This window comes from Salvia splendens, chromosome 19 (genome assembly GCF_004379255.2).
Source record: "Salvia splendens isolate huo1 chromosome 19, SspV2, whole genome shotgun sequence".
Lineage (NCBI taxonomy): Eukaryota > Viridiplantae > Streptophyta > Magnoliopsida > Lamiales > Lamiaceae > Salvia > Salvia splendens.
In genome coordinates, this window is record NC_056050.1 from 18,143,809 (window position 1) to 18,215,497 (window position 71,689).

Here is a 71,689-nt window from a genome sequence, read left to right on the forward strand (position 1 = left end):
GAACGATCTTGGCTTAGAAAAGTTTCATCATAGCCAAAGAAATACAAATTCTCGACCTTTTTTCCAGCCAAAAACCAACCCAGCAAAGCGTAACCTACACCAAATCATGTCAGATACAGAGGATACGAAAGACAACATGGAGCAGACGACAAGTCTGAGGAACAACAACAAGAGCATCACAGTGGCATTCAAATTGAACGGAAAGAACTACCCGTTGTGGTCTAGACTGATCAAGGTGAAGATAGGGTGCGAGGAGCCTATCCCTACATCAGAAACGATCCCTCAGAACCGGGGAGCAAGAGATTCGACGAGTGGGTGGAGAACGACTTGGTGGTGTTCTCGTGGATTGTCGACAACATCGAAAACGACATAATTGTCGATTTCATACATCATCAGACATCGAAGGCTCTTTGGGACAGCCTCGCCGTGACTTTCGAGAACCGAGCAGATCCGTACCTCATCTACGACCTAGAAGAAAAGGCAATTAACATCAAACAAGGGAGTCTTGATCTGGAGACATACTACAGAAAGATTCAGGGGTTATGGATCAATATAGATCGGTGCCAGAAACAACCAATTAGTTGTTGCGACAAGGGAGTGAGCTAATTTCGAACGGATTCGAACTCCAAAGAGCTGATCAAGTTTTTGACAGGATTGAACCAAGAATATGATTCAATTCGACGGGAAATCCTGAAGGAAGATCCTCCCCCATCAGTGGAGTCAGCCTACGAATGGGTGAAGACGGAGGCGGCTCGACGTCAAATCATGCCAACGGTGTCATCCTCACCCACCGGAGAAGCCAATGGCAGTGCCAATTCGTCAATTGGAGGGGAAATTGGACACGGATTCGCTGCACAAACCCAGCGACCACCACTCGGGAATGGTCCACCGCTGCCTCCGTGCTCTGCAACCACCAACCGACCGGGAAACCGGCCTGATACATCGAAGCTCTGGTGTTCCCACTATGGAAATTAAAAACATACTTGGGAGACGTGCTTTAAACGGTTTGGTTACCCGGAATGGTGGGAAGAACTACAGAAAGCAAGGGCATCTCAAGGCGGAGCAAAATTGGCAGTCGGGGTGAATGGAGATGGAACCCCATAGCGAATTGAAGCTGGAAATCAAGGGGAATCGACCGGAGCAGGGATGGGGGTGCATCAGGAGGCTCCACTGGTCGGCGGCAATATACGAGGCATCGGCAATTTCGCCGAGAGAATGGAAAACAAAGGCAGCGCCGCCCCAGGAGGTAAAGAGTTTGGTTTTAAAACCAAACCCTAGATTTACTTTTCGTCCTTCATATTTTTTACCCCAAAAGAATGTGAAATATGATAATAGACCCCATGCCACTAAATTTCACCCCCTGTTTCTCCGAAATTTGAAATTGAACCCCATATTGTCCCTGAATTTCATATACACCCCAATTTTGAGTCAGAAAATAGATTTACACCCGTACACAAAATTTCCTTTGCATTTCACGTACATGATATCTCTGATAGATATCCGAAGGGTTGGATATTTGACTATGGGGCGAGTGATACTATGACTCTGGAGAAAGGGGATTTTCTTGACTTTAGTGAAGTCACAAAGTCGTACATTCAGACTGCAAATGAGGAATTTATCACAGTTGTAGGATAGGGCACAATTGAAATATCACCTACACTCCGACTCACAAACTGCGTATATGTTCCTACTTTATCTCAGAGACCAATGTTTATAAGTCATGTGACGAAAGAATTGAATTGTACCCTTCTAATGCATCAGGACTTTTGCATTCAACAGGATATTCAGACGAGGATGATTCTTGGGCGTAACACTAAGAAACAAGGGTTCTACTACGTGGATGAAATAGCTCAACATGGAAGTGCGATGCTGACTCACGGATCCACGAAACAGGAAACTTGGCTCTGGCACCGAAAACTAGGATACCCATCCCCTGGTTATTTTAAGTTGCTTTATCCGAACCTTTCAATTTTTTCTGATTTTTCTTGTGAAACTTATGTTTTGGCCAAGAGCCACAGACATACTTTTAAACCCACGAATACTCGTATGCAATCTATGTTTTCTTTGGTACATTTTGATGTTTGGGGTCCCGCACCGGTTGTTGGTGGGAATGGCTTTCCTTATTTTGTGATATTTGTTGATGATTACACTAGAATGATATGGATTTATTTTTTGAGACACAAATCTGAAGTTTTTGATAAACTTGCATCCTTCTTTAAACTAGTCCAAACACAATTTCATACTACTATCAAAACCCCTAGGTCCAATAATGGAGGGAATTTGTGGACAGTACTATGACCCAGTTTTGTAAGGAAAAGAGAATGATCCACCAAACATCTTGTGCCTATACACCTGAACAAAATAGGGTAGCTGAAAGGAAAAATCGAACAATTTTAGAGATGACGAGGGCGCTCATGATCGAATCCAAAGTTCCCAAACATTTCTGGCCCGAAGCCGTTGCTACCTCCATTTACCTCATCAATCGCCTTCCTACCAAAACCCTGAACATGAAAACTCCCCTTGATATACTATCCAAACAAGCCAACATCCCCGAATACCTAAACCTTCCACAAATCATTAGATGTACCGTTTACACCCATATTCCGAAACATGAAAGAACTAAACTCTCACCTTGTGCAACTAAATGTGTTTTTGTGGGGTACGGGGTAAACCAAAAAGGGTACAGATGCTTCGATCCCATCACCAAAAAAATCACTACCACCAAGAACTGTAATTCTTGGAAACCGAACTTTTCTACTATACCCACCTTAGTAGTCAGAGGGAGAGTGATCCAGGTAGTTCCGAGGACTCTCTAAGTTGGGTTGTGCCAGTTCCAAGCTCCTCGATTTTGGAACCAACAGATTCAGTTGTCACTTCCGCGGAGCAAGTCTCACCACAAGAGCAACCTCATCCAACCCCTTGTAATCCTCCTCCGACGATATCCGAGGTAATCTCTGATGAGTGTAGTTGAGATTCCAGATATCACTGACTCTGTTGGTACAGAACTCCAAGAGGAGGACAACACAGTCAATGGAGACACAGGGAGATATGTGCTTCCTTTTTGGAGTACAAGGGGAGTTCCACCGAAGAGATACCCTCCAGAAAAGAAAGGAAAGAAAAGTCGATATGGAGTGGCAAACTTTGTGCAAGGGAACCTGACCAAAATGGCTCGAGCTTTGGAAGCTGCACTATATGAAGAGGAGGAAATTACACAGTCAGCCGAAGAAGCAATGAAACATAAGAAGTGGAGGGGAAGCAATGTTTGTTGAGATGAAGGCATTGATGAAAAAAATACGTGGGTACGAGGCAAACTACCTGATGGGGTGAAGACAGTTGGATGTAGATGGGTGTTCACAATAAAAAGAAGGCTGGATGGAACGATAAAGAGGTATAAGGCATGACTTGTGGCAAAGGGATACACCTAGACAAATGGTGTAGATTACGACGAGACCTTCTCACCATTGGCAAAAATCAACACTGTAAGGGTGCTATTCTCAACTGCCGCCAATAAGGATTGGCCACTTCACCAGTTCGACGTGACCAATGCATTTCTACACGGAGAGTTGCCAAACCCAGTATACATGGAGCCACCACCGAGACTTTCTGAAGATTTCTTAGATGGAGAAGTATGTCAACTCAAGAAGACATTGTTTGGACTGAAACAGTGACCGAGAACATGGTTTGGGAGATTCACATAAGTGATGAAGAAGTACGAGTACAGACAGAGTAACTCGGACCACACCCTATTCATTAAGAAAAAGGGTGGCAAGATCACGTGTTTGATTATATATGTAGATGACATGATCATTACCGGAGATGATGAGGAGGAGATAGCCGAGCTAAGGAAGAATCAGTTTCATGAGTTCGAGATGAAGGATATCGGTCTTCTCAAGTACTTCTTGGGAATTGAAGTGTTGAGATCAAAGAAATGGATCTTCATAAATCAAAGGAAGTATGTACTTGATTTGTTGGCAGAAATTGTAATGGTTGATTGCAAACCTATGGACACCCCGATGGTACAAAATCATGGACTGCAGATAAGGGAAGGCGCAAGGTAGACCGACAGGGGGAGATACCAGAGATTGGTCGGGAAGCTTATCTATCTATCCCACACATGACCAGATATTGCATATGCAGTGGGAGTGGTGAGTCAATTCATGCACGCACCGCAAGAGGAACACTGAGAGGCAGTTCTAAGAATTGTCCAGTACTTGAAGGGTAAGGCTGAGCATGGGCTCATGTTTGAGAAACACGGGCACATGGAAATACATGGTTTCACCGATGCTGACTGCAGGTAACCCGAATGATAGAATCGACTGCCGGATATTTCACCTTTGTAGGAGGAAACCTTGTGACATGGAGAAGCAAGAAGCAGAAGGTAGTAGCACTTTCTAGTGCAGAGGCATAATTTAGAGAAATTAAGAGTGGACTGACGGAGATATTATGGTTGCGGAGATTGATGATAGAATTGGACCTTCGACCTGCCCTACCTTGTAGACCGTTTTGTGACAACAAGGCGGCCATTAGTATCTTTGAAAACCCGGTTCAACATGATAGAACCAAACATGTGGAAGTAGACAGACACTTCATAAAAGAGAATATTGAAGCAGAAGTGGTGGAAATGCCTTATGTCAAATCTTAAGATCAGCTGGCGGATATCCTGACAAAAGGCAGTAAATTCGAAGTCTTTTCAAGAAGTACTATGCAAGCTAAGTATCGGGAACCCATTACTTAACTTGAGGGGGAGTGTTAGAATAATATCGTATGAAATCAGGGAGAGTATATGCGATTGATATGGGAATATATTGTGCCAAAAATAGAGTAGCAATAATTGTAAATTAGGTTTACCATATGCAGAGTTTTTTAGCCTATATAACATTGTAAACTTTGTATCACAATTACATTGAATAGAAGATGATTCCTTCTACCGATATTTAGCACGTACCATTAGAAACTTTTGCACTAATTAAAAATCACCTTCAATACCTAAGATTGTGAAAACCATGTCGTAGTGGGAGCGTTCCAGAGGAACACAACAAGTTCATGGGTCTAAGAGTGTCGTAAGACTCAGTCTTAGATTAACTTGAATATAATCCCTTTAACTACAATGTAGCATTGGTTAATTTGGATAATCATATTTGAAAAGGTGATAGATTCCATATTACAATCTAAGATAGACAACATGTTTTACAAGACTTGCAATACTACCTACAGGTTGTGTCAGTCAGTGGGAGCAAGTATCTTTGCAAGTGTAAATGTGGATCTCAAATGGCTAGATAATGACAATGGGTTATGCCCAAAGAGAATTATCTTCTCGCTATCGTTGTGCCAGGATTTATTCGATCCCATTGTCTATTAGAACTTACATAAATTAGAATGTATGTATTATAATTGTCAAGACAGTCTTCTACAAATAGAAGTCTTGAGGAAATCATCTACTAGAACATCCTAATGGGTATGTAATTAAGGGCAAGAAACGCATGATTGGAAGCTTATAAAGACCTTCGTGGTCTTAGGCAAGAATCTAAATCAGAGTATATGTGTTTTATCAAAATTGTCAAATATTTGAAATTTGACTTGTGCCCTTACCGTGTTGTAAGCACAAGGAAGTTGAAAGTACATTAAATACGGTATTATTGTTATTCTACGATGATGAAATCTACAAAAATTGCAAACAACTAAGATTGGCATCTGGTATAGGATATTCATTGTCTACCCAATTTAAGATAAATGATTTAAGAGAAACTAGTTGCATTCTGAGCATCTTAGTCTTTTAAGATTGCTAGAAAGAATGTTGAGTTTCTCTTAGGAATCTTATATCTATACATTGCTTGGAACATTTTAGTATTAGAAATTCCATGAAAAGGTTTTACCATTCAAGATGGAATTGTCTTGTCTCTAGTCAAGTGTCATTCGACACTTAGTGAGATCAAGAATAATGAGACTAGTCTTGAGGATAGATGTCTCATATAATGTTATGATGTGTACTAAGATTGATATTAGTTGTGTTTTTGCATAGCAAGTATATATCATATTGCCTATGACAAAGGGCTTTTATTGAGGTAAAGAATATACCATAGTGCTTGAGAAAGACTAATCGCTATATTCTAGTTTACCAGCCATTCATGTAATGTCATTGGGGTTACACTGACTTAGTTTTATGACTAATCAGTGATCGAATAAGTCATCCTCTGAACGTGTGTTTACCTTAGGAATATCTTCCTAATAGCTTTAATCGTAGGTTTGGTATACTGAAAAGCATGTTTCGAGCACGGATAGAATCTTGCTTGTATACGAAAAACTCTACAATCCACTTTAACCCGATTCTGTATTATTCGAGCAGGTTGCACGGATAGAATCATTATATTATTACATTGTGTTTGCTTTTACATTTATAATATGTTTTATAAACATTTAAATGTATAAGAAGCAAACAAAGTCTAAGTCTTTTGCTTAGTAGACTGATTGTGGGCGACGTCCACATTAAGGTAACACAGTCGGTTCTATGCAATGCTTTGCAAAAAAAAAAGAAGAATTTCACAACCTAGATAGGCTTAGACTACCTATCGTGAAAGGTTGCAATGTATGTCCGATTATTTCTAAGTCTTTCTGAAATAAGATGACGTTGGTGTGGTATAGCACTGAATGGATCTAACAACAAAGCGCGTCTTTATGCTATCTACTGAAAGACTATGTCTTGATAAATAACTATTTCTTAATCTACATATGTTAGCATTGAGCATACAGTATTGATTATGCACTACTTTGACTTATCAAATGGTGCGGGTTTTTCGCAACCCAATTATCCTGATATATTGGGTAGTGGTGATTAATATCTAGCAGTGCAAGGATTGCTATTATGTTGAATTGTGTGCAAGGTGAGTCTCGTTTGATAATGTCCTCAAGAGGATCTCGAACAAAGTTTTATTATTCGCAACCTGACCAGTTGGAATTTAATCATTCCATGAATAATAAATAAGTGTTTCTTGCTAAGTCCACTGTTGGAATTAATAAGATGTTAATTAATTAAGCCCATAGCAGACATTAATTAATTAATGGTAATTTATATCTTAAGCGCGGGAAATAAACAATAAACATAACGAAAACCCGGATTACTTGTAATTTTGGATTTGGATGGGCAGTGCAATATTACTTCTGTAGTGGCTGTTCGTAATATTCCAATATACACTTATATTAAATTGTGGGTTCAATTTAATTAGAAAAAAGCTAATTGGGTGAGGTCATATCCAAAACCTTCCATACATCCCTGACCGGGCCCAATATTAACTTAATATAAATAGGAGAATAAATGAGACAGAAAATACAATTATTATTCTATGAAATTTTCATCCCCATCTCTAATTAGTAGAGGAGCTCGAAAATACTTCGGCTCTCCTCCGTGAGGACTTTCTGTCTTCTTTATTTGAGTCCTAGTATTTTGATAAGATCAGCCCACACTGATTTCGAGATATAGTTCGGGAACCAGTCAGAATATCTGTGGTCTAGTATTGAAGATCATCACGTGGAGAAGGCGCAAGCAATTGACGATTCTTTGGAGAATCAAATCGGTAACTCTAAACCGTAGAATTCATGTTTTAGGATTTACTTTCTTTGAGCATGAATTATTTACGTTCTAGCATGCAATTATCTGTTTAATATGTGAATTGATTAATCGCATAATCGGTCAAATAGATCCTTGTCTGATTTATTTGTTTTGTACAAGTCTTCCGGCGGTTTGGGGTGGAATTCTCCCTAGGGTTTTGGGTGATCGACGCCAACAAAGAAGAGGAATGGGAAACATTTTTTCTTTTATATGGTGTATAAATTTGTGGTTTTAATCTCTAAGATGATGTTCGGTTTTCTAGATAAAATAATACCAAGATATAATCTAGAATTGAGTTGTAAGATTATTTTAGTCATACGGGGTAGCTATGACTAATTATCCCATGATTATCCATCTAGGATTGAGTTGCGAGATTGAATCCCATTAACCAAGCACACTACATATTTAATCCCGGGATACAATCTTGCAAACCGAACACCCTCTAAGTGTATTGGTTTAATTAGTTATAGTCTAATTATTTTAATTTGTTGTAAACTAATATAATGTATTTGTTTGGGCTCATCCCTTTGGGCGTTTTTTAGAATGATTGAGCCAATTTAATAAATTTTATTGTGCTATTCAGTATTGTAATTATTTTTCTTGGGTAGGTGTTTTAGTTTTAATTGGGCCCTTTTTTATATTTATTTTACATTTTTATTCTAATATGAATATATTTAATTTTTATATTAAATTCTGATATTTTAATTTTATTATATATTTTGAAATTTTTATATTTAGTATTTTGTAGTTTATTATAATTATTTTATTTAATTTGGTTGTATTAATAATTTTTATATTGGTGGATCCGTTGAAAGTCCTGTTATTATAGGTGATGTTGTTCGTGATCAACGTTATGCATCTAATGAGAGTAATTTTGGTTTGCCAACTTTAAATCGATATGAAGGTCCCATTAAAGATGACTCACTTTCCTTTTTAGTTTGTCCCAACCAAGATGACTCATTACTAAAAATGAAAACACATTTATCTCTATTTTATTCCCTCTCTCTTACGTTACTCTCTCCACTTCAAACATAAAATAAAGTTGCATAAATTTCCGTGCCGCTCAAGGAAGGGGGTCATCTTCTTTGGGACGGAGGGAGTATTTTTTATGACTCTTTCTATGTAACTGAGAATGCACCCAATTTTCCTTTAATATTAGTATGGATATATATTTTTTATTTGTAGTTATAAGTCATATAACACTGTTAAAGCAAGTTTGTTTCCTCATCTAGAGTCACAAGTCGTGAAGGTTTGAAGATTTTAGTATGCAGAGATGATAATGATAGTAGAATTGGTTCTACTATTAATGTTGTTTACAACGAAAATTTTCAAAATTTATGAACTACTGGTTTGTTTTTAGTAATACATTTTTCTTTATTTGTATATCTTATTATATTTCATTCACGCATGTCCTTTTTGTAGATTACTTTTTTGTTTTATGTTACTATGCTTATAATTGATATTACAATTGTATAAAATGTTGCATTTCAGTGGGTCGAGAGAATTACAAATACTCCCTCCGTCCCACAATAATTGACACTCTTATGGTGGGCACGAGTTTTAAGAAATGTAAAGTAAAGTTGGTTGGAAAAGTTAGTGGAATGTGAGACCCACTTTTTTATATTGGTTTTATAATAAAATGTGAATGAAGTGAGTTAGTGGAATATGTGGCCTACTTACCATTTATGGTAAAAATGAAGTGTGACAATTATTATGAGACTGACAGAAATAGAAAAGAGTGACAATTATTGTGGGACGGATGAAGTATCAGTTTGTGTTGTTTATAATGTTTTTAATTGTTTATAATGTCATGAATATAATTTTTAATTAGTTTCTATTCTTAATTGTAATTTTTTTAAAATATTTTTCTTTGTATTCTTTATTTTAATCTAATTAATTGTAATTATATTTTTTTATTTGAATATCTTTTGTCCCGTATATAGCACCGGTGGTAACACTAGTATTAAAAAACAAACAATTCAATTTGAATTTGTTTAACTTTTGGGGTTTCTATAAATTCATAGATGGTATAAAGGAAAGAAGCAAGATATTTAATGGTGGTATCTTTACAAATATAAAAGGGGCAATTTAGTAAGAAAAAATAATAAAATTAATAAGAAAATCGGTTTAAATAAAACCGATTTAAAATTTAAGGGTATTTGTTATATAATTATTGTAAATTTATCTTTACTCTTTAATAAATAAATACTTATCTCAAAATAGATCGTGCGAAACTTCTAATCTTTGCGTACGGATATATCTAAAATCTAATGAAACAATTATGGATAAGGTTTCTTGTCGGATAAGATTCGAGTAACTTTGTTTTTGACTTAATTAATGGAGCATTTTAATCGGATAACAAAGAAGCGACGATCTAATACATATAATACTTTATAATTTTTATTTTTACATTTATTTTATGTTATTGCAGTCTTAGGGCGTGTTCTCCTTTCTAGTTGAGATAACCCAAGAAATTAAATCTGGGTGTGTATTCAGCATGGGCCAACAAAAATGAAAAATTATGTTGTTCGGCTTATTTGTCCAAAACCCATTCTTGTACCCAACAGTGACCAACGATTAGAATAATATTTAATTCTTTTTGCTCAAATATCAAAAAAGTCCTCAGCATTGGAACACTAGTTTTTATTCACCATCACCATCTCAAAGCGGGAAACAAAAGCGGGAAGTATACAGGGGAAAGAAAAGGGCGATTTTCAAGTACGTGTGAAAAAAAGGGTGCAATTGTTGAGATTTGGCTTCAAGAAACTGAATTCACCAGGTGAGTCGTGCCCTATTCCACTGCTTGGTGTTTGTATTGGTCTGCAACTTGTTCTTCAAATTTGTTTGTGCTAAAACATTTGCCGCAAAACGTGTAGAGGCGTAATCACTAGCCGGAGATGTTTATGCCCTAGTTTGTTGAGATTACTTTGAATTATTTTTCCATTAAAAATGTGCACATTTTTGCTTTTGTCTGTTTGACTAATGGAGTAATAGATAAAGGGACGAGGTCGTTTATAGCACAAAATTGTGAATGATGTTGTTAGGTTCATTGTTGTAGTTATCATGTCTCAGTCAGTGCGCTTCGGTTGTGGATCCAACAGTGGGTTTACCAGCCAAGGTGAGTAGTTAGTAAATCAATTTCTCCGGAATTTTCAGAGCACCTTTTTCGATTTTTGTGATGTTAACATTATGCCTTTCGTCGCTTCCCATTTTCTGTGTGCAAAGGGGGTACCCAATTTGTGCGAAAGAAGTACCGAAAAGGGGAGCGCAGTCGGCGTATGTGGACAACACGTGAAGAAGATATATTGGCTTCTTCTTTGATTGAGCTGGTCGCTAAAGGGTGGAAATCTGACAATGGTTTCCGAGCTGGTTATCTGGGGCGTATTGAGCAACGTCTGCGCGAGGCATTCCCCAATACTGATATTACGGCAACCCCCCACATTAACTCAAAGGTTGGTGCGTGGAAAAAGTTTTACAAGAGTCTTTCTCAAATTCTATCGAGGAGTGGTGTGGGCTTCACTGCTGACTTCAAGATTGATTGCGATGACGAGCAGTGGGAGCAAATCGTCAAGGTAAATCTGACATGAATGAACTTAATATTCATTTACTATTGTGCTTGAACATTCTTGTTAACTGAGCTTTATGGTTGGCATCTCAGCTTGACAGCAATGCCAAAACAATGCGCGATAAGGCCTGGACTCATTGGGATCAGTGGGTGCTCATATTTGGGAAAGACCGTGCAATTGGGACCAGTGTTGAAGATATCGCTGATGCTGCCCGATCACTCCAGCAGCAAAATGTTGCTGACAGTGAGAACTACTCAAATGACTACTATGTGAACATGGAAGATATACCACAGGAGGACAACACTTAGCCACGACCAACCCCGACACCTGAGAACTACGAGGAAAGCACTGGTCAGAGTGAAAGCACTCTGCGTAATAGTAACAAAGTTGAAAGAAGCGCAAGATAATCTATTCAGATGATTCAGCTCTAATGGAGTTCCTTGGTATGTTACATGCTGACACTAACACCCGACTAGAGATGATATCGACTAGGATCGGCTATGAGTTTGATATCGGAAAGGCGAGGCAGGAAGTATTTGATAAACTTGGAAGTGTTGTGGGCTTGACCCTGGCGCAGAGGTATGATCTTTGCGACATACTGTGTGAGAAGACGCAACACCTTGAGATCTTCATGGGCATGCCTGTCGAGTCCAAAATAGGCTACGTGCTCAGGTTTCTCAATCAGAATTAGATCTCGAGGTCAACCAGTTAGCATGTTGGTGGTCGATTCCTCCTGACTCTTGTGACAACTATTCGGTCTGTTATAATATATTGGCTAGAAGACTCTATGCACTTAGTTTGTAATTTCAGACTCTCACTTGATGTGTGTTTTGTATGTGCCCCTTTGTTGCACCTATTAAGACCATCCGTCCAACCGGGTCGGACCTTTTTGTAGTGGTGCTTATGAACCTATGCAAGGGGTTAATTATGTTCAAACTTTTGTGGTTCTATCTTATGTTAGTGTAGACTTTGTGCATAATTTCCCTATTATGTTTAAGTTTGTGAATCACTTTTTGTAATTCCTTTAAAATTGGAAATCGATACAGTACCCATTACTTTGTGATATGCGAATAAAATAGACACAATAAATTCATGCCCAATAGTTAAACTTCATGCCATGGTTCTATTTCAACCTGAAAACCAACTACTTGGTGACCTACAACTAGTACACACCATAATATTTAGCTACTCCATTCCTTGGTTCGGTTACAACTTCAAACGCCATACGATTTTTTTAGGAACACAAAATGTTACATACGCATAAATAGAGAGACAAATTGGAAACAAGACAAAATATGGTGGAGTGCAATGCCTCTAATTTTAGCACACAGCTTAATATTTTATAGTAGTTGGATTTGCACGTGCCTCCTCGTCGAGGTCGAATCTTCAAAGTTCAGGATGGCGCCACCATGCAGCCGGAGAGGATGACGCACACAAGCTTGTGATAGGACTCGCACGCTGAGGAGTTCCACCGCTTGGACTAGTGCTGAGTTTGCGGGATACTTGTTGCTCTTAGCCACGCGGTTCACAGCAACTACATCTGCTCCGACATTGATGAGAGGATTGGGTGGCTGGTTGGTCGATTCACGATCAGAAGCACCATCCTCGTCGACGAAGAGCTTGCACTTGACCTTGGAGGTAGGGAAGATAGCGGGCAAATTAACTTCCTCATCCCCATCTCCATATGGTTCGACCACGATGGTGTCCGAGATGACGATCACCGTCGGAGACTGCTGCTCCAATTTGACGCCGTCCATGCCGAAAAGCATTGCAAGATCACTGAATATTGGCTCATGCTCGTAGTAGTACGCTCTTGCATATGTGTTTTTCTAAAAAAATAAGGGTGTATTACATTTATTTTATATCTTTAAACCATGTGAGTGAAAAAAATAGAAGGAAAAAAATTATTGGTGATCATACCTCAAAGATCTCCTTCCAAACATCATCATCAGCGGTCACGATCTTCTCCGGCCTGTTCCAGTGCGTACCTTGGTGGGTGTTGACCTCCTTGAAAGTCCGGTAACGCAGCAGCATGATCTTAACACGAGCTTTCAAGTTCCACTCAGTGTAACTTATACCCAGCTTCCTTTCTATTTCTCTCATGGCAGTAAGCAAGAAATAGCTAGGGAACTCATCGAGAGTCCACATAGTCTCATTCTTCAGGCGTATCAGTGTGTTTACCAACACATCGTCACCTTCGGGAGCCCACAGACCTTTGTGCAAAAACTGAGCTTGACGAGGGATGTTCATAGTGAAAACCGAACAACTATTTTTTTAACATGATAATTTTATGAAGGGTTTATTGTCTGTAGGTATTTGGCTTTCAATTTATATATGGATTTCATAGCTAATAATTTTTTATGAATGACATATACCTAACAATGAAATGATTAAGGGTGCCGCCTAAATTGCAAGAGTCTTCCTTTATATTCATGATTTTATACTCAGTGACTCAACCACCTCTTCATTAATGAAGAGGTGCCGCCTAAACAGTCAATTCTAATGCCTATACTCCTAAAAATGTATGATGTGCTGTCATAAATTCTTCGAAGTGGTAGTTCGACGTCTCATTTATTGGAGGCAGCTCAAATATAGCTTGGAACAAAATCTTACAACTAGTTTTCTCTAGATCATCTCAGCCGAAAGCAACCATCAAATCATGGCAGCGAATGAAACAACCACAAACAACGAGTACGTGTTACAGAAGATGTTGAAGTTGGGACAACGATGTTGAAGTCGGTGTACAATGCATGTTTCAGCTCGTTGATGCTGAAAATCTACACTTTCGGGTCATCTTTAACCGCTAAGCACATACCTCATTCGATCTAACTGTAGCGCTTTCAGTAGACGCTCTTATTTTGACTACATATTTTGTCATCGCTATGTGATTTCCCACTCTAGAAGCATGCTTTTGCTTTCTTAAACATGCTCGTTGGATTGTAGTATGACTTTATTGATTAGTATTGTGGTATTATTAATTCGAGGTGTATGCTTACATAATGAACCAAGTGGAATTAGGGACAAATGTTTTCCATAAAAAAGAGTTATTGCCAACATTATTTATGCATCCAATGAAATCACTACAACTTAGTAACACACCTTTTTCAATCCTTCGTAAAATGATTACACTTTTTAGATAAAAATACACACACCAATATTTCACCGCATACAACACACCATATTTGCAATATCCCAAATAAAGATTCATAGCAGCTAGCAATTTTAGGTAGTACAATAAGTCTCCATTACAAGTAGTTAAATATGCCTTCTTCTACAAAAGCGACAAATCAGAATCCATTACAAGCAGAGCATTTAGCTTCATATCAGTTACCAGACTATGCAGACAAAAAAATGGCCATTACAATCGTATATTAAAACACCTTCCCAATCAAAATACCCAGGAGAACAAACACAAATGTCATGAATCCAAACACAAGATGCAAGGTCAAGGAGGAGTGGGCATTGTGCAACCCACATATGGTGCAAATAAAAGGGTTTATCGCATCACAACCTGAACGTGGGACATCTGCTTTTGCGGCCTGCCCAATTGCATTGAACTTCTGAATAATGTGGCCCTCAACGGGGGCTTCAGGGGCTGCGTTATACTTTGCTTTCTCATCGCACCACATGAATGATCCCGAATGTTTTCCTCCAGATGGACACTTCCAGTAGGACATGCCCGGATTCATAGCCGTCTTCCCTGCGATTTGCAACTCCATTTTTCCCTTCCCACAAGAGCAATCAGGCAAAGCTTCCATAGTCGCCCGAATCTGATATAGTAATTATCCCAAAAAAATTATATTACACCACACATACACGGTAAAAAAGGTGCACAAAGTATAGTAGACAACACATAAACACAAACAATAACAGAGATGGATAAAGGTTGAAGTGATAATGTTAGAACACACATGTCACATAGGAAAAGGTCTTAGTTTAGTTAAATAACATATTCCAAATCATCTATTCATCCACATTTCTGTTGCAATGTTCTCTCGTAATTGGGTCCAATCGGTGGTTGGCTCAACGGACTCAACAAACTGTGTACCAATGACCTCATCTTCAAGTATTGGGTTGTACTGGGCACCATCTAATTCGGCTTCTATCGGATCCACGGGCATCTCACGGCGGATGAAGTTATGCAACAAGAAGCAAGCCATAATTAGACGGATCTGTGTTTTAATTGGATAAAACGACGTACTACGAAGGATCCCCCAACGCATCTTTAACACGGCAAAAGCACGCTCGATAACATTACGCGCCTTTGTATGACGCATATTAAACAGTTCAATTGCATTCTGGGGGGCTCGGTACCTGCACCCCATTCCTTGAGATGGTACCTAACACCTCTAAAAGGCGTTAGGAACCCATTGCTGTTGGCGTAACCGTTATCGCACAAATAATAGTATCTTGAAAAATGTTCAACACACCAACAACTCAGATTATAATGTTCAAAACAATTTAACTATATTCCTAATAAGCACTCAGGTTGTTAAACCACCTTGTGGGACTTTGAGTCCATTTTCCCGTGACAGCGCATCCCTCAACACACGAGAGTCCCCAGCTGATCCCTCCCATCCGGGCAGGACATAAACAAATTGCATGTTACGGTCACAGGCACCTCGTGTGTTTGTAGCTATTTGCCCCTTCCAAGACCGGTACCGAGGTTTGTCTGAGCTACTGACTAACACGGGTATATGTGTGCCATCCAAAGCACGTAGACAACCCTACAAGCATGTGATATCTGTGTCAAATAAATGAATATCAGAAAATGATATGGAACATGGACACAAAGGATACCTTGAACCATTTCCAGCGATTATCAGCACAATTGTCAGTGACTGGTGTAGGTTTTGAAGGCAAAATTGAATGCAAGGACAAAACAACACCTAAGACCTTGTTTACATAGTATGAAACAGTGGCCCCCGACCTCCAAAACTCAAACCCAACTTCCCTATTCTTTTTGTGGTGCGCAAGAACTCCTAGAAAGATGGCAACTTGTTCCTCCACCCCAACGACCTTGCCGGTATGCATCCCACAACGCTCAGTGAGAAGATAACATAGACGTGCGAATGTGTTACGATCCATTCGTATATTGGCAACACAGTATGCATCACTCAAATGAAGTAGACGACCAATTCTATGCAGTTGTTTAGGTACCTACAAATCACATTGTACTGTTTAGCCGTTTCGAGGATTCGACGCCTCAAACGGCCTGTGCGAGCCCTCAGATACCTATGCACAAGCAGAAATGTCTCCCTCCGAAATATGTACAGAATATCCTCAACCAACTGACATAGCCAAGCATAATTGGCATTTGGTTGCCTCATCTTCCAATCAAGTCAGTTCACACAAGATAATTTGCTGCAACGAAATTCGCATAATTTATACAACAACAAACCGACATTTGCATAATTTATATAGTTAAGAGCTTCCCACTGAAGTTTAGATTCAGTTAAAAAGGTGAACACAAACCGACATGACCTACGAATTACATACAAACTAAATCAAGATTGATAAGATATAAGCGAACCGACACCACCTAAACAGACATCATCTGGGCCAACATAGATGGAAAATCACAAACAAGCCACATTTGTTAATACAGTTTCGTATTTGAAGAAGACGTAATCAACATAAGTGAAAAATAAGATTCCAACCAGTACTAACCCTGCAGATGTGAAGTCGACGACAGTGCCCGATCTGCACAGCTGTGGTCAGACATTCAAACAAACAGCTTGTCAATGGAAATGTTCTCAACACGCTTCGACATTTGCGTAGTAGTTAAAGCTTTAGTTAGAGCTCAATTGACATAGAAACAACTACAGAAGTGACAAATCGAGAAGAGGAATTGACCTACCGCGCAGTATTGTGCTTTACGCTTCCAGATATGTGGACATTTGAAAAAAGAATTGATTTTAGGTCACGTACAGATTCAAAGTTTACACACAATATTATATGCTCCGTTTGTCGGATTTCGAAGAATCCCCCAAGCTATCTTCGATCGTCGAAGAATAGACAGATGTTCATTTCGAATGAGCAAAAAACTTCAAATTAAATCACACGAAAACGAAGAGCCTTACCTGGGGAAGGAAAAGCTAAAAAGGGAATTGCGGTCTCTTTCCGTGCCATTTTTGGATGTGGTACCCCTCTCCGCGACCCGCCGCTCCGCAAATTGAATGAGATTTTGAATCCAATTTTTCACTCCCCCGGTCGAAGAAAATGTAGTGTATTCCGCCAATGGACACGTCAAAAGCGAGGGCACATTAGGGATTTAACCTCCAAGTCTGGGTACACAGCTCGATGTAGATTAAAAATCTCATGTCTTTTGGAAGATTTAAAATCTAGCCCAAAACGCGTGAACAGTGCGGGCCTGTCCTTTTTTATCGGGTCATCTCGATTTTAAAACACAGAAGGCAAACACTATGATATGCACAAATTTGGAGTGGAATTTGGGCATAACCGATAAGATGAACACGCCCTTAGAGATTTGACACTGAATGGTCTTATATATATCAATGAGTAACAAGAAGTGTGATCAAGAGATCAAAAGCATGCAACCCCGAGAAGCTGATCATCTATGGAAGCTTCGAGATAGTGATTGAAGTGAAGAGGTGAAGATTCGAGTGAAGGATTGAGCTCAGCTCATCCTAGCTGGCATTAGTTAGTTAGTTAGCTAGCTTGATATTTTAGCTAGATATTTTTGCTCTCTATCACAAAGTATATAAGGTGATTCCCTCGTTGTAAAATTCATTCATTCAAATCAATAAACAAGATCAAATTCTCTTTTCTCTCAGCTTGATCATGCTTAGATTACAAATTTGTCAAATAGTCTTATCTTATCTAAGTCATTTTATCATTTTGGAATATCATTTTATCTTAATGCTTTACTAGGATATAATTTAGTAAATCACTATTTCCAGAGAAAAATGCGTTAATTACGACCATAATCATTTGGAAAATTGTCGCTTAAATTTTACTACTATTACTAATTTGGAAAATTATCCATCACATTGTATGGTGGGGTACCATACGCCATTCTAAGAAATTTCATTTACTACGATATTAATTGCGATTGATTTATAAACACTATCTCGGAAAATCTAATTGCAGTGGATAACTTTTATTCAGTTTCTATATATTTAGGTTAATTGAAAATTTACAAGTACTTCAATTTTTTGTACATAACATCCATAATAGTAATTGAAACATTTAAGAAGAAAAAACAATGAAGTATTCATAGGGCAGGGTAGAGATTCTTCACAAAAATATAATTTAGGAACTGATTAAAAATATAAAATATTTTCCATGATTCGACACGCATTATCTAGTCAGCATCTACGAAGGAATTTCCACGACTGCCCCCTACACAAATTGAGCAGTAGCATAATGTGCCAAAGGATAAGGACGAACTACAAGGATATTAAAGTAATTTCAAGAACCATGTGTATTTGATTATGCAAGGGACGTGTATTAATTATCAAATGACACCACCTTCGCTTAATTTCTTTATCTGAATTAAATTTGGAAATTACTAAAATCGGAAACCAGCCTCATTGCTATTTGCCACCGCCTTCGGTTTGTTGTTCTTCATTTGCACCATTCAGATTCCTCAGATTTGCTTCAACAATCGCATATTTTTTTAAATGCCTCTTTCAAAAGCTGAAATATTATGAGCCTCACAATTATCCACAACAATTTCTAGTGAATTAACTATATATTTACACGACAAAATATACCTCATTATCTACATATCTCGTAGCGGAATGCATACGTCTCGGAATCTCAGTCACTGCTGATTTCGGTAAAACAAAAAAGGCCTATTGATAATTGATGTATATATACTATTGCACACGAGCAAGCAAGGCAGAATTGATCACTCTTGGAATTATTTGTGAAGGAGAGCTGCTGCTCATTAAGCAGAAGCGGTGCTGGTGTTAATCGATGCTTTTTTTATTTTGTTGGTGTTTTTTTTAGTGGTTAGTTCGGATCAGAGGCTGAATGTTTTTGTAAAATTTCTGAAAATTTTGTGTATTGGGGCGATTTTTTTTTCCTCGTATGAGCTGTGATTTAGCTAGGGTTTCAAGTGATGATGGTATCAGGGAATGATCCGTTGGAGTCGTTTTTGAATTCGATTCAAGTGGTTAGGAGTACTTTTTCTCCTATAGAATCGAATTTTCAGAAGGTTACCAAGACTTTTGAGCATTGTTTTAATGGGGCTTCGAAAAATTTGGACCTGAATGCTAGGTTTGATGATGCTAGTAATGAGGTGGTGGCAGCTCAGTTGGATTTGAATAAGAAGAGTGGGAAGCATGTTAATGGTAATGCCGGTGATAGGAGAATGAGGAGAGTTCCAATCAGGATATTTGTTGGAGTGTTTAAGGATAGAGGTGTAAGTAGTGTGCATAGTAAAGTACGTGTGAGTCGCAATGACAATGTAAATTCTCCGAGGGAAGGGTTGAAAGAGGTATATGGAAATGAGAGTGGTGGGAATGAGGATAAGAGCTTTCATGGGAACTGTCTGCATCTTGATGTGGCGTTGTCATTTTTGGTAAATGGCTTTGCACAGGCTCTCCAGATATCATGTAAGCAGGAGAAAAGGCAGGTTCCTAAGATGAGTAAGGCAGATAAACCTGAAGTAAAAATGAGGGTTGATAGTGAGATTAAACAGGAGTTGAAGGTTAAAGAAGGAAAAGATTTACCTTTGGAGTATTTTATAGGGTTTGTAGTTGATCAGCTCAACCATTTACCTAAATTTGTTGTACAGCAAAATGAGTGTAAGAGTGATGAGTGTAAACCTTCGGCTGCACCTTTTATTCAGTTTGACCACTTTAAGGCATTTTTTAGTATTTTAGAAGGAAAAAGGGCAGATGTAAATGGGTTTTTTGGGAATTTGAAGTTTGCTCGTGTGGGAGGAGTTCCATCAAGTATGGTTGAAGTGCCTTCTGTGAAGGATGTCGGGGATGATGGCAATAATAATGCTGTTAATCAGGAAGAAACTGGACGCACTTCACCGCAAAAATCGCCCAATGGGTTGTTAAGTATTCCTCTATCCAATGTTGAACGTTTGAGGTCATCTCTGTCAACTGTTTCGTTGACAGAATTGATCGAGCTTTTACCACAGATAGGGCGACCTTCGAAAGAAGACCATCCTGACAAGAAAAAACTTATCTCCGTCCAGGACTTCTTCAGATATACTGAAGCTGAAGGTGAGCTTTTCACTTCAAGATGACTTCATTTAAAATTAGCGACTATACTGTAGACATTTTATTGGTTCAATGATGCAAATAATTTGGCTCAAATGTTCATAGATTGAATCATAAATTATCTTCTATATGCTGTGGCTTGGTCTTGCATGTGGTGTAGTATCATTGTGTAAACACCTAACATCCAATTACATGTATTTTAATGTGGATCATGGTTCCCTCTTAATTTGTGTTTTTGCGGAGGCATATTGTCATTCCATCATTAGATTTGTGAAGTAGTTAATATTTTCTTTAGTGATTCATTGATTTGTCACCGCGGACTCCAACAAAGAACTTATTGTCCCTCGTTGGGCTATCTTACATGGTCTAAAAAAGGTTCAGACATTTTCTTGAGTTAGATCAAGCATTGCTTCCTCTATTAATCTGAGTGGGACAGTAAGGTCCTTGTCGGCTCTGAGAGATGACCTGTGAAGTTTATCTCTAGGTTAGCTGGTGATGAACATAGAAAAATTGGGTTCCCACAGTTATCTTTGTGTTTAAACTAGGGCCTTGACTTCTTCTTGAGTTAGAGATGGATTCTAGCATGTCGGGGTAAAAATATTTAAGTGCTCATTAAGCAATTGCTATTCCACTATTATGAATTGCTATGATCTCTAGCTTTGACATTTGAAGATCTAATGCCTTGTAATTTCTGATGCTGAATATATTCTGTATTTTGGTTCCTCGTCATCATGATACACTCTAAATCATTGTTTGCAGGAAAGAGATTTTTTTTCGAATTGGACAGAGATGGTGATGGGCAAGTTACCCTAGAAGATCTTGAAGTTGCTATGAGAAAGAGAAAACTACCTAAGAGATATGCAAATGAGTTCATGCGCCGTGCGAGAAGCCACTTGTTCTCAAAATCTTTTGGTTGGAAACAGTTCTTGTCCTTGATGGAACAGAAAGAACCAACCATTCTTCGGGCTTACACCAGCCTCTGTTTAAGCAAGTCTGGGACTCTGCAGAAAAGTGAAATTGTGGCGTCATTGGAGAATGCAGGACTGCCTGCGAATGAGGATAATGCTGTTGCTATGATGCGTTTTCTGAATGCTGATATAGGGGAATCCATATCCTATGGTCATTTTCGGAACTTCATGCTTTTACTCCCATCTGAACGACTTCAAGAAGATCCAAGGTAAATTGAGGTTTATTTTTTTCTATCCCCTCCTTACTTGCTTCGTTATCTCCATCATGGACCTGTTAATATGAGTCCATGCTGACTGAATGCTAGTTTCGTGTATTACTTCGACTTGGTTTACTTTGTACCCTCGCAAGATGAATGACTACAGGCACTGTACTAGGTTTCTGATTTGCACTATGTCAGATGGCGATTATGAATCCATTCTGATTTTAGTATATTAAATGTGTAAGTTTTGGAACTCCTTGAAGATTATACTCCCTCCATCCATGCTGACTGAATGCTAGTTTTCGTCCATCATATTTGGTAGTGGACCCACTTCCAGTAACTCATTCTCACTCACATTTTATTATAAAACTAATTTATAGAAGTAGGACCCATATTTCACTAAAATTTTCAACCCACTCTCTATTACATTTCTTAAAACCCATGCCGGGTCAAAAATACCAAATTTTGTGGGACGGAGAGAGTATCTTGTTACTGGCATCTACAGTTGATTGTTGAACAGCTCTAACAACAATCCAAGCTCTGTTGCATCTTTGATTGATTCGGAAGAGCCAATTCTGTTTGCGAATATATAGTTAGTGGTATAATAGGCCGCATGTCCTGTCAAAATAATGTTATCATTTTTAACATTTATGGATACCTGAGTAAATTGGGTATTCTAGTTCTACTTCTGCTTGTTTGATGAACTCTTTGTTTCAGCCTCTGGTAGCAACTAACACAAACTTTTCTTTGCAAATTTCAGGAGCATTTGGTTTGAAGCTGCTACTGTGGTTGCTGTTCCTCCACCGGTAGAAATACCAGCTGGCAGTGTTCTAAAGGCAGCATTGATTGGAGGACTTTCCTGTGCTATGTCTACAGCTTTAATGCATCCTATTGACACGATTAAGGTAAATTATTGTGAAACAAAACATTTTCTTTTCCTCCAGAAAGTATCTTTAGGTTCCTGAAATGATGATACATGGGCATGTTAATTTTTGATGTGTTACTTGCTGGTGGCTGTAATTTTGTAAAAATAGGTCATAGTCCAATATTTATTAGAAAAGATCCTCTAGCATGAGTCCATAACTTTCCAATCCTCTAGCATGAATCTATAACTTTCCATGAGACAATCTGACTGTTCTGTACTGGCATGTCTGTCAGACGAGAGTTCAAGCTTCTTCAACCCTCAGCTTTGCAGAAATTTTATCGAAGCTTCCTCAACTTGGAGTCCGAGGCCTATATAGGGGGTCTGTTCCTGCCATATTGGGGCAATTTTCGAGGTGTAGTTTCATTTATCTTCCCTTTTATGTCAAGTTGTTGCTACCTGTCAGAATGTTGATCAACTATTAGTGCAGCCATGGTCTCCGAACTGGAATTATGGAAGCAACCAAGCTCGTCTTGATAAATTTTGCACCAACCCTTCCTGAATTACAGGTTAGAATCATGACGGTCTCCTAACCCTATTTCAAAGAATGGAAAAACTTGGTGTACATCTATCTGGCTTTATCAATAGATAGTCGATACCTAATACAGTGTATTTTTTTTATAAAATTTGTGTTCAGGTTCAATCTTTGGCGTCATTCTGTAGCACAGTTCTTGGAACAGCAGTGCGTATTCCATGCGAGGTGTTGAAGCAAAGATTGCAGGCTGGTCTATTTGATAATGTGGGTGAAGCTATTGTCGGGACATGGCGGCTAGATGGTCCCAGGGGCTTTTTCCGTGGGACTGGTGCAACTCTCTGCCGAGAAGTTCCATTCTACGTTGCAGGCATGTGCCTTTATGCTGAATCCAAGAAGGTGTTAATCTCTTTATCCTAGTTATGTGCTTTCATTCTTTACGCATGCTTCAAAAAATAGGAGCTTGCCAACTGATAAATATTACTATCAGTCATTGAATTGTCTCTTACATGGGAAATAATTTCTTTTGTCGCCATACGTCTCTTCAATTACCTTCAAATGTGATAACACTTTTTTTTTTTTATCAAAAATCAAGTAATGGGATTCATAGACACACTGTTTAGTGATTGAGATTCTGCCTTTGCTTTTCCATGTAACTTTCAACATATAAAATAACTAAACCCGAAAAAAGGGGATAATACAAGCTAAAAGATGTGCCTGTCCTGATCGACATTAGATAATCATGATGCAGGATAAATAAAAACTCGGCACAAAACCAAGTTCATTATTCGTATTTCACCATTTCAGGCTGTCCAACGGCTTCTGGAACGGAAGCTAGAACCTTGGGAGACCATAGCTGTCGGGGCTCTATCAGGTGGACTGGCTGCTGTCTTGACAACTCCCTTTGATGTGATAAAGACAAGGACAATGACTGCTCCTCAGGGACGCACCGTGACATTGTCAATTGTAGCTTTCTCAATCCTGCGCAATGAAGGCCCCCTCGGACTATTTAAGGGTGCTGTACCCCGTTTCTTCTGGATTGCTCCTCTGGGCGCCATGAACTTCGCAGGCTACGAGCTTGCAAGAAAGGCTATGGACAAAAACAAAAATGAGGAAACTGTTCAATTCTGCAGAAATAGATAGTTCCACCAGGTTTTTCTTTGCTATATAAAAAGCTGCCTGAAGAATTTTTTGGAGCTGTTCAATTCGCCGAAAAAATGTGTTTTCTCTAGCAACTTTTTTGCTTATGATAAGTTTTTCCGTGCTATGATAAACTAGCTTTTGACTTCGGATTCATCGGTAAAGTTCCCGTTTACCGGTGGTGACATCGGAAATTTTACATTGCTGCAATTTTTTAGGGTTGATTCTATTTTATAACCTGAACTTTCAGCTAATTTAGTTTATTCTTTTTGCATGTCCTGCAAATTATCACATGTTTAAAATTAAAAACAAAAGGCCAAGTTTGTGGACAATTTTTTGTCTTTTAGAATGAGATGGTATTCCATATTTATTGAAATGAAATATCGTCTAACATGGCCTACAAGGACTATTTAAAAAAGGGCTGATTATTTGGTGACGTAAAGAAACCTCTTTGATATTGCTGCGCGCCAAAATTAAATATTGTACACACTAAAGGTTACAAATAATGACCAAACTTTACGAGAAACTAATTTTTGGATAAAATTAGAGGACTAATTTTGGACTTTCTAATAATTAATGATCAGACTTTATGAGAAACTATGATATTTTTCAACTTTACAACCCCCTTATAAAAAATTCTCAAACACACTCATACTCATATTGTCGAAATCGCCACATTATGTTAGATTATACTCATAATTAAGGTCCACAATTGCATGAATAAACTAATTGTAACCATTCAAAATTTCACACTACTCGTTTTGATGGCAATTGAATATAAGAGTCTTTAGTTACAAAGTCAAATGAGTAAGTAATGCCAAATACTAATTAAACAAATCCAATACAGTAAACTATATTAATATGTAGGTCAAACAACTAATTTTCTCCGTTAGGGTATAGCAAATTGATATGTCTGCTTATTTATTTATTATTGAGAATTTAGCATAATAATCCAAGCACATGAAACAGTGGAAAACTAACTAAATATAGACATTATTGCAAGGATTATTTATTCCAAGGTAGTAGTTGGCCTTGTATGCGTCGATAGGTCATTCCACGACTATTTAAATATCAAGCACTGTGTAGGGGTTATTAATTTATCAGATTATATTCCACATCACTTTCCAATTTGTTTGGTTAAATATGTATTATATTCTGGAATGAAGTCAAATCTCCTAATATGATATGACTTATTTTTTATGGGCTGCAGTATAATAGGCTCGTGATGAAGGTGAAAATAATTTGTATATTTACGCATCTTATCCATAAAAAACTAGATCGAAAACCCCTAATTTGATCCAATTATGCGATTCTGGGATGGATTTGCATATAATGGAACTCTATGACCATATTTAAGTACATTAAATACGAGTACTTATTTATTAATCCTCGCGGTATTTGAGTTGAATATAATGCCAATAATAGAGTTGTATAATTTGATAACCTCTTACTTAATTTTGACTTCTTATTTCACTAATATTCCATCGCCTAAGAAATTATAAAGTCGTCAATAGACTCACTACATAACAAAAATTTTCTTTTTTCTTCTGTTAGGTGTGTATATGTTTTTGACTTCATTGAATTAGTATATTATACTATAAGATATTATAAGTGTCTAATCACATGTTATTTATAAGGATAATCTAGTAATATGTATGTTCTCTACTCACTGTTTCCGAATTACTACTATATAGAGGCACATTTAAAAACCAAATATATAGACTCTCGCTCCGTACAATAAAATCCATATATATCCAAATTATATTTTGACGACGAATTAAATAATGCTATACTAATAAATGCGTGTTAAAAAATTATTACTCCCTCCATTTCAAGGTGGTTGGGGCATTTCTTTTAAGATATGAGATTTAAACAATTGATGTGTTAAAGGTTAAAGTAAATAGAGTAAAGTAAGAGCTTTCACAATAAGGACGCTGATCGGCCGCCTGATTGATCGGCGCCCATTGCGGTCGATGATCCGCAATTAAAGATTATGGAAAATCAAATAAAATAGATACTTGCGAAATTAGAATATATTTTTCGTATATAGTTAGAATTAAAACCTATGAAAGGTGGTGTAACCATCAAGAAAAAATCATTCAAGTCTAATACAGTGTAATAGTAGTTGATAAAGCTTTTTTGTTTCTTTTGTATTCCGTAATTTCTTTTCGACAATATTAAATTTATTGTTAATACTAACACTAACCTAAAGAAAAGCTTCGATAATTTTTATTTCTCATCTAAGCGGTAGGCCGACATATGTAAACCGAAAAACAACCGGCGATGGTCTTTAAAATGTGTAGTATTATGATTATGAATTCACACATACATATAAGACTTTTGCATTTAATTTTGACATAAAAGTGTAAATGTGTGTGCAGTCCAAATTCTTTGTAGCCAACATGTGTGAGACACAAATTAACCGAATTCTCACCGAGCAAACTAAGTAGTTTACAACAATATGTTGACTAGTGAAAAATCAAGAAATGTAATCATGAGTGACTTTATCTTTTTCGTGATCTCCGGTTTTGTAATTCTCTCTTTCCAATTCAATTAATCTTGACTTAATTAGACAGTCGTATGTCCAAGTTATAGTATACTCAATTTGACCATTAATCTTTGCATAATCTACAAGGTCATAAACCCATTATTGTCATTATATGTAATATATTATTGTTATATAGAAAATGTAGTATTCAGCATAAAAATCAATTACTCATTCATTTAGTTGAGATTTATGTGGTTGTGGCATTACAATAATGGCTCTATTTATGACCATTGTAGATTATCCAAAAATTATTGGTCAACTGACTCAACTTGATACCTTTTCCCATGCAACACGAGACACCCTAATTAAGTTAAGATTAATTGAAATGAAATTATATAATTCCACTTCAATTAGTCTTAACTCAATGAAGTTTCCGATACCAATATGTTTCGTTTTGTTATACTTTTGTTTCTGAATAATGCATGTTCAAAATATAAAAATGCACAGTTGTGGATGCTTTGTTTATAGATTTTTTGAACGAATTGATGTGGGTAAAATTAAAAATGACCATGGCCTGTTACAGATTCAAAAATTAAACGCATATCACACTTGGCCTTGTTCTTTGGTTCTCATATGTTATCGGTTCTGGAATATTTTTGATAAGCTGGTTGCTTGATTAAGAAATACTGACATTGACATTGGTTGCTTGCTCAGGAAATCAACAAATTTGGAAATGAGAATTTTAGTGAAATTCCTAATCAAAAAATAAATAAATAAAAGAATTTTAGTGAAATTATACTCCCTCCGTCCCGCACTACTCGCACCTTTCCTTTTAGGCACGGAGATTAAGGAATGAGTGATAGACAAAGTCAACAATTACGGCTGTAGGTATAAATTGTTACTAAAAATGGAAAGAGTGCAAATAACTTGGGACGCCCAGAAAGGAAATAAGTGCAAGTAGTGCGGGACGGAGGGGGTATTTGTTTGAATTGTGAATAATACTCCGTCCTAAAAAAACAGACAAACTTGTAATAACACAGATTTTAATTTAATGTGCAATTGATAAAGTAATAGAGAGATGAAAAATGTAAGATAGTGTTAGTGGATTGTAGGGTCCACATTATAAACGATGTGTAAAATTATCGCTCCCTTCATCTGCCATTAGGAGTCTCATTTTAGTTCGGCACAGGTTTTAAGAAATGTAAAGGAAAGTGGGTGAGAAAAGATAGTGGAATGTGATGTCCTTTTTTATGTTAATTTTATAATAGAATGTTAGTGAAATGAGTTAGTGGAATGTGAGTTCAACCTACCATTTATAGTTAAAAATGATCGGGACTTCCAATGACAAATGGATTTAGGGTGTTTGTAATTAAGGTTAATGAGGTTAAGGAGAATAGAAATGACGGTGGTGAACGAATATCACAAAGCGATGAATTCAAATTCTTTAACGACGTTATGATGATTGCTGCAAAGACGATAGTTGATAGTGTTACAAATGTGAACAGACACAAATATTTCAAATCCTTCTTAAAATCTTCATTTTCTAGAATTGTTTTCGAGACATTCTCAAAAAGTTAGCTCATAATGTGTCACATGCACCAACAATGTCTGGTACCAAACAATCAAAACTCTTTCAATTACAAGTTTCATTCCCCAATCTTTCAATTAACTTTGGTGCGACACTCATGCATTCAAAAAATAATTGAATAACCATGAAAATGAGTCTACATTCTCATTAGATACAAATTCATCTATATACGTTACAGTGCAACCATGATTATGCTTAGCAGTAAATGGACCAGACACCATATAATACTTGTTGAATAAAACATGGACATCAATCATAAATCGACAAATAAATAAAAAGATGAATGTCTATTCAATAATGTCAATACAAAACTCAAAAATATGTCAACAAATTCGTATACATGTTTGTTGCGTATGTATTGTCGAATGCTACAACGTCTCCAAACATGTCATGATTAGTGTCTCTTGAACTCAGCATCCAATGAAAACAAACTTGTTAGGTTTCCCTCATATCCTAATTGGAATTTGTAATAAAATCTCTCACATATATCCTTTTTCTCACACAATTGATTATTATTGTTGACCAATATTTACAGTGGGGTTTGAAGTCATGATGTTCGACCACCACTTCATCACCAGCCCATCCCCAATGATAAAATTTCTCTATTTGATGCATATAATTTCAAGGTTTTGAGTTTCCAAAACATGAAAAAGTACTTTTCTTGCATGTGCAACCTTATCTAATGAATTTCATGTTTCTTATAATTAAACTTGCATTGTTCCATCATGGCATCTTTTCTCTATCTATTTTTCACTCTTGTCTTGTCATTGGTAGACACCTTCTTGATTGTTTCTTTAAGTCCCATGATTTCTTGGATACTCATACATATGTATGGTAATGAATGAATACTTCATCTTTTTCTCTAAATAAAAAAAAATACTTATCATCATCAAACATTTCTCTTACTATGAAAGCATTAGGTCACCAAAAGTTGCCAAATACAAGACTTTATACATACAAAGATATTCCTTTTTTAAAGTAATGGCAACTTTTCTTGATTCACTTCTTTTCCTTAGGAAAAGTTGGAGAAATTCACATTGTGAAATTACATTTCTAAGATTATCAAACTACCCCATAACCTCAAATATATTAGTAGTAAAATAACTAATTAACAACCCCCTTCCCCCCCCCCCCCCCCATTTATTTTCATCAAGTATATATATGTTAAAATTAAAATTATCCTTAATTAATTTGATCGATGAAGTATCACGTCCACAGAGGGTCCGAAGCCATGCCCGAAACGCTGTCATCAAAAACGAAAACCGAACTATCATGAAACGGAAGCATATTTTCCTCAGACGACATTTGCTTGCACATGAGGTCGAATAAGTTGGAATTCTGGCATTGCATGTTGATGATTTCAGCTTGAGCTTTGGCTACTTCAGCTTGAAGCTCACTGATCTGCTTCTGCAGCTGGCAAATTGCACCCGCGCACCCGTACACCGGATCCCTCAGCCGAGCATTTGCCTCATAAACCATGCTGCTCACAGCATCTGCCCTTTGATCCTCAGGCAGCTCCTGATTTTTTCAATTTTTTTATTAATTTAAAAGAATGAATTTAGTATCTGAAGATTGCAGTTAATTTTGGTAGTATAGTGATTGAGTAATTAATATTGATTCTTGCAATCAATAAAGCTAAAACTTGTACCTGAGGATAACTTTGTTAGTTATAAACTGTAGATGATTAGTGATATTTTCACGTAGTTTAATTTCAAATTGAGTAGGCGCCTAATCAAATTGACCTTAATAATTGTCATTTTCAGTTTTTGAGTGGTCAATATATTTAAGTCCATGTGGCATATATAAACAAGAAATTAAGTGAAGAAGAAAGAAAACAAGAATCTTGAAAAATCAACTTCAAAACCCCTCTTTTCTTGATTTTTGGTGGAAATATCAAATATGTATAGTATGAATTTTTAGAATATAAACCCCCTCTTTTTCTTATTCCCTCTATCATTTTCAGCCCCCAAAACGGTAGTTTCACACTAGCTGGGAAAAAATAAAAATAACATGCACAATTAATATTTTTGGCTGATTATTGAAATGGAAAAAATAAGACAACTTGAGTAAGTACGGTTAGATTTAAATGTAAGAAAGACATATGAATTTACCTGCAAGAACTTGATAATGTTACTAGCGCCAAAGACGCGGTGAGCAATGGTGAATTTGAGGGGGTCGGTGGGTGGGAAGTAAGGGGCCAAGACGCATTTGTCGACGCAGCGGCGGCGGAGGATCTTGCAGGCGGCGCAGGGGGTGAGAATGGGAGGAGGAGAGGAGGGCGCCGAAGAGGAAGAGCTCGTGCTGTATCCCATTATGTGTTTTTTTTTTTTTTTTTTTTGAGTGTGTAAGTGTGTAGTTTGAGGTATTTATACTACATAAGGGTGGGGTTGCTTTGTTTGCTTCTACTGTTTGACATGTCGACTTTTTGAGTTATGAGCTCAAATCAAGATTCTAATTTGATGTGCGCACCATCAGTATTATACTAACAATAGGAGTCCACATTTGACTCGACACGGATTTTCAGAAATACTATAAAAAAAAAGTGAGTTAAGAAGTTAGTGGAGCAGAGGTCTTACTTTTATTTATTAGTTTCATAATGAATGTGGGTGGAATGAGTTAGTAGGATGTGAGACCTACTTACCATTTATAGTAAAAGTAAAAATAAACTCTTATCGTGGGACAGAGGTAGTAATGGCCAAGAAAAGCGGCATAAATGCCTTCTCTATTTTCCATTTGAACTATTAGATTGTTTTCTCAATGATTAAAAGAAGGGGAGTATCATATTTGAGAATTATATAAAATTAATGTGTATTTTAAAATATTTTAGGACTGACAATTGTTATTAAAAATGACAAGTGGTATCAAAGATTCGAAAAAACTGTAACATTACACGAATCGAGTTCATTGTATACATAGTATCCGCGACATTATAATAATAAATCTAAACAGAGTAGATTATTCCCACTATTAATAAATGATTTCCTAATTTTCCTTTATTACATAAAATACCGTATGACATCACTTTAACTTTTATTGCATAAGAACATCAGCAGTGGAGCGGAATTCCCCGCGGAATTTCCAAAAACACCTCCTGTCACGCCATACGGACTTCTCACTGCCCTGCCACGTCATACGGAATTCCCACCGCACAGTAGCGGAATTCCCAGCGAAATTCTCACATTAAAAACAAATTCACAAATTCACAAATTAGACAATTTCCGGAATTAAACAATTTACGGAATTAAAATTTAGACGCGAATAGGGAGAAAATGCAACCACTTTATTTAAAAAAAAACATACTTCATTAAAAAAATACATAATTACTAAAAAAAGTACATTATTATAAAAATAAAAACCGGCTTCTCACTTGTTAATACAAGTGGTGCAAATGAAATGAAGTTTAACGGGATGTATATATAAGAACCGAAAAAAAAACATTCAACGCAATGACGGACGTCAGCACGGAATTCCCCGCGGAATTCCGCGAAACGCCGCGGAACTGCGAATTCCTTCGCGGAATTCCGTATCCGTGCTGGGACGCGCAATGGCGGACGTCCGCCACGGAATTCCCGCAGGCCGATGGGAATTCCGCGTGGACGTCCGCCATTGCTGATGCTCTTTTATTGTATTTTTTTCCGAACTCTATATATCAATGTCATGTTTCTTTATATTCAACACTACATAATATAGAGTATTAATACTAGCCGCGTCATACTATCGGAGTATTAAGATTGAGAATTCTATAATTACGACGAACAAAAATATTTAAACAGTCAAACATCAAACAAAAATATTTAAACAGTCAAACATCATAGAAGAATGCATATGTTAGAAATACTCCCTCCGTCCCTGAAAATTTGTCACCTATTTCCTTTTTCGTCCGTCCCTAAAAATTTGTCACATTTCACTTTTACCATTTTTGGTAGTGGACCCTACATTCCACTAACTCATTCACACTCACATTTTATTATAAAACTAATATATAAAAGTAGGACCCACATGCCAACAACTTTTTCAATCCACTTTCTATTATATTTCTTAAAACCTGTGCCGGGTCAAATGGTGACGAATTTTAGGGGACGGAGGGAGTAGTTCCTATGGAGCTCTATAGTTGGCCGTTGCATGATAGAATATGTGTTTCTTATATTCGGTAGTTTAGTTTTGTTTTCAGGCTTTGCCTGCGTTAGTACAAAAAATATATTTAAACATCTAGTTTCAACAATAAATTATTGATTAAAATCTAAAATATGAGAACAATTTTTATCTTATACTACTATTAAATGGAGTATATGAAAATAATAGTAAAGTGGAACATAGATGGAAGGAAATGTACATAAATTTCCTTTTTTAATTCAAAACTAAAATTCCACGTGGCATAGGTTACGTGTCTGTGTCCAATTTAGGTAGATAAGAAACCGCTGAGTTCGTGCCCGGCGAGAATGCGACTCTCGTTTGAAGTCGTTGAAAATGGCAAAAATATCTTATCAATATTTTATCTCAATGCACAACTGGTGTTAATTTTCTACTTAATTTTGAAAATATTGTCAATTACAGTTGGTAAGGAGCTAAAATGGGGTTTTTATGATAATTTACTTTTGTTCTTTTTCTTTTTATTAAATTTTTTTCTTGAGTCATCGCCTAACAAGAATTGACACACAAGGAGAAAAAGTGCATGTAACTTGACTAATGTAGGTTTGATCTATTTTCCCTTTGCTTGGATAGTTAATTAAATATTTTGTTAATTTTACTAAAAGTGAATTTGGATGCATAATTTATGGTTGTTATAAAAGGAAGCGATAATATAATATGTAGAAAGCAATAATAAAAAAATAATTAATACAATGGAAAGATTTACTATAAAAACCATCAAGGTCAATTTTTTGTCAATTGGACAACGTTTAAAACTGACAATAGTATAATAACTTTAACGTTTATCCTAATCGTCTCATGAAAATTTCGACATGCTACTTGTCTAGATTTATCACATGACGTGTGCATGTATAAAAATTAAAGACATGTATATTAGTGGATGTCGTTTAACTAGCAGAATATTTTCTATTTTCAATTTGACACATCATACACAATTTTCTTCGTATGAAATATAGAAATAGTATTATTTAAGCGACAATAGATGATTGAACTGAATGTATAGAACAGCAATAATTCCGAAACCAAAATGAAATTAATATTATGAGTAGCCAAATTCAAAAGACGGTTTCCTAAATTTCTTGACACTGCCCGACTTTAGGAAGCCACGCAAGGATGCATCAATCATAGTCAACATCAAACTAGACAAGTGTTACCAAACTGCAAACCTAATAAATTTGAGTAAACCAGTGTTAATGAATTTATGATTATTCATTCCTTAACTAAGGCCATTAGCAATGGGACGCCCTAAGGCGCGCCCTATGGCGCGCCACGTCATCAGTTTTATCCTCCTACCTCTCTGCAATGAGGCGCCCTAAGGCGCGCCCTATATGTTATTAATTTAAATGTTATATTATTATTTTTGTTAATTAATGTAAATGTTTTAAAAAATGTAATGCAAACTAAATTTAAAAAACACAACGATTAACTAAAAACCGGCGAAGATTGCATTCATTAAACAAAAGTTACATGTTTTGAGTTGGCTAAAATCTACGCAATTCGCAACTTCCGGCGCAGCTCATCGATCAACCCCCGGAGATATTCGGCTTCGGCAGGGTCCGTACACTTCTTGAGCAATTTGTGCGTCTGCAACAACGTCCCCGCCATCGAGGTTGTTGCCAACTTCTCGTACGTGGCGGTCAACGGGTGCGGGGGTCGGGAGCGGGACCTCGATCGGCGATGGGTCGGCGGCGGTCGAGGATGATGTCGCCACCGCCTTCCCCTTGGCCTTCGCAGCCTTGACGCCTATGGGACGCAGGGAGGACATCGGTGTGCCGGAACTCTCAATGTCCTCGTACGGCCGGTTGAGGTCCACCGGACGAGTTCCGCTTTCACTGCTCGTATAACCACCAGCTTCGGTGTTCTTCGTCCTCTTTGACGCCCCGGTGTGCAGTATCCCGCCTTGGAACTTCTGCTTGTCCCTCAAGAGCGCCCAGATGGCCTCGTGCCAGAACTCGCCGTACAGGGACTGGAACGACAACGACGCATTGGAGCGCACGTCGCTCAAGCTCTCGCTTCTCCCCTGGGCCCTCGCGCACTTCTCGTACTCTGACGAGAACAGGTTGATTTGCTTCTTCAACTGGTCCCAGTGCTTGCGTAGCTGCTCCCGTTGCGGCTTGTACGCGCTCGGCGGCTTCGCCGCATTGTAGAGCTCGGCGATGCGCTCCCAGTACGCCTGCTGCCTCTGATTGTTCGCGAATATCGGGTCCTCCGATATGTCTACCCAACACCTCGCCAATATGAGGGATTCATCCGGCTGGTAGTTCGTACGGCAGGGGGCGTACTCTTCACAATTTCCCGGAGGTGGCAACTTCTGCGCGCGGTGCCGGGCCCGCTTCTTTTTGGCGGGGCCGGCGGTGGTGGCGGCCTCGGCGGCGCAGCGGGAGGGGGCGACGGGTTGGTTTGGACGGTCGATACTGCGTGTCGTCGTCGAACGGTCGATATCCATCCGGTTCTGTACCCGGCCAACGAGCCTCCCCAAACATCGGACTCTTGGGACTTGAATCCATTTCGTAGTAATAATAAAAATTCGAGTTTCGAGAGTGAAATCGTGAAATGAAACGTTAGAAATGAAGGTGGGGTAGGGGTATTTATACAAAAAATCGAAAACGCGTGCCATCGTCCGCTATCCCGCAATGGGGCGCCCGATGGCGCGGACGATGGCCTATCGTCCGCGTCATCGTCCGCCGATCACACAATGGCGCGCCCTATGGATCCGCCACGGACGAAGGGGACGGACGATGGCAGACACCCACAATGGGGCATCGTCCTCGCCCGAGGACGATGGACGCCATAGGGCGCCCCATTGCGGGTGCCCTAAGCATGAAGGAAAATGTTTCCAGATAGATTGGTTTAGTATGATGATATTTGATGCTCATCAACAGAAAGATCAGCACTATTGATACTTCTCATCTAATATTAATGATCTTGTTAGGTGGTGTTGTAAAGTCATGGATTAAATATACCCGGTCAATGGATTTTGACCAAACAATAAATGTGATGAGACATTTAATTTTGTGAAATTAAATGATATAGCATCGATCTACATTTTACGTAGATAAATGTAGTACATTCAATTTCTCTAATCCGATTTCCGGTGAGAGAGAAATAGTGGATTAAAGTTGGGCATAATTAGCTTTTTAATTAAAGCTTGGAGTTTGAGCTTAGGGAATAATTAACTAGTGTTAATTATCCCACATTGGACAAGTGACACATCTTTTTATGTGTTTAAATTAAGTGACTTTATGTTACTTAATAATTATAGTAGAACAAGATGGGTGAAAGAGCCCACACGCACGCGCCGCCACCGCCCGCCCGCCCGAGCCCGTGCTCGCGGGCCCGGGCCCGATCTTAGACTTGGACTTGGACTTGGACTTGGATCTTGGCAATTGGTCTTTGGGCTTGGGTCTGGACCATTACTAATCTTTTTAGACCACCGCCGAGTCAGCAATCCAAGTGGCTTGACACATCGTCAAGCGTGGCACAGTCACGGCTGCCACGTGAGAAATCCACACGCTCCACACGCGAAAGGCACACTACTGCCACACGCCTGTAACGGCCGACGGTTACGAATCTGCCATGATGAGCCTTCATGGCTTGGTTGACCCTGCATGGTGGCTTGGCCTATAAATAGGCTAACTATTCCACTGCATTAGAGACAACATTCACAAGCATAATAGCATAAGCTCTCTTCCCCTCTCTGCATTGTTTTTATGTCGAAAGCTCTGCCCTTTCCTCTTCCAGTTCGCTGGAGCTCGTTCCAACTGCGGTGTTGCAACGAACGAGACGTAGCTGTTTTATCTTTAGGGACGACACGCCAAAACCGAAAACACTACCGGGGCGTATCTCATCTTTCGGAAAGAGGCCTTCCTCGACTCGGCTAAGTTCATCTTTACAGTTTCGAATTTCTACTGTAATTTTCATTTCTATTTTAATTCTCTTCTCTCGGGTTGTATTACGCCCGATTAGTGTTTTTTATAGCTATATCTCCAACGATCGCAAGACGAGATATACACTACAGAAGACCTTAGACTTTCAGAAAACGAATTAAAAACTCTCGAAACTTAAACCTTTGCTGGAAATGTCGACCAACGTCAACACCACCTCTGCCACCACTCCGGCCACTGCCGCATCCACCGTTCCGGCCACCAACGCCGCCGTCACTCTTCCCACTCCATCCATCGGTGCATCTGCCAATGCATCCACCATCTCGATGATGCCGACCCCTGGCTTCCCAGCCGCTTCATCAACTGTCCCATGGGTTTGGGACAACCCTTTTGGGGCGTCCACTGGTTCCACCTTTGGTGGTTCTGTTGGTTCCACTTTTATTGGTTCCTTCGGATCCTTTAATGGATCGAGTGTTGGTGCCTTCGAGCTCAATACTAGTGCTGGATCTTTCGGGATCAACGCGAATGTGGGGGGCACTATGCCCAACACGAACTTGGGGGGTTCTATGCCCAACCCAACTGTTGGCTCCTACGGGGGCAACGGGATAGGCTCCTTCCATGGGGTCAATCCGGCACCAATGGCACCAAGAATGATGCCACCCACCGAGAAGCCGCCAAAGTTTGGAGGTTTGGACTTCAAGAGGTGGCACCAAAAGATGTTGCTCTACTTGACAACATTGGGCGTCGTGAACTTCCTCACAGAAGACGAGCCGCCCGAGCCAAGTGACCAAGAGACGAACATCAAGGTCATGGCCCACTATGATTCATGGCGCAGAGGAGATTACCTTTGTAAAAACTTTATTCTAAATGCTTTAGATGATAGTTTGTACAATGTATACTCAGTTGTAAACACCTCTAGGCAAGTGTGGGAACACCTAGAGAGAAAGTACCGCAGTAATAATGCGGGAAATAAGAAGTTTGTAATAGCTAAGTTCCTTGACTACAAAATGGTCGATACAAGACCAGTCATGGAACAAGTTCAGGAGTTCCAAATGATCATCCATGAACTTGCTGCCGAAGGAATGGCGTTGCCCGACAACTTTACAACGGGCACGACCATAGAGAAGCTTCCACCTAGCTGGAGGGACTTCAAAAGCTACCTCAAGCACAAGCAAAAGGAGATGACTTTTGAAGACTTGATCGTGAAGCTGCGCATTGAGGCAGACGTGCGAAAAAACGATCAAAAGGCTAAGGGCTCTTTTGATGCAAAAGCCAACCTGTTGGAGCGGGGCGGTCCCTCCAACAAAACGCCCTCGCCCAAATCATCCAAATGACAAAGGAAAAGGAAAGCAGCCTACAAAGAAGTTTGAAGGCGACTGCTACAAATGTGGCAAAGCGGGCCACTTTGCCAAAGACTACCGCAGCAAGAAGAAGAAGCCGACAGCCCACGTCATTGAGAAGGAGTTCAAAGACTGGGATGAAAATGACCTCATTGTTGTGGTCACTGAAGAAGTTAACCTTGTTGATAACAAGGGTGGCTGGTACATCGACATCGGCGCTACTGCTCATGTCTGCTCGGATAGGAGCAAGTTTGCCTCCTACACTGCTGTTGAAGGAAGGAAGATCAACATGGGGAATCAAGCATCTTCCGAAGTCCTCGGAATTGGCAACGTGATTCTCATGATGACGTCTGGCGTCACTATCACTTTGAAGGATGTGCTGCATGTCCCGGACATCCGCAAGAACCTAGTGTCAGGATCAATACTAGTTAATAAAGGGTTTAAACTTGTATTTGACTCTGATAGGTTTGTACTGTACATGTTTGGAAAGTCACTCGGAAAAGGTTATGTAACCGATGGACTTTTCAAGCTTAGTGTGGCAACTCGCAGTGTTGCAAAGCCGTTGGCTAATAATAATAAAGCATCTACTTCCTCTTACTTGACTGAGTGCTCAAATTTGTGGCATTGTAGATTGGGTCATGTAAATTCAAAAGCCATTAAAAGATTAGTGAATTTAGATTTACTAAAGGCTAATGAAGTGGATACCCAAGATAAATGTGAAATTTGTCTTGAAGCAAAAATGACTAAGTTTCCGTTTCACTCGGTTGAACGAAGCACAAAACCCCTTGAATTAATTCAAACGGATGTATGTGATTTAAAGATGGTGTAAACTAGAGGTGGTAAAATATACTTTATCACTTTCATAGATGATTGCACAAGGTATTGCTATATTTATCTTTTAAGAAGTAAAGATGAAGCAATAGAAGCGTTCAAAAATTATAAGAACGAAGTTGAGAATCAACTTGGTCGTAAAATCAAAACGATTCGAAGCGATAGAGGAGGCGAATATGTAGCCCCGTTTGAGGAGTTATGCAACGCAAGTGGTAAAATTCATCAAACAACTGCTCCATATTCACCTCAATCTAATGGTGTTGCATAACGCAAAAATCGAACTCTAAAAGAGATGATGAATGCACTGCTACTCAGTTCAGGATTATCACATAACATGTGGGGGGAAGCTGTTTTGACAGCTAACTATATCTTGAATAAAATTCCACTAAAAGGTAAGGATGTCACTCCCTACGAGTTGTGGAAAGGAAGGAAGCCATCCTACAAATACCTCAAAGTGTGGGGTGCTTGGCAAAGGTAATGGTTCCTCCGCCCAAAGAAGTTACAATCAGACCTAAAACGGTTGATTGTATCTTCATTGGCTATGCACTTAACAGTAGTGCATACAGATTTGTTGTTCATAAGTCTGAAATATCGACTGTGACTGTTGGAACAATAATTGAATCAAGAAATGTTGTATTTCTTGAAAATACATTTCCTTGTAAAAATCAAGAAAATGTAGCATCTAATTCTGAAGCAAGAATTGAGGATGAAATAACAAGCTCTAAGTCATTAGATAAAGAGCCCGAATCTCGCAAGCGTGCTAGGCCTGATCCCAATGAGGCAGTAGCGAGACGAGGCAATAGGGTTAGAACACCAAAATCCTTTGGTCCCGACTACATTGCCTTCATGTTGGATGAAGAACCAACGTCTTTGAAAGTAGCCTATGCAGGCCCAGACGGGCTGCATTGGAGAGAAGCTGTTCAAAGTGAAATTGACTCAATTTTGCTAAACCACACTTGGGTGTTGGTTGATCTTCCCGAAGGTGCTAAATCTCTAGGATGTAAATGGGTCCTTAAAAGGAAATTTAAGGCCGATGGAACAGTTGATAAATATAAAGCCCGACTAGTAGTCAAGAGTTTTAAACAAAAGGAAGGACATGACTTCTTTGATACGTACTCACCTGTAACGAGAATCACTTCTATAAGAGTGCTTCTCGCGATTGCTGCATTGCACAATCTTGAGATTCACCAAATGGACGTAAAAACTGCGTTTCTAAATGGTGAAGTTGAGGATGAGATCTATATGGAACAACCTGAAGGTTTTGTAGTACCTGGACAAGAAAATAAGGTCTGCAAACTGGTTAAGTCCTTATATGGATTAAAACAAGCGCCGCTCCAATGGCACTTAAAATTTGATAATGTAATATTATCAAATGGATTTAAAATCAACGAGTGTGACAAGTGTGTCTATATTAAGAATACTAATAACGGATTTGTTATAGTATGTCTCTACGTTGATCACATGTTAATCATGGGCAGTAGTACCTGAATGATTAACGAAACTAAAGCCATGTTGAAAAGAAATTTTGACATGAAGGACATAGGTCTAGCCGATGTAATTCTTGGAATGAATATTCTAAGAACATCCGAGGGAATCACCTTAACACAATCTCACTATGTGGAGAAAGTGCTAAAAATATTCAATGCTTATGACAGCACGCCGGCTAAGACGCCTATAGAGCTAAATGTTCACCTTAGCAAGAACAAAGGCGAACCTGTCGCACAAGAAGATTATGCTAAGGTTATCGGGTGCATTATGTACTTGACTAATTGTACGAGACCCGATATTGCTTGCTCCGTGAATAAGCTAGCTCGCTACACGAGTAATTCAAGCAAAGAGCATTGGAAAGCTCTTGTAAGGGTTTTGAGATACTTAAAACATACTCAAAATCATGGGCTGCATCTTGCAAGATACCCCCCGGTACTTGAAGGGTACTTGATGCAAACTAGATATCCGATAATAAAGACTCACTTTCCACTAGTGGATAGGTCTTTACCATTGGGGGTGCTGCTGTCTCGTAGAAATCCATGAAACAGACTTGTATAGCCCGATCAACCATGGAATCTGAATTCATAGCTTTAGACAAAGTTGGTGAGGAAGCCGAGTGGCTTAAGAATTTCCTCGAGGACATTCCATGCTGGTCTAAACTTGTACCTCCGGTGATGATTCACTGCGATAGCCAAGCCGCTATTGGAAGGGTGAATAATGGCTTGCACAACGGGAAGTCTCGACACATTCGTCGACGACGTAACACCATGAGACTTTTGATCACAACAGGGGTGATTACAATTGACTAAGTGAAGTCAATAGATAATCTAGCGGATCCACTAACCAAAGGGTTAAACCGTGATCAAATGAATAAGTTGCTAGAGGGAATGAGTTTGAAATCCACAAATTAAAGAATTGTCATAGTGGTAACCCAACCATGATGACTGGAGATCCCAAGAACTTGGTTCAATGGGAAAACTAAACTATTAGAGTTCATGAGAAACACTCAACTATATCTATTCCCTAAAGAGCAATAGAGTGTTGGAGAACTTGCCTAGTGGTAAGGATAAGTCTATGACTTTTAATGGTTCTTAAGGATCTCAAAGAGATGGAGTTCTCAAAGAGACCAAGTATGGCAAGGTACTTGACTAAGAATCACCTATGTAAGTGCGAAGTGTGGTCGCTTCATAAAACGCACTTATGGATCCAAAGTGGTGTCCAAGACCGCAATGGACACAAAACGTAAGAACGGATGAGGTTGAGGTGTTTAAGCGTTAACACCATTGTCTCGGTGCACGCCGTGGGGGATTAGTTCAAAGCATCGCGCTACTAAGCCGCCTGTGTATCTGATGGTGTCGACTATGGAGGGTTCAAAGCCAAAAACTACCTATCCTTATGCTTATATACCTCTCGAGGGTTGAGCTTGTGTCTGCATGCATATGCATTTGGCTATTTCCACTCATGTGGGGGATTGTAAAATCATGGATTAAATATATCCGGTCAATGGATTTTGACCAAACAATAAATGTGACGAGACATTTAATTTTGTGAAATTAAATGATATAGCGTCGATCTACATTTTACATAGATAAATGTAGTATATTCACTTTCTCTAATCCGATTTCCGGTGAGTGAGAAATAGTGGATTAAAGTTGGGCATAATTAGCTTTTTAATTAAAGCTTGGAGTTTGAGCTTAGGGAATAATTAACTAGTGTTAATTATCCCACATTGGAGAAGTGACACATCTTTTAATGTGTTTAAATTAAGTGACTTTATGTTACTTAATAATTATAGTGGAATAAGATGGGTGAAAGAGCCCACACGCGCCGCCGCCGCCCGCCCGCCCGAGCCCGTGGTCGTGGTCGTGGTCGCGGGCCGCGGGCCTGGTCCCAATCTTGGCAATTGGTCTATGGGTGGTCTTTGGGCTTGGGTCTGGACCATTACTAATCTTTTTAGACCACCGCCGAGTCAGCAATCCAAGTGGCTTGACACATCGTCAAGCGTGGCACAGTCACGCCTGCCACGTGAGAAATCCACACGCTCCACACGCGAAAGGCACACTCCTACCACACGCCTGTAACCGCCGACAGTTACGAATCTGCCATGATGAGCCTTCATGGCTTGGTTGACCCTGCATGGTGGCTTAGCCTATTTGTCATTCCACTGCATTAGAGACAACATTCACAAGCATAAGTGCATAAGCTCTCTCCCCCTCTCTGCATTGTTTTTCTGTCGAAAGCTCTGCCCTCTTCCTCTTTCAGTTCGCCGGAGCTCGTTCCAACTGCGGTGTTGCAACGAACGAGACGTAGCCATTTTATCTTTGGGGACGACACGCCAAAACCGAGAACACTACCGGGGCGTATCTCGTCTTGCGGAAAGAGGCCTTCCTCGACTCGGCTAAGTTCATCTTTACAGTTTCGAATTTCCACTGTAATTTTCGTTTCTGTTTTATTTCTCTTCTCTCGGGTTGTATTACGCCCGGTTAGTGTTTTTAATAGCTATATCTCCAATAGGTGTTCGGTTTTCTAGATAAAATAATACTCCATTAAGATATAATCTAGGATTGAGTTGTGAGATTATTTTAGTCATATGAGGTTAGCTATGACTAATTATCCCATGATTATCCATCTAGGATTGAGTTGTGGGATTGAATGTCATGAACCAAACACACTACATATTTAATCTCGGATACAATCTTGGAAACCAAATACCCCTTAATTGTCAATATACTCCATTCGGTTGTTGTCAAGTGTCCTATATAAAATATGAGTGAGAATAAGTTAGTGGAATGTATGATTCACTACTAAAAATGATAAAAGTGAAATAAGATATTTATTAGACACCATCTAAACAAGAAAATATGAGACATATAATAGGGACTAGAGGAAGTATATTTTATTGCAAAATGGTCAATGAAAAGATACTAGTAGTAAAAGAAAAATAGTTTAAATATTATTAGTAGAGAATATGACTCGTCTTGTTAGAGTGATAACGTACCACCAACAAAAGAAAACTAATTTCAATGGAGGAAGATGGTTGGGTGAAGCGACATGGATCTTAAAAATCGTCTCCTTATACTATTCATTTTTTCTTCTCAGAAAATAAGTACATATGAGAGATGGGAGATCGGAAAGACGAAATGTGGAGGTGGAGCTTTAATTGAAAAAGAAAACTATTTCCTTGGAAAGAGGATCATGTTAAGGACCTACGTGTAGCCATGCATCACATTTTCTTGATAGAAAAGACGAGTGATGTTACTAAGCATATAGAGAAGAAAAACTCATATGTTGGATATGGGCGACTTACATGGAGAATCCTCGCCCCACCACATGCTCAAATTCTAATATGGTGTATAAATCAAGAGGGACTGGACACAAAACAAAGGCTCCTCAGGCTTAGCGTCGCATGAATTGAAGATGAAAATTGTGTGTTTTGCAATGAAGAACTACAATATGTCACTCGCGTTATTTTTTGTTGTTGGTTGTCAAGCAAGCTATGGTGCTATTGTTGTAATCAATGGAAGTATCAATGCCTACCAAAGATGCTAAATGCTTGTTTCCTAACTTAGCTTGGTGCTACTTTTAAAAAAAATGATGAGAAAATGCGGATCTCATGTTCTACTTCGTGACATGATCGATTTGGATATTCGAAACTTCTAGGTTTAGTATACTGAAAAGCATGTTTCGAGCACGAATAGAATCTTGCTTGTATACAAAAACTCTACAAACCACTTTTAACTCGATTCAGTATTATTCAAGCAGATTCGCACGAATAGAATCAGTATTATTATTACATTGTGTTTGCTTGTGCATTTATAAGATGTTTTCCAACATTTAAATGTATAAAAAGCAAACAAAGCCTAACTCTTTTGCTTAGTAGAATGGTTGTGGGCATCGTCCACTTTAAGGTAACTACAGTAGGTTCTATGCAATGCTTTGCAAAAGAGAAAGAAGAATTTCACAACCTAGATAAGTTTTGGTTACCTATCGCGAAAGGTTGCAATGTCAGTCCGATTATTTCTAAGCCTCTGAAATAAGATGACATTGGTGTGGTATAGCACTGAATGTATCTAACAGCAAGACGTGTCTTTATGCTATCTACTGAAAGACGAGGTCTTGATAAACAAACATTTCTTAATCAATATATTTAGCATTGAGCATACGTTATTGATTATGCATTACTTTGACTTATCAAATGGTGCGGGTTTTTCGCAACCCAATAATCCTGATATCTTGGGTAGTGGTAATTAATATCTAGTGGTGCTAGGATTGCTATTATATTGAATCACACGCTTGGTGAGTCTGGTTTGATAATATCCTCAAGAGAAGCTCGAAACAAGGTTTTTTATTTGGAAAACTGGCCAGTTGGAATTTAATTATTCCATGAATAATAAATAAGCATTTCATGATGAGTCCACTCTTGGAATTAATAAGATGTTAATTAATTAAGTCTATAGCAGACTTTAATTAATTAATTGACATTTATATCTTAAGCGCGAGAATTAATCATTTAAACGAGGAAACCCGGATTACTTGTAATTTCGAATTTGGATGGGTAAATAATATTATTACTGTAGTGGCTGATAATAATATTCCAATTCAAGCTTATATTAAATTTGGGTTCAATTTAATTAGATTAAAGCTAATTGGATGTGGCCTGCATCCAAACCTCCATGGACCCCTAATCTGACCCATCATAACTCTATATTAAGGAGACTAGACGGAAGTGATACAAACGGGAAGTCCAAGGCCCGGGCTGACCCGACCACGACTCCCCTTAAGCTGCCCGGAAGACCCGTCACGAGATCAATGAGACAAAGGCTTCGGGAAGGCGTTTCAAACTTCATTAGGAGGGGAATGGAGGAGGCAGATGGAATGCCCGGTCGGGCGAATCCACACCTCCAAAACGCCCGACCGGGCGTTTGTGCGCTGAGCATCGTCCACAGTCCAGAAAGTTCGCCCGACCGGGCATTTGAAGAAGCAGCGCCGAATCCAGAAAGTTCACCCGACCGGGCGATTTCACTTTCCCAAAACGCCCGGCCGGGCGATTCAACTTTTACATCCGTTTTTCCTTGTTTTTTTTAGCCCTTTTCTTGGGTTCCCAACCCTAACTATAAATATCCTTTTTGTAAGACTTTAAGGGCAGACTTTGATGAATGTTATTATGAAGACTCCTTTGAGAGCATCTCCCATGTGAGATTTCTATCCAAATTCCTACATTGTAGGTTGCTTGTTTTATGTTCATTTGGCTAAATCAAGTATAGGTATGCATTTATGGTTGTGTAGTCATTAATGTGGAGCCAATGGAGTATTTGCTTTGGGTGAAAGTAGCCTAGGGTTGCCCACATCTTTTTGTGGGAGGTCATAGGTCCTCAAAGAGGATTCCTCCTTCTTTACACTTTCTTCTGACCTTCTCTCTCTCCATCCAAAACCATTTTGAGTTTAGTTTTTGTGGCTAGCTCAACTTATCTTTACTTTATCTTTGAAACCACAAAAAAATTGAAATCAAACACCGCTTTGGGTATTTCTTGGGCACATGGAAGGTTTCCCTCACAAGGAACCTTATCATTTGGTATCTAGAGCCTAGGTGCCTACCAAGTGTTTGATTTTAAACCTCTATGAAATTTCATTTTCCTTGTTTTTCCTTATTTCTTTTGTTTTAGCCTTTGCTTGTTTATTGGTCAATTATTGTAGGATTGAGCTGATTTTTGGTGTGCATGAACCTTGAGATATGAACTATTTTCCTGAAAAATCTCAGCCAAAAATTCCATCGTTTGATAGGTCAAATTAATGTGTGAAGTTGCTACCCTGTTTTGTGCCCTAGTTTGACAGATTTGGGGAAAACGTAAAATCGAGGGTCCTCTTGATAACCTGCTATATTGGGGATATTTTTCCCTCATTCTAAACCCTTTAATCTTGTTATCTACTAAGTTTCATCAATTTTGGGGTTGGGTAGCCATATCAAAAAAAATTCCTAAAGATCAGCCAAGAGTTACATAAATTTTCAGCTCAACTAAGTTTGTTTGTTAGCTTCCTTAGGCATTGAACCTTACTTTCACATGCTTTATTGGCTTTACTTGCTTGGTTATATTGCCTATGTGTATACCTTGATTGATTTGTCTTAGCACTTGCATTTTGGAAGTTGGATATTGAGAGTGAGTGAACCTAGCCCTCACTATATTCTAAGCCTTTTTCCGAGTGACATTGGTGAGTGAATTGGGGGTGGGATTACCAATTGGGAAGTGAGTTCTTACTAAAATCTCCCCTTCTTGTGTGTGTGAGTGTGGATTTTACTAACCCTTAGGACTAGATCCTAGTTTATTTTTATTTCTTATTGTAGGTACCATTGTGAATGCCACCTCGTACTAGATCCACCACGATGGGGGATCCGCAACCGGGTGCGAGCACGAGTCTTAGTGTGGCGGGGGATGAGTTGAAAAACTTGATGGAAAAAATTATGACGGATTTGAGGGATCTAAAAGAAGGCCAAACCACAATGCATGTCACTCAAGATGCTATGTTCGGGGATTTGAAGGAACTCAAGGTGAACCAAGCATCCATCCATGAAAACCAAACTTTTCTCCACGACGAGCTCAACGCTTTGAAGGCCGTGCGACTATCAAGGTCAAACACCCCTAGGAGCAATCACACACATCATGATGCCTCCGAGGGGAGTAATGGAGAGGAAGAGCCATATGGTTGGTACGATCATGGGGGGCGTGGGGGACAAGGAGGAGGACGGAATGGGAATAGGAATGGTAGGTTCGGGAACATGATGGGCGGAAGAGGGAATGGAAACATGGGGCACCATGGGTGGAATGGTAGGCATGGAAGATATAGAAACTATGAGGAGGAGATGGAGCAGCGGTATGATGATCCCACCAAGTCTATCAAGCACACATTTCCCGAGTTCCACGGCAAGTTTGATCCCGAGGCCTACTTGGAATGGGAGTCACAAATGAGCAAAATTTTCTCACTCCATAACTTTTCGGAAGGTGATAAGGTGAAGGTGGCAATAGCCGAGTTTCGTGGCAATGCGGATACATGGTGGAATGATACGATGAGGAGGAGAAGGATGGTTAGGGGAGGGGAAGTGGGTTCGTGGGCGGAGTTGTGTGAGCTCATGAGGACTACCTTTGTACCAAAGTCCTATTTCCTCCGACTTCGAGGGGAGTTTCAAGATTTGAAGCAAGGGACGAAGAGCGTAATGGAGTACTACTATGAACTCCTATCATTGATGAGCAAGGTAGGGGTGGAGGAGCGAGAAGAGGCGACTCAAGATCGATTTATCCATGGCCTTAACATCAACTTGAAGCACAAGGTGCAAGTGGAGGCATTGAGGGGAATTTCCTTGGATGAGGTGATTGGGTTTGCCGACACTTTTGAGAGGCAAAGTAAGGAGTTGGTTTCTAGCCGGGCTAAATGGGCGTCTAGCCAAACCGGAGGGACGGGGACTAGCAAGTGGAGTGCTCCCGGCAAGAAGGTGGAAAACATGGCCAATCCAAACACGCAAGGGAGGCCAATCGCGAAGGCTTTACCGGGTACTCAACCTATTAAAGCTATAGCCCCTATGGAAGACAAGAAGGTTCAATGTTTCAAGTGCAAGGGGTATGACCATTATGCACGCGAGTGCCCAAACCAACGGGTAATGGTTATCGGGCAAGATGGTAGCGTGTATAGTGAGGAAGATGAAGAAGATGGGGAGGGTGTGGGCACTAAAGAAGTGAGCCCGGACACCGACATAGCTTTTTCTAGTGGCGAAGAAGAAGATACACCCTTAAGGGCTATGGTTGTACTCCGAATGCTCAATGTACAACCCAACCTTGAGGAGCATAAGGAGCAAAGGTGCAACATCTTTCATATGAAGTGTAAGGTGAAGTCCAAGACGTGCTTGGTCATCATAGATGGAGGGAGTTGTACAAATGTGGTGTGTGACCGGTTGGTGGCCAAGTTGGGATTGAAGGTACTTAAACACCCAAACCCCTACAAATTGCAATGGTTAGGGGACTCCGGAGAGTTGAGGGTGAAGGCTCAATGTAAAGTTCTATTGAAGATTGGAGAAGTTGAGGAAGAAATCCTATGTGATATCATTCCTATGACGGCATGTCATGTTTTGCTAGGGAGGCCATGGGAGTTTGATAGAAGGGCCTACAAAAATGGCTTCACGAATGAGTATTTCTACATGCTCAACGGGTTGAAGGTTCGTTTGAAGCCATTGCTACCTAGTGCCGTGTTTGAGGCTAGCCAACATCTACAAAAGGAAAGAGAGAGAGATAGGGAAAAAAGGCTAGTAGAAGAATGTGAGCTAAAAAAGCCAAGTGAGAGTGGGGGTGGTGAGAGAAAAATAAAAGCGCCCAAAGGAGAGCACCCACAAACAAGAGGGGGAAAGGAATGTTTGATAGCTAGTAAAACCGACCTTGGGTGGGCACTAAACAATCACCTCTCCGTTCTCCTCGTGGTCCGTAAGGATTTGTGCTTAGCTACTAACCTTGACCCGTATCCTTTGATTGTCCAAAGTGTGTTGCAGGAATTTGAAGATGTATTCCCGGAAGAACTCCCGAGTGAACTCCCTCCCATGAGGGGGATCGAGCATCAAATTGACCTTTTGTCGGGATCATCACTCCCAAACCGGGCCGCATACAAGGCGAACCCCAAGGAGACACAAGAGCTACAAAGGCAAGTCGAGGAACTCCTTGCCAAAGGTCTAATTCGTGAATCTCTATCTCCTTGTGCCGTACCCGTCATTCTTGTACCTAAGAAGGACGGAAGTTGGAGGATGTGTGTAGATTGTAGGGCAATTAACAAAATCACCATCAAATATAGACACCCTATACCTAGGTTAGACGACATGTTAGAGGATCTTTGTGGCTCTATATGTTTCTCTAAAATTGATTTGGCTAGTGGATATCACCAAATTCGCATGAAAGAGGGAGATGAATGGAAAACCGCTTTCAAAACCAAATTTGGCTTATATGAATGGCTTGTGATGCCTTTTGGTTTAACTAATGCCCCTTCTACATTCATGCGTTTGATGAATCATGTACTTCGTCCTTTTATTGGGAAATTTGTGGTGGTATATTTTGATGATATCTTGATTTATAGTCGTAGTGTTGAAGAGCATGCTAGTCATCTTAGGAATGTGCTTGAAGTGTTGAGAATGCATACTTTATATGCCAAGTTGCCTAAATGCACTTTTTGTGTTGAGGAAGTTGTGTTTCTTGGTTTTGTTGTGGGAAAGGAAGGAGTGCAGGTAGATGAGGAAAAGGTGAAAGCCATTAGGGAATGGCCAACACCTAGGAATGTGAGTGAGGTTAGGTCCTTTCATGGCCTTGCTAGCTTCTATAGGAGGTTTGTTAGGGATTTTTCCACAAAAGCTTCACCCTTGAACCACCTTGTCAAAAAAAATGTTGAGTTTAAGTGGGGGGAGGAGCAAGAGAGAGCGTTTAGTACTTTGAAAAATGACCTCACGCATGCTCCCTTACTAGCACTCCCTAATTTTGATAAAACTTTTGAACTTGAGTGTGATGCAAGTGGTGTGGGGATCGGGGGGAGTTCTCATGCAAGAGGGTAAGCCCATAGCTTACTTCTCGGAAAAACTAAATCAAGCCCAATTGAACTACCCCACATACGACAAGGAGTTGTATGCTATAGTCCGTTGCCTTGAGAATTGGCAACACTACTTGATGCACAAGGAGTTTGTGATACACACAGATCATGAGTCTATTAAGTTCTTAGGAGGTCAACATAAACTTGATAAAAGGCATGCTAAATGGAGTGTTTTCCTAGAGACTTTTCCCTATGTCATTAGGTACAAGAAGGGAAAGGACAATGTGGTTGCCGATGCTCTTTCTAGGAAGCCTTTTGAGACCTTGCATGATGGCACTTTACTTGTGAGTGATACCGTGTGTTTGAGAAAGCGTGTGCTTACTATGTGTGCCTCCAAATATGTTGGATTTGAGTTTATTAAAGACCTTTATGAGCATGATCATGGCTTTTCTTCTATTTACGGAGCTTGTGAAAAAGGTGCTTTTGATAAATACTATAAGTTGGATGGCTATCTTTTTAGAGAGAATAGGTTGTGCATACCTTCATGCTCTTTGAGAAACTTGTTGATTAAGGAGGCTCACCTAGGGGGCCTAATGGGTCATTTTGGGTTGCTTAAAACTTTTGACATACTAAGTGAGCATTTCTTTTGGCCTTGCATGAAGAAGCATGTTGAAAAGTTTTGTAGTAGTTGCTTAGAGTGTAGGCAAGCCAAGTCTAAATCTAACAATTATGGTCTTTACACCCCTTTGCCTACTCCTACACATCCTTGGGTAGACTTGTCCATGGACTTTGTTCTAGGTCTCCCAATGTCTCCTCGGAAAAATGATAGCATCTTTGTGGTGGTGGATAGGTTTTCCAAAATGGCTCACTTCATTCCATGTCGGAAGACAAGTGATGCCAAATTCATTGCTAGTTTATTTTTCAAGGAGGTTGTAAGAATCCATGGGGTCCCGAGAACTATTGTAAGTGATAGAGACGTCAAATTTTTTAGTTTCTTTTGGAAAACGCTTTGGGGTAAGATGGGCACCAAACTTCTTTTCTCTACCACCGCACATCCCCAAACGGATGGTCAAACGGAAGTTGTAAACCGCTCATTGGGAACTCTTCTCCGTGCCTTGGTTTTTGAAAATAAAACTTCTTGGGAAGAATGTTTGCCTATAGCCGAATTTGCTTATAATAGGACCATACATTCCACCACCCAACAATCCCCTTTTGAGGTTGTCTATGGTTTCAATCCACTCACCCCGTTGGACTTGTCCACAGCCGATTTGCCTTTGTCTTATATGGTTGATGTAGGTGGGATGAAGAAGGCCAAGTTTGTACAAGACGTGCACACTCGAGTGCAAGAACGAATCCGCAAGATGGGGGAACAAGTAGCTCAAAGGGTGAACAAAGGGCGAAAGAAAATGTTGTTCAACCCCGGAGATTGGGTGTGGGTACACTTTCGGAAAATACGTTTTCCGGAGAAAGCAAGATCCAAGCTTGCCCCGCGAGGGGATGGCCCATTTATGGTCCTAGAGCGTGTGAACGACAATGCCTACATCATTGATCTTCCCGGTGAGTATAACGTGAGTTGTACTTTTAATGTGGCTGACTTGAGCCCGTTTGATTTTGTAGGGGACGACCCAGATTTGAGGACAAATCCTTCTCAAGAGGGAGAGGATGATACAAACGGGAAGTCCAAGGCCCGGGCTGACCCGACCACGACTCCCCTTAAGCTGCCCGGAAGACCCGTCACGAGATCAATGAGACAAAGGCTTCGGGAAGGCGTTTCAAACTTCATTAGGAGGGGAATGGAGGAGGCAGATGGAATGCCCGGTCGGGCGAATCCACACCTCCAAAACGCCCGACCGGGCGTTTGTGCGCTGAGCATCGTCCACAGTCCAGAAAGTTCGCCCGACCGGGCGATTTCACCATCCCAGAACGCCCGACCGGGCGTTTGAAGAAGCAGCGCCGAATCCAGAAAGTTCGCCCGACCGGGCGATTTCACTTTCCCAAAACGCCCGGCCGGGCGATTCAACTTTTACATCCGTTTTTCCTTCCTTTTCTTGGGTTCCCAACCCTAACTATAAATATCCTTTTTGTAAGACTTTAAGGGCAGACTTTGATGAATGTTATTATGAAGACTCCTTTGAGAGCATCTCCCATGTGAGATTTCTATCCAAATTCCTACATTGTAGGTTGCTTGTTTTATGTTCATTTGGCTAAATCAAGTATAGGTATGCATTTATAGTTGTGTAGTCATTAATGTGGAGCCAATGGAGTATTTGCTTTGGGTGAAAGTAGCCTAGGGTTGCCCACATCTTTTTGTGGGAGGTCATAGGTCCTCAAAGAGGATTCCTCCTTCTCTACACTTTCTTCTCACCTTCTCTCTCTCCATCCAAAACCATTTTGAGTTTAGTTTTTGTGGCTAGCTCAACTTATCTTTACTTTATCTTTGAAAACACAAAAAAATTGAAATCAAACACCGCTTTGGGTATTTCTTGGGCACATGGAAGGTTTCCCTCACAAGGAACCTTATCAGGAAGACATATCAATTATTATTCATTATTTTCGAAAATCTCTACATAAACAATTTTGAATTTTCTCTCTTCTTATGAGAGTAGTTGTTGTCTTCTTTCTAGTCTAGTCCTTACGGTTTTGACACGCTTTGCCCACCTAAAGACCATAACTTGAGTTCGGGAACAGATTATTTAAGCATGAATTATTTACGTTCTAGCATGCAATTCTGTGTTAACATGTGAATTGATTAATTCCATAATCTATCAAATAGATCTTATGTCTAATTTTTTTTCATTTTGTACAAGTCTTCCGTAGTGCAAGGGGATTCGAACCCCAACAAACAAGCTAACGTACCAAAAAATGCAGCCCAATTGGAAATGGAAAAGAAATGTTTATTTTGGCACCTTGATACGTAGGTTAGAGGACAGTGCCAACAGTTTCCCTTTTCACCAGAAAAACAGTTGACAACTTCAACAACATTAGTAAGTGTCAAGGCGTAAGGTGGACTTATTTTAGGTGCAAACCCATACCACAATGAGAATAAAAAAATATTTTTGGAAACTATGCACCCCCTCCGTCACTGAAAAGTATGAGTTATTTTCAGTCCGTCCCTAAACAACACGTTACCCTACACATCGTTTTATTTACAATTTGTACCATTACACTACACTATTAATGATGTGGAGCCCAACTCTCCATTAACACTACTTACACTACCATTGATCTCTCTCTTACTTTACCAATTATATATTAAAACCTGTGCCGAACCACATGTTCATATTTTTCAGGGATGGAGGGAATATAAGTATTTCCCAAGTCTAATTAGTTTGAGGTCTTAGGTAGTAACCCAAAAAACGAATTCATGCGGGCTAGACCCAAATCGGACATTATCAAACTAATATGCAATCAATGGTCCTAGCAAGTGGTATCAGAGGTTTGGGTCGGACTCAGAATACCCTATGTTTAGGCTGGGCCCATAATGACTCAGGTTTGAGTTGGGCCCAGAATGACTTAGGTATAATGTGAGGCCCATAATAACCCAGAGATTACGGTTGGGCCTTGAATGACCCAAAGTCGATTTTATTGCATTAGAAATTCTCGATGTGGTGTCGATTTGAAGGGAGGTTTGATGGGTGCAAATCCATATCACATCAGAGAAAATTTTTTTGGAAACAATATATAAGTATTCCCCAAGTCTAATTAGTTTGAGACCTTATGAGGGTGACTAAAAAATAAATCCATGTAAATTTGGTCTAAAGTATTTAATAATAAACTAATGTGTAGTCGACTATCATAACAACAGATGACCTATGTTAAAGTGAGTGCAAGAGGACCTATGTTAAAGTGAGTGCAAGAGGTTGGTATGTTTCTTTGACTTTGCTGGGGGATTTGTCCGACGTTGTGGCTATTCTTACCTTGGTTCCTCTTGTTGGTCTTTGGCATTTCTCTCTCTGTTTTATTTTGCATTTTCTATTGGTGTGCTTGGAATATTGTGGGTGTCGTGTCCCATGACAATGTTACTGTATAACATAAGTACTATATAAATATTATACTTCATACGTCTCATTCAAGATATTCATATTTTCTTTTGTATTTTTCATATTCAAGATGTCCATTTTTTATATTTAGAAATAAATTTCTCTCTACTCTCTCCTCATTAAAATATCCAACTACTTTTTTCTCACTCTACTTACTCCACCTAACAACTCCTCCTAAAATCTCGTACCACTAAAAAATGTAGACATCTTGAGTGGAACGGGAGTACTGCATATTCCAATCGATGAATTTTCATTATCAAAATATTTTATACTCCATCTGTCTCACTTTATGAGTCTCATTTGAGTTAGGCATGAGTTTTAAAAAATATAAATGAAAGTTGGTGATAAAAGATAGTGGAATGTAGGTTCGACTTTTATATATTAGTTTTATGATAAATGTGAGTGGAAAAAAGTTGGTAAAATGTGGGGCCTATTACTATTTATGGAATATTTTAACTGCGACTCCTAAAATGGGACATCCAAATATGGGTAACCGGAACTTCTAAAGTGAGACAATGGGAGTATTTAGGAAAGTCTTGATGTTGGTCTAAATATTCTATATTTTGGTTTGTTGAATGACTTAATTATCATAACAAATACCGTGTAGGGTCTCCCACATATGCATATGCTATCTCTCACTTGCTATATTAGTCATATTTTGCATTAAAATATTAAAAAAATTATTCTACGAGTGGCGAATTATTTCAAACAAGGTGGGGCATTCATTTCTAAATATTAAAAATAAACTTGCACATTTATATATAGTTTTCAACATTGCCGTACCATTTATATCATAATTATATAATAGTATAAGACATTATATTCTGCAAGCATACCTAAAGTAGGCCCAGTTATAAAATATGTATGGTGAAATTTAAGATTGAAACTTCATCAATTTGTCCAAATTGAATGGTACGTAAACTTGGAAGTAATTACGACAATTACAATTTACAATTTATACTTCTGGTTCATTATGATATGTAATTGCATTATAAATGTTAATTACGTGAGACATAAAATATTGGGACACTTAACTGAACTAAAGAAAACGAAAAAAGTTATTGAACTATTGATTGTGAGAGTGACATATATATAGTTTACATGACTTTGGTCTTTCCAATACACAGGAATATACAAACATATATACATATATTAACTGTGAACTAAACCGTGTTATACATACTTTAAGGTTGGATTCCACTTTCCCAAGTCCCTACTACATTTTCATTGATCTTTTGTACTATCTTTTCAGACTAAGGAATTGATCACTTTCACGTATATAATAAAGGAACTAGTAGCTTAGAGCTGACTTTGGCAAGATATGGAAATAGCCATAGATTCGGATTAAATAATATGGTATAAATAAACATTCTGTCGGCCCCTCCAATCCATATCCATCAAGTTTTTTATTTTATATACCCAACCAAACTTTCTTTAATTTTTTTTTTTAGTGAAGAAAATTCAGTCATGCAATCAATTAATCATATCGCTTGAAAGTTTGTTCAAGTTCAACTAGTTATATAAACTCAACAAATTATGGGATCCATAAGTACAAATGCTAAAAACAAATGTTTCAACTCATTCAAATTTAACAATGCAATATAAAATGAATCCACATACGAGTAACGAATAGTGATGGTAACATATTAATTTTATCTTAGAATACCCATTTTACAACTAGTCTAAATAAAAGGATGAGGTGACATTTTCAATTTTGATAGAAATCCATGGGTTCCATCCTAAATAGGACTGGCAAGTCGTGCGGATTGGGTCGTTATCGGGTCAACCTGATAATGACCCAACCCAATAAGGCCTAACCTGAACCCGACCTGTTAAGGAAACTGTAAATCCGAACACGAACCCGACCTGCTACCTTCAAATCCGAACACGACCCGCACCTAACACGAACCTGTTATCGACACGATATAATATGGGTTGACACGACACGATAACAACCCGAACCTGATATTACACGATTAAAACCTAATATTACATGATTAAACCTTAATTTTTAACCTAATTTACACAATTAAAATTCGTTTTATACTATTTAAACCTAATTTATAAGAAATTAAAACATTAAAGTAATATATTTTTTTAAATAATAATAAAATTAATAATATTATTTCTTAATGGGTTAACCGTATCCGACCCGCATCCGACCCGAACCCAACCCGAAATTATCGGGTTCTTAATGGGTCAACCCGATAAGGACACGGATCCAATAAGACTTGACCCTAACCGAATAATTTCGTGCGGATTCGTGTCGGATTATCGTGTCGTGTCGAAAATTGCCAGCCCTAATCCTAAAACCAATTGGTGATAGGAGGAGGGGCCCATGAGACTTATATACTAGTTTCAGTTTTATCTTGACACCGATATGGGACAGTTATATGTTATATTTTTAGTTTCAATTGCCAACACCCTCCCTCAAACCCTCCAAGCCCAATTTTTTTTCGATCGGTTGGACCACTTGGCCCAAATTTTTAAGTCCAGATATACTGCTGGGTCAGTCATTTTTTCGGTTTTGGCCCAGATATACTGCTGGGTCAGTTAAATTTGACCCACAGTCGGCGACCCGCTCTGATACCATGATAGAAATTCGTGGGTTCCATTCTAAAACCAATTGGTGATAAGAGGAGGGGCCCATGAGACTTATATACTAGTTTCAGTTTTATCTTGACACCGATGTGAGATAATTATATGTTATATTTTTAGTTTCAATTGCCAACAAATTTAATTTAGTACGTACGTAAATTAAGCTAAAAAAGGTTTAGCAGTCATTATTCGTGTTGAAAGTGTAGTGTTGAATCTTGAGTCCAAATTGGTGATGAAGTCTTGTAATGAAAAGAAAAACAAGTCCTTGTTTGAATACAACACATGTAATCTTAGTCATCTCTAACACAGTTACATGGAACTTATAGTAATGTATTTCCACTAACTAAATTGACGTAGAATTCCCCAAATTCATGGGCAGTGATATCATGCATGCCATCATCAATCTAATATACAATCATGGTTAGCGAAAATACCCTTTTTCGATAAGAATCAAGAATAAATTCCAACCACTAACTAAATTAGATTGTATGGACATGCATAATTAATCTTGAAAAGAAATTGGAGCAATTTCTACTCCATATCTTATCATTGAATATTAGAAAGTCGGAAAATGTTTAAATAACATAATTAGTTGTTGTATAATAGTACTCCCTCCGTCCTACAAAAGAAGTCACACTTGTGGATAACACAAGATTTTATGAGGTTTTGTTTTGTATGTTAAATGGAGAGAGAAAAATATAATTTTTATATTTACGTAATAGAGAACTTTTTCTAATAATGGAAATGTGACATCTTTTGTGGGACAAACTAAAAAGAAAAGTGTGACATCTACTATGGGACGGAGGGAGTAGTATTTTATACTCCTACTTATATATGGAAAGAATGAAAATTCTGAAAATAGATTTAATTTTTGTTTAAAATCTGATGGCTAATCAAAGTACTTAATTAGTGGACCTTTTGTTTCCCATGTTGTCGACATGAGGCCGGTTTACGTGGTGATCAAACTGAGCCATCTGATATTTTTGGGCTCAAGTAGATTGCATAAGGCCCTAGATTTAAAATTATATGTTTTGTTAGGGGATATTTCAGTTTTATGTTTATTGCATTGATATTATCTGACTAATATAGCAGCATATTCTCGTTTACCAATACCACTAACTATACTTAAAATCACAAAAGTATACACTAACAATTACGATATTAATTGTATTTCTGAGATTATCAAAAATAGAATTGTTTTAAAGTCCTTTTCAGTACACACTTCAGATTTTTATAGTGATTTCCTCAAATAATGACAGTTATATTAATAAACAACATACTATGAAAATATAGCTAATCATTAAAAGTGAAACATACGAATTTATATGTTTCAAAATTAATCTGAATTTAAAGTTAAATGAATTTATTAGTCTGTGGAATGGAGTACTAGCTTATACAATTTCCAAAAAAAATCCCCAAAAAACTAGAACCCTACATTGTGCTTTAACCCAACCTCCAAAATTGCAAGAATCTCAAGTAGGAGGGCCCAAATTCATTTTTCTAATTACAACTATAGTTTCAAGATTGACTAACAAAGAATGATATCAACATTTATGGCTTCGGATAAATACTCCATCTGTTCCAGTGAAAATGACACATTTCTTAATCAGCATTAGATTTTAGAAGTTGTTGGTTAATAAGTTTAATTAGAGAGAGAAAATGTAAATGTAAATATTAAATAAAGAGAGAAAGACTGAAGAATATTTTAATTGGAGTGAAAAAATAGTTATGTGTATTAATTTAAAATAAAAAATTGCTTTATTGGTTTTAAAAATAAAATCATATTATCTTATTTATGACAAACTAAAAAAGAAGTTCTCATCTTAATTTAGGTGGAGGCAATACATGCATTTACCATTAGATTTATGCCAGTAACATCTCAAAGAGATGATTGCTTCTAAAAAGTTGTAAATCAACTAAGAACTCGAATCAAGATAAAAGGGGCGAATATATAGTCCTATTTGAGAAATTATGTAACAAGCGTGGTATAATTTATCAAACGACTATTTTATATTCACTACAGCGTTGAAGAACTTATGAATCGGTCCATTTTCTAAAGTCGAAAGTTTCTATTTCGATGTAACAGACTAAAAAGGAAAGAATTTTTATTTTTAGAAAACGGATAAAGTAGTATTTATTGGATTTTTCAAAATTATTGATAATAAGGTTAGTGTGAACTGATACTAGCAGCAACAATGTTAAGAAGTCTATCAACATAGTCAATCATTTGTGACATATTTTTCAAATGTGAAAACGTTCCTCACGAATATACTCTTTGTAAAACAAGTCTATCAACGTAATCAATGATTTGTAATCTATGTCAAAACAAGTCTCACGAGCATAATCTTATATTAATAAAATTATTAATTATATATGTACAAACAAATACAATGTCAACTTCGCATTTTATAAATGTCTAACTTTTTCAGTAATAATATCAGCAGACGCAACAATGTCAAGAGATACTAACAACAATATTAACTTATATATATATAATGTTGTGACAGAATAGAGTAATTGTGTAATCGAGACAAACATAAACGTAAAAGAGACACAGATTTACTTGGTTCACCAACGTTGTGTTGGCTATGTCTACGGGCAGGAAAGGAGAACATATTATATTCAGATTGTTTTCGGATTAAAGAGTTATGTGTCCTACTTCGATATAAATTGACACACAGACCCCCGTTTGGCCAGCGGTAAACAACAGATTCAAGACATACTAACATATAAAAAAAACACACAGTTCGCTGCTCTCGATATTTATAATGCATGTATTAATGTGGATCGAACCAACAACGTTTCTAATTCATAATGTGATCGGAAAAATCAAGGTTTCTATTTAAATTGTTTAAGTCTTTTAGATGAATGACATTGAATCCAATAAACTAATACAATTATCAATTACGTAGCCAACAAATTAGGTTCGGTGTTTTCGGTAAGAAGAAACATAATTGAAAATCAAAATAACCATGTGACATTCTTGTATTTATTTGAAGTAACCTCATTTTTTTCACGGACCTTCTCCATCGCCTGCCATATACTGATGCAATCATATTCCACATCGCTATCATCTTCCACTTCTCCAAAATCAATATAATCATCATATGAATCAGACGTATCTTCATCTTCATTTTTGTATCTTCATCTTCATCTTCATCTTCCTCTTCTACTTCTACTTCTTCTTCTTCTTCTTCGTCATAATCTTCACTCAACAAAGGACGAGAGCAAGTCTGAAACAAAACTACTCGAAGTTGACTCATCAGAAATCTTATGGATCTACATGAAAATCGAGATACTTATATCCAAATTTTAAATTCAATTCATGTTAATGAATACAGAGAGAGATTACCTGAAGCAGAGAAACCCATGACAGTGGTAAAAAGAAGACCAAAGAAGCCCCATATTTTCATGAAAGCTTTGGATTTTACCAGAATGATTATACCTAAAGCAACTAGAAAACCTAGAAAAGCAAGCCAGAAGATATTCATCTCGAGAGACATAGATGTGTGTGCAAGAATGTGATGATTTAGAATGACCATTTCTATAAGCATATTAAAGTCATACTCATTGAAATTAAACCAGTTTATTTAATTAAATGACGTCATAAAACTTATGACAGATGAAATCATGCTCTCCTTATGTTCATCAATAAACGTCTTATTTTGTCATTTTCATTCGTCCATCAATATATGTCTTATTTGAATTTTACTATTTTATAATGGACTCACATTATACTATTAATTTTATCTTGCTCATATTTCATTATAAAATTAATACATACTTCCTCTGTCCTATGACAGTTGAATTGTTTTTATTTTTGTACCCGTTTATAAAAAATGATAATAAAGAATTAAAGTGGTGAGAGAGTAAAATAAGAGAGAGAATAATATAGACAATATTCATCTCTATATTATTCTCTCTCGTACACTACATTCTCTCCATTTTAACTATTTATCATTTTTGCAAAACGAGTGCGAAAAAATGACTCAACTACCTTGCAACGAAGGGAATATAAGAACATAATTCACCTTTCACCAACTTTTTCCACTCACTTCTACTATATTTTTTAAAAATTCGTTTTCACTAACCTTTTTCTACTCATTTCTACTATATGCAAAGGCTAAAAGTGGTCCTAAACATATGACGATTTTACAATTTTGGTCCAAAACATTATCTTTTGAATTGTTTGGTCCTGAACAAATAAAAATGAACCGGATTTGGTCCATTTTTAACGGAACGTTTATTTTTATCGGTCAAAGTAAATTAAATGACATTTGACTAGATTAGAATTTCTATAAACTGGTCTGTGGCTACCCATGCCAAACCACCGACGAAACTCATATACTCGAACATCGGCCATTGATATTTAGAGAAGAGAGGAAAAGGTGTTGAATCTATAACTCTAAAACTCCAATTAGAAATACTAATCTAGTCAAATGCCTTTTAATTTGCGTTGACCGTTAAAAAATAAACGGTTCCGTAAAAAATGGACCAAATCTGGTCCATTTTCATTTGTTCGGGACCAAACAATTCAAAAGATAATGTTCGGGACCAAAATCATAAAATCGTTGTATGTTTAGGACCACTTTTAACCTTTATTCTTTTTTTAAATCCTTAGTGCCACTTGTTGACTTGTATAAAAATATGTGCTGCCACATTTGATCGTTTTCATTTAATAATCACAGTATAATCATCTCCAATGTAAACGATTAGTTAGCAATTTAAGAGTGACTTACCAATATAACATACCCCTAGTTAATTATATATCAAAAAACATTAACCTTATATATAATTAGTTGTAAATAAAAACATTAAAATTTAAGAAACGATAAAATTTCAAAAAATTTTATAGATGAATAAAGTTAAATATATAAAGGATTAGTTATTGTAGATAAAAAAATTTAATACTAGTATATAACTAGATAAAGTTCATTTTAACTAAAAAATAGCGTATTGGAAGAAATAATAAAATATAAATTTTAGTTATTTTAAGTAAAACTTTATATTAATATCAATAGTAACTGCATATAAATTAAATTTATAAATTAAAAATATTAAAATCCGGTAACAATAAATTATAATACACAATATTAAAAACTATTAAACTCTATGTATAATTATAAACTCTTACTCTCTCCATCCGCCATTAAATGTCTCATTTTTCCTTTCCCGTCCGTCCGCATATAAATGTCTCATTTCACTTTTATCATATTTGGTAAGTGGACCCTACATTCCACTAACTTATTTTACTAACATTTTATTATTAAATCAATATATAAAATTAGGTCTCACATTCCACCAAATTTTCTACCCACTTTACTTTATAAAGTCAAACAATTTCTTAAAACCCGCTTCGATCAAATATGTGACATTTAATCAAGGACAGAGGGAGTATATTGTAAAATATTAGTGACTGTAAAAGTATAATTAAAATATAAGTAATATATATTATAATTAATAATTTCTTAAAAGAATATATAATTAAAATGAATTATTAGTTTTGGAGGAATTTTTTTTTAGATTTAATATATAAGAATAATTAATATTAACACTATTTCAAAATGACCATGTGATGGAGTGGTAAATGAGTTGGTACTTAGAGATGAGGTCATGTGTTTGAAGCCCTAGCTACAACAAATTTAAAAAAAATATTTTGAAAACTGAAAAACCAGTTTCTGATTCACGGTTGGACCGGTCCGACCAGCCGGTTCCACCGGTTCTGTGGTTCAATATGCTAGTGGTGTTTAGGGGTGAACCAGACCGGAATGCCTGGTGAACCGGTCGAACCGGCCGGTCCAGTCCGGTTTTTAAAACACTGGAACAGAGAAAAAAATGAAGCAAGATAAGATATTCTTATAGTTATTCTAATTATTAATTATACATTCATTTGACTCTTGTTATACCAAATTTCTTTCTATTATGTATCAATACTCATGCCACAAATTATGTATGAACGCATAACATAAACCAATCAAAACTCATAGAGTGCCCACAATAGAGGCGGAACAGCTACGCCACAGCCACAAAAACTTGTCAGTCCAGTCAGCACAGCCACCAAAAACTCTTCCGCCACATCATCACAAAATAAATTAAGAAATTAAAAAAAATCAATGTTTTTGACCGCCGCATGACCGCCCCGTCCTCGCCACTCACTCGGCGCCCTCCCCATCGCCACGGGGCTCCCCCGTCCCGCAATAGCCGCTGCGGCTGCGCCGTGCCACGTGACGACTCTATTGTGGACACTCTTAGCAATCAGTGATTCACAATAATCAAAGTAACAATCAATTAGTTGAAATCATCACAAAAAGCTGCCATACTGAGATATCTTATTCCATTTGTGCTTAAATGGAATGAATACTGAGATATCTTATTCTGAGGGATTTACATTAGTAAGGAAGACAAGTTAAGACGAAAGCTGCAAAAGTAACCAATTTTTACAAATATCGGATAACTCGAGCAAATCACCCTAAATCGAATTCCACACGAATCGAAGAACAATAAAATGAAACGACATTAAATGATTTCAGAGAAGATCAATTCCAACATTTAGAAATACATAAAGCAAACATGTTTCTGCATTGAAATTCAGAGTTACACATAGAATCACAAAAACTCACGGATTTGCCGATGAAATCATGGAACTCGCGCTTTAAACAGAATTCCCGATGAAAACACTTGTGGATCTACCAAATCGAAGACGAAACAAACCGGAATAGAAAAGCACCTTAGATTTTGGCAACTATGCGGGATTCATAGCCGAGATTTAGGTTTTTTGTTTAGATTAAGAGAATGGAGAAAAATAAGGGGAAGGAAATGAATGGAGAAAGAGTAGCGGAAGGGTTTTGACTGATGCACTTTTGCTTGGACTTTTCTTTTTATTTATTAATAAATAAATATTTATATCCGAATACATGTAACCAAATATTAGATCTAATATTTGCGAGCACCATAAATTGTGCTAGCAAATTTTCAAGCATAATTTATTGTTGCTAGCAAAACAGCGACCAAATTGCAAGCACAATTAGTTTACTCGCATGATGTCAGTGATTGCGACCAAACATACTTTTGCTAGCATCGTGTGCTCGCGAAATTAGCAAGCATAATTAATTTGCTCGAAGTAGTTGTCGCAAAATTATTTGCAACCATCTATTTTGCATTTTTGTCGCTTTTTTGGTCGAAATTCTTCCAGAAATTGCAAGCACAACATGTGCTTGAAAATATGTGCTTGCAAACAAGCGTTTTTTTGTAGTGTCCGGTGATCGAGCTGGCGCTGAAGCTCGAAGAGTTCCAGCATCTCCCCGAAAACGACGGCGACTGCAAGGAACTCAATTACATAATCTGCAGCTTGTTCAAGGATCCCCAAACCGAGCATCTCACCTACGATTACTACCGCAAGGTGAAGACGAAGCCGGGCTTCAAACCGCTGAAATACACGATGAAGCTCGCCGTCAGGTACTTGATTCGTACCAAAAATTGGAATCTGTTGCTCTCCTTCTGCCAAGATCTCAGAGAATTCAAAGTTCTTGTAGTTCCCCAATTTCAAGTAGGCCTCCATCAATGTAGGGTTGGACTGTGATTTTTTAGATGGTTAATTCATGGTAAATATACTCATTTGCAGTTTGCTCAATCTTTAATTTTCTTCCTTTATTCCTCATATTTAATTTAAATGAGTATATTTCTATGGTGTTTTTGTGTACGTGGGTTCATCTAGTATAGTCTGTAAAGGACTAAGGAGTAAACCCTTCAATATCAGTGAGTCTTACATAAACAAGGTTGTTATATTGGTTCATTTGCTTTTACTAATTAAATTTTGTTTTTGGTGTCTTTAGAAGTGTGTTTGACATGCTATGGACTATGAACTATTAATGGTTGTTTTTACTGGTATCAGAAGTGCTAGAAAATTACTAGCTTTTTATTAGAACAAGGTCTAGGTTTCTATCCTTCACAAAATTTCAATTCTTTCCAAGATTATTTCCCTAGTTTTGATGATTTTTCAAATACTGTTCTATTTTAAAGTTCATTCCAAAATCAACATTTAATTTTGTATTTCAATTTTGTATTTTATGTTTTCATTTGTTTGTTTTTTAGTTTGTCATTTATTGTGTTTTTCATAAATTTATTATTCAATTATAAATATTTCATGTAATATTATCATTATTAAAAAATAATATTATAAAAATAATATAGTGGTATAAATCATTAAAAAAGGTGTGGTTGAGTTGGATGAATATTGATAATGTGGAAGATGATATGAAGGAGATAGAAATTAATTAAATATTAAAAAAGTGGATGGTTAGATTGGATAGGGTTGAGTAGTTGCTGATAAACATGGTCTTTAAGCCATTTTGAGTAAGATATGTATGTTTAATATTTAAGAAATGATGGATTTCAGCCCAATAAATACCCCATTCAACAACAAATTGGAGAATACTACTCTCTCTATCCCAAAGAAATAGGCTATATTTCCTTTTTCATCTGTCCCATTAAAATAGTCCATGTCCATTTATAGCAACATTTTTCTCAATCTCTTTTACTTTATCATCTATATGGGTCCCACCATCCACTATCTAATTTCAACTGTTTTTTCTTTTCTCTCTTACGTTACTAATTACGCATTAAAACGCGTGTCAACCCTACTGACCTATTTCTATGGGACGGAAGAGTATAATTCACAACATAACACAAAGCAAGAAGAGAAGGCTAAAGAACTCAAGTAGTTTGTTTATGCTTTTGTTTTAAATTATGGGTTATGTTTTTAATCGTCCCTTAAGTTAAATAAACAATCTAGACTGACGAGAGAATACATGGAACGTGATCATCTTAGAGCATCCACAATGGATGCCCTAGTGAGAGCCCTAGTGGTTGCCACATCAGCATGCCCCTTCTTTCTGTAATGGTGGAGCCTTAGTGGGAGCCCTAGTGGTGCCCTATCAATTAAACTCAAATTGCTTTTAATTTTTAATATTATTATTTTTATTTTTGTTTTTAATTACTAAAATACCAAAATATACTCCCTCCATCCCAAGATAAGTGAGCACAAACTTTTCGGCATGAGATTTAAGGAAACGGGGTTTTGTTAGTAAAGTGGAAAGTGAATAAAGTAAGAGAGTTAATTAAGTAGAGAGAAAAAGTAAGAGAGAAAATACAAAAAAAGGAAATGACTCACTTATCTTGGGACGTCCCAAAAAGGAATGTGAGTCGCCTATCTTGGGACGTCCCAAAAAGGAATGTGAGTCGCCTATCTTGGGACGAAGGGAGTATTATATTGAACACCACAAATGAAAAAAAAACTACATTACTTAATTAGTTTGAACTAATCGGGCGCCCGATCTTTCGGTCGCGCGGCTCGGGCTCAGGCGCTTACAGTGGATGCCCGAGGACGCCCGAGCCTGATCTCGGGCGTGAGATCGGGCATCCACTGTGGACGCTCTTAGTAATTTTAGTTCTTCAACAACTAGTATTGCACTCCCTCCGTCGTAAAGCAAATGTTACACTTTCTTTTTAGTTTGAAAAAAAAGGGTCATATTTCTTTTTTTGAACAAAGTTGTCAGTCACATCAATTACCCGCCTAGTAGTCCGCCAAGGTAAACACAACAATCCGCTAATCTTGTTATGCACGAGTCATGGTATTTTAGAGATGTTGGACGGGAGATTCTCACTGGATAATCTAAAATGAAAACATGAAACAACGAATAACATTGAAGAGTGAGTCAATTGAAGATGTACCTACGGAGGATGATTGGGGCCGCAAATTCATACAACTTGCAGATTGGAGAAGTGCGAGAGGCTTCAGATTAGCTATTTACTTAGAGTAAAGGCCCAATTTGATCCTTAACATATTGCGATTTATTGATTTTGGTAAAAAACATTATCTTTTGAATTATTCGGTCCCTCACAAATAAAAACGGGTCACATTTGATCCGAATTTGACGGAACCGTTAAAAGTTAACGGTCAACGAATCTTAATTCGATTGTGACCTCATCTCCGCCGTCTGGCTCGCCGACAATGAGCTCCTCCGCACCAGCACCCCCGAGCCCACCCCTCACGGAATCTCCTGGACCTTCCACAAAGACATCACCCGCTACTCCTCCCTCCTCACCTTCACAACAATCAATTCCAGATCATTCTATAGTTATTGCATAACACAAATTAACCAACAATTCATAACTAATATGATAAAGTCAACAATTTTTCAATAAACCCTAATTGGTGATTGGTGAACAGAAAGTATTTGGGGGAAATGATTGTTTACCGGCGTATTCACAAATAAATCTTCCGGCGGTGATCAGCTCTGCCGCATAGAGGCCCTAGCCCTTTTTCTTGTGTTTACAATCTTCAACCTCAAATTCACCCAGCACTGAGTCGCCCTGTTGCCGCACAGAGAGTCACACTTGCAACTCGGTCCGCATTCTAGATTCAAGCAGGGGCAAAAATCATCGCCGTCGCAGCCTTTTGTGCAGTAGCAACCGGTGGCGCCGTCGACGCGGAATAGAAAAGGAGAGGGGGGATCGGGTGGGGCATCGTGGTCGGAGCCCCATGGCTGGCGGAAGTGGGTTGTAGTGCGGAGGGTCTGAGATGGAGTGTAGAGAAAGTAGGAGTAGGTGTGGGGGTCACCGGGGATGGGGTTGTGGAAAGGGATGGGAAGCTTCTCAAAACCTCTAGAAGCATCGGAGGTTCTGCGGGAAGTTATGTTGGTGGAGAGGTGGTGCAAGGTTTTGCAGGTTGAGGAGATGGAGACTAGCTCGGTGGGATTGAGGTAAGAAATGACGATGGGGGCGCATTGGAAGAATGGTTCACCGGTTTGATGGTAGTTGATTTTCAGGCAGTGTGGTCCATCCATTGTAGAATTGGGCGGAGGTCCAACCGTACGAATTCGTAGAATTGAGAGGAGGCCTAGAATTCGGTGCCGGTGAGCCAGACGGCGGAGATGCCGTCAGAATCGAATTAAGAATCGTTGACCGTTAACTTTTAACGGTTCCGTCAAATTCGGACCAAATGTGACCCTTTTTTTATTTGTAGGGACTGAATAATTCAAAAGATAATGTTTTGGACCAAAATCAATAAATCGCAATATGTTAAGGACCAAATTGAGCCTTACTCTTTAGCTTATAACGTAAGTGTAGATGGATTCGGATAAGCAAATTGTAACGGTGTAGGAGGAATAGTATAATAAAGCAATTGTAAACTATTTTATTTAATTTAATGTTATTTGAATTTTGTTTTCATTATTTATTCATTAAATAATTTTGATTTTTCTATAAATTGTAAAATAATAGTAAAAAATAAAAAATAATATATTTAAAAAAAAACAAAAACAACCTGTTCCGATATGTGCTTGGAAAAATTTCAAAACTATCAGCTCGAAAATTCCCTAGCATACACATGTACTCACGAAATTTCCGAGCACATGGAGGTACTTGCGAATTTCCAAGCACACACAAAGTGCTTGCAACATCCCAACGCAAGTACGTGCTCGCATTATTCAGTTCAAGTGTTCCGAGCACAATAAGGTGCTTGGAATGATCGCACAAGGTTGCATTGACCAGTTTGGCAAGAACTATCGTTGCTCGGATAAATATTCCGACGAAGCAAATACCAAGCACTTGAATTGCTCGGAAAGTACTCGGTATTTCCCAATTTTCCGAGCAGTTTTGGCACACCGATCACTTTGGTGCTCGGTAAACACTATTTATTTTGTAGTGTCCAGCAGTTCATTGTCGTACTCTAATTATTCTCCCAGATGGAATCTAGCTGGATATAACAGTGTAGTACAACTAAACTAATTAACATTGATCAAAACTTAGTAGGAATTTCAGATTTTACAAATTAATTAAGTACTATATTAGACAAAATAAATTTTCTCAAAACCAGCATATCAATGGCTACGACAGGAAAAATACATGTAGGGATCAGACTAGCTTTGGATTCACTATTTACCGAGACCTATTTGGTCTTGTTACAAGATAGCTCAGTCAAACTATCAACCACGCGACTGATAATACAAGAACAATAGCTATTACAATCAAAGCAAGCTAAAGAATTTAAACACTGCACTTCTTGGGCCAGGATCCTTGAGATCCACCGAGAACCCTGCACACTAGAAACCCTAGTTAGTACAAGATGAAAGATCCTTTCGGATCTACACAAAATATGCAGTAATAACAGAAATAACAAAGGAATCACATAGATCTACAAGCTATGGCTCAGCCACCCGCTAATAGTACAGATCTATTCACCAAAACAACGATCCAAGGGAGCAACGTTGAATCCAACCGTGAAACCCTTCACACACCACGGATTAGAACCCTAAACCACTCCACTACACCGGATCTATCCACTCTCGAATCTCACAACCACAGAAACCTCTCAACAAGAAACCCTAACTCCTCTAGAACCCAAGCAACCGATGTAGTTGCTTATCTCACACCCACACAACCATTTAATCACACAAATACTAGTGACAAACCACAGTGGAACAATCAGAGACTCATCAGAGAAGGAAACCCAAGGGAAACTCAAAAGACTCGAGAGAGAAAAGTGAGAGAAAAGAGAGTACAGAATGAATGTGAGGCGGTGGAAGAGGGAGTGGTGTATATCAATCCGGGAATGGGCTAGGGCAGGCAAGCAGCCCAACTTACCATGGCCAAAATAATTCCAGGGCCCAACAAATAATAGTCCACCAACTAAACAACCCATACAATCAACATACTCCACCTTGGACATTATTTTTGGGAAACCAATTGCACTATTAACTAAGGTTTTAATTCATCATTGCCTACAAGGCAGTTCCCACAACAGCAAAGAACAAAGTTCATTTGCATAGGGAAGTAGCTAGGTTTGCCTACAAGGCTCCAGAGGGTCTGACACCCATTAGCCTTGAGGACTTAGTGCCTCCAGCCACTTAGCCACCCTTACCACAGTGGGCTAAGAGCCTGGGGTCTTTATCCCCCGGGACATGCAACTATCCTAGGTCAAAATGCTGATACTTTATGCAGAAAAGAAGTTTCTCAAGAGGTAAGCATTTAGTCCCCATGTCAGCTGGGTTCTTATCAGTGTGTACTTTTAAAAGAGAGACCTCATTCTTTTCCACAATGTCTCTGATGTAATGGAACCTTACATCAATGTGCTTAGTCCTATCATGGAAGACTAGATTTTTACACAATTGGATGGCAGACTGAGAATCTGAAAACAAATCAGGAAGAGTTTTCACAAAATTGAGTTCAGAGAGCACTCCCTTTAACCATACAACCTCTTTCATTGCCTCAGTGATGACAATGTACTCAGATTCAGTAGTGGACAGGGCCACAATATGTTGCAGCTGTGACTTCCAACTTATGCAAGACCTGCAAACAGTAAAGACATAGGAGGTGGTGGACTTCCTCTTATCTCTATCATTAGCATAGTTGGAATTAACATAACCAGTCAGTTTCACACCATCTTCACATCTAGAAAAGCATAATCCACACTTAGAAGTATTTTTCAGATATCTTAACAACCACTTTAAGGCTTCCCAATGAACAGGACTAAGATTTGACAGGTATCTACTCAAGCAAGACACAACATAGGCAATATCAGGCCTAGTACTAACCATCAAATACATCACCGATCCAATAGCATTTGCATAGGGAACCTTTTTCATAACATTGATATCATGATCAGATTTGGGACATAAGTCTTTACTCAACATGAAATGAGCAGCTAAGGGAACAGATGTTGGCTTAGCATCAAACATGTTAAATTTCTTCAAAATTTTGAGCACATAGGGTTCTTGATGCAAAACAAGTACACACTCTGATCTATTCCTGAAAATATCAATTCCTATATCTTATGGCATCCCCTAGATCTTTCATGTCAAAAATTCTCACTCAAGGCAGTTTGCACAGCAGTTATGGAATTTAAACAAGGACCCATAATCAACATGTCATCCGCATACAACAAAAGGAAGACAGGAGCAGCAGTATTCAAGTTTTTGACATACAGGCAGGCATCAAAAGTACTTTTAACAAATCCTAACTTATGCATGCACGTATTAAACTTAATATTCCACTGCCTAGGTGAATGTTTCAAACCATACAAAGCTTTTTTAAGCAAACACATATGATTAGGAAACTTAGGATCAACAAAGCCTTCAGGTTGTTTTATGTAAATGGGTTTATCCAAGTCACCATGCAAGAAAACAGTTTTAACATCCATTTGTTTCAATTCCCAATCAAAGTGAGCACACAATGTAAGCATCAATCTCACAGTTGTAAATTTAACCACAGGGGCAAAGATTTCAGTATAATCTACCCCCTCTTGTTGAGTAAAAACCCTTGGCCACTAATCTGGCCTTGTATCTTAAATCCCCCACCTCACTTTTGAGTTTATACAACCACCTGCAATCCACAACAGAGGCTCCCAGAGGCAGAGGAACAAGTATCCAAGTTAGATTAACTTTCAGATAGTTCATTTCCTCTAACATGGCTTTATGCCAATCATTCCAGAATTTAGATTTAGTAGCCGGTTTATAAGATTGAGGCTCATCCCCATTAGATTCATGAACATTAAAAGCCAAGTTTATTAAAGCAACCAGGCCAACATAACCATCATATCTAGTAGGTTTCTGAATCTGTCTTCTAGGTCTGTCTCTAGATAGGATATAATCATTCAGGTTTGGAGCATCAACAACATTTTGAACACCTGAAGGAGAATTTAACACATTCTGGACAGGCATAACAGGAGGATTGCAGACATGACTACCAGACAAGTTAGCAACATTGTCCACATTGTCAAGTAAGGGCACATTCACAGCATTATCTTGCAGACCCCCCTCATTAGGTGTTTCATTAGAAGTATAAATTGGAGTACAGTTCAAATATGGCTGCTCCACCTCACTTGGAACATCCTCTGGATGCTCCAGTGGGTGATTCTGTGGACTCCACCTCAACATTCTGTGGAGCAGCGTTCTCAGCCATTGGCAAGCAGGGGAATTCAGCTTAATTAAACACAACATCCCTACTAATAATGACTTTAAACCCTGGCTCATCTCTTAGCCATATCCTATACCCTTTCACACCTTCAGGGTATCCCAAAAAATACATTTTCTAGATCTTGGTTCTAGTTTATCAGTTTTAGTATGCACAAAGGCAGAACAACCAAACACTCTCATATTAGAAAGGTCAAGGGACTTCCCATAAAACACATATTCAGGACATAGTCCTTGCAAAGGTACAGAAGGAGATCTATTCACAAGATAAGTAGCAGCCATCAAAGCTTCACCCCAAAATTTTTTGGACAAACCAGATTTAGCTAACATGCATCTCGCTTTATCAAGTAAAGTCCTGTTCATTCTCTCAGCAACCCCATTCTGTTGAGGGGTATAAGGGACAGTCTTATGTCTTTTAATGTCATAGCTAGCACACAATTCATCAAATTGTTTATTACAAAACTCTAAACCATTGTCAGTTCTGATGGCCTTAACCCTTTACCCAGTTTGAGTTTCAATAAAGGTTTTCCAAGTATAAATTTTTCAAAAACATTGTATTTGTGCTTCATAAGATAACACCAAACTTTTCTTGAAAAATCAATAATAATAGACAGAAAATACACAGAACCAAAGTGGGAAGACACAGAAGCAGGGCACCACACATCCATATGCAAGTATTCCAAGACATTCT

At 38.2% G+C, this 71,689-nt stretch overlaps 5 protein-coding genes and 1 long non-coding RNA gene across 8 annotated transcripts; 2 read left to right on the forward strand and 4 right to left on the reverse strand.

Annotated features, from left to right (window-relative positions):
* Positions 1-10,244: 10,244 nt before the first annotated feature.
* LOC121778376 lies at positions 10,245-12,163 on the forward strand. The gene is made up of 4 exons (XM_042175718.1): positions 10,245-10,382; positions 10,662-10,721; positions 10,829-11,175; positions 11,262-12,163. Exons 2-4 carry the CDS (start codon positions 10,667-10,669, stop codon positions 11,475-11,477), a joined length of 618 nt encoding a protein of 205 aa, XP_042031652.1. The 5' UTR covers positions 10,245-10,382; positions 10,662-10,666; the 3' UTR covers positions 11,478-12,163.
* Positions 12,164-12,272: 109 nt separating this feature from the next.
* LOC121778621 lies at positions 12,273-13,502 on the reverse strand. The gene is made up of 2 exons (XM_042176007.1): positions 13,090-13,502; positions 12,273-12,998 (listed from the first exon to the last, which is right to left on the reverse strand). Exons 1-2 carry the CDS (start codon positions 13,417-13,419, stop codon positions 12,510-12,512), a joined length of 819 nt encoding a protein of 272 aa, XP_042031941.1. The 5' UTR covers positions 13,420-13,502; the 3' UTR covers positions 12,273-12,509.
* Positions 13,503-14,350: 848 nt separating this feature from the next.
* LOC121780016 lies at positions 14,351-17,493 on the reverse strand. Of its 2 annotated transcripts, XR_006045972.1 has the most exons (6): positions 17,253-17,493; positions 17,030-17,050; positions 16,840-16,880; positions 15,970-16,533; positions 15,671-15,896; positions 14,351-14,939 (listed from the first exon to the last, which is right to left on the reverse strand). XR_006045972.1 is itself a non-coding variant. In XM_042177533.1 (5 exons), the coding sequence occupies exons 1-5, from the start codon at positions 17,299-17,301 to the stop codon at positions 14,911-14,913; spliced, it is 705 nt and encodes a 234-aa protein (XP_042033467.1). In that variant the 5' UTR covers positions 17,302-17,489; the 3' UTR covers positions 14,351-14,910. The 2 variants fall into 2 exon arrangements, 1 of the variants encoding a protein (XP_042033467.1); XM_042177533.1 differs by lacking the exon at positions 17,030-17,050 and having other exon boundaries at positions 15,970-16,329; positions 17,253-17,489.
* A 1,207-nt stretch (positions 17,494-18,700) lies between these two features.
* On the forward strand, positions 18,701-24,314 carry LOC121780160 (mitochondrial substrate carrier family protein C-like). Of its 2 annotated transcripts, none has more exons than XM_042177676.1 (7): positions 18,701-20,378; positions 21,135-21,552; positions 22,304-22,448; positions 22,702-22,820; positions 22,896-22,974; positions 23,103-23,336; positions 23,745-24,314. In XM_042177676.1, the coding sequence occupies exons 1-7, from the start codon at positions 19,259-19,261 to the stop codon at positions 24,078-24,080; spliced, it is 2,451 nt and encodes an 816-aa protein (XP_042033610.1). In that variant the 5' UTR covers positions 18,701-19,258; the 3' UTR covers positions 24,081-24,314. The 2 variants fall into 2 exon arrangements, with proteins under 2 accessions (XP_042033610.1, XP_042033611.1); XM_042177677.1 differs by having other exon boundaries at positions 23,689-23,823.
* A 4,974-nt stretch (positions 24,315-29,288) lies between these two features.
* Positions 29,289-30,566, reverse strand: LOC121778582 (LOB domain-containing protein 1-like). Its single transcript, XM_042175950.1, has 2 exons — positions 30,265-30,566; positions 29,289-29,671 (listed from the first exon to the last, which is right to left on the reverse strand). The coding sequence occupies exons 1-2, from the start codon at positions 30,463-30,465 to the stop codon at positions 29,360-29,362; spliced, it is 513 nt and encodes a 170-aa protein (XP_042031884.1). The 5' UTR covers positions 30,466-30,566; the 3' UTR covers positions 29,289-29,359.
* A 31,299-nt stretch (positions 30,567-61,865) lies between these two features.
* LOC121779412 lies at positions 61,866-62,892 on the reverse strand. Its single transcript, XR_006045806.1, has 2 exons — positions 62,650-62,892; positions 61,866-62,262 (listed from the first exon to the last, which is right to left on the reverse strand). It is a non-coding gene; the product is annotated as an uncharacterized LOC121779412 (long non-coding RNA).
* Between the last annotated feature and the right edge of the window lie 8,797 nt (positions 62,893-71,689).

What these genes read in the sequence shown, in the direction of transcription:
- LOC121780016 (XM_042177533.1), bottom strand. Translation starts at nt 17,301, where the DNA reads ATGGCACGGAAAGAGACCGCAATTCCCTTTTTAGCTTTTCCTTCCCCA. An exon ending in TTTAGCTTTTCCTTCCCCAG is followed by an intron (nt 16,881 to 17,252) that starts GTAAGGCTCTTC and finishes GTCTGACCACAG; the next exon opens with CTGTGCAGATCGGGCACTGT. An exon ending in GTCGACTTCACATCTGCAGG is followed by an intron (nt 16,330 to 16,839) that starts GTTAGTACTGGT and finishes TGTGATTTGTAG; the next exon opens with GTACCTAAACAACTGCATAG.
- LOC121780160 (XM_042177676.1), top strand. Translation starts at nt 19,259, where the DNA reads ATGATGGTATCAGGGAATGATCCGTTGGAGTCGTTTTTGAATTCGATT. An exon ending in CGACTTCAAGAAGATCCAAG is followed by an intron (nt 21,553 to 22,303) that starts GTAAATTGAGGT and finishes TGCAAATTTCAG; the next exon opens with GAGCATTTGGTTTGAAGCTG. An exon ending in ATATTGGGGCAATTTTCGAG is followed by an intron (nt 22,821 to 22,895) that starts GTGTAGTTTCAT and finishes CTATTAGTGCAG; the next exon opens with CCATGGTCTCCGAACTGGAA.
- LOC121778376 (XM_042175718.1), top strand. Translation starts at nt 10,667, where the DNA reads ATGTCTCAGTCAGTGCGCTTCGGTTGTGGATCCAACAGTGGGTTTACC. An exon ending in CAGTGGGTTTACCAGCCAAG is followed by an intron (nt 10,722 to 10,828) that starts GTGAGTAGTTAG and finishes CTGTGTGCAAAG; the next exon opens with GGGGTACCCAATTTGTGCGA. An exon ending in AGTGGGAGCAAATCGTCAAG is followed by an intron (nt 11,176 to 11,261) that starts GTAAATCTGACA and finishes TTGGCATCTCAG; the next exon opens with CTTGACAGCAATGCCAAAAC.
- LOC121778582 (XM_042175950.1), bottom strand. Translation starts at nt 30,465, where the DNA reads ATGGGATACAGCACGAGCTCTTCCTCTTCGGCGCCCTCCTCTCCTCCT. An exon ending in ACATTATCAAGTTCTTGCAG is followed by an intron (nt 29,672 to 30,264) that starts GTAAATTCATAT and finishes TGAAAAAATCAG; the next exon opens with GAGCTGCCTGAGGATCAAAG.
- LOC121778621 (XM_042176007.1), bottom strand. Translation starts at nt 13,419, where the DNA reads ATGAACATCCCTCGTCAAGCTCAGTTTTTGCACAAAGGTCTGTGGGCT. An exon ending in TTTGGAAGGAGATCTTTGAG is followed by an intron (nt 12,999 to 13,089) that starts GTATGATCACCA and finishes TTATTTTTTTAG; the next exon opens with AAAAACACATATGCAAGAGC.